Raw genomic sequence first — 57,395 nt, 5'->3', positions numbered from 1 at the left:
CAACCTACACCCCAAAACCCACACCACCCAAACTGCGCAACCAAACCTGCACCCCACAACTCACACCATCCAACCTGCACCACCAAACCTGCACCCCACAACTCACACCATCCAACCTGCACCACCCAACCCACACCACCCAACCTGCACAACTTGACCCGCACCCCACAACTCACACCACCCAACTTTCACTTCCCAATCTACACCATACAAACTGTACAATCAAACCTGCACCATCCATCCTGCACCACCCAACCTGCACCATCCTATCTGCTCCCCACAATTCACACCACCCAACCTGCACTGCTTAATCCACACCATCCAACCTGCTCCACCCAGCCCACACATCCAACCTGCACCACCCAACCCGCAGCACTTGACCTGCACCCCACAACTCACACCACCCAACCTGCACTGCCCAATCCACACCATTCAACCTGCACTGCAAGACCTGCACCATCTAACCTGCACTGCCCGACCCGCACCCCACAATTCACACCACCCAACCTGCATCGCCCAATCCACACCATCCAACCTGACTGCCTGTCCCACACCACCCAACCTGCACCACCCAACCCGCACCACCTGACCCGCACCCCACAACTCACACCACCCAACCTACACTGCTCAATCCACACTATCCAACCTGTACGGCAAAACCTGCACCACCCATCCTGCACCATCCGAACTGCACCCCACAATTCACACCACCCAACCTGCATTGCTTAATCCACACCACCCGACCTGCACTGCCCAATCCACACCATCCAACCTGTACCACAATACGTGCACCATCCAACCTGCACCGCCCAACCTACACCACCCAACACACACCACCTATTCTGCACCACCCAACCTGCACCGCACAACTCACACCGTCCGACCTGCACCACCCAACCCACACCACCCAACCTGCACCACCCAACCCACACCACTGAACCCATGCCACCTAACCCAACCAGCACCCCCCAAACCGCACCACCCAGCCTGCACCGCCCAACCCACACCATTCAACCTGCACCACCCAGCCCACACCACCCAACCTGCACCATCCATCCTGCACCATCCGACCTGCACCCCACAATTCACACCACCCAACCTGCATCGCTTAATCCACACCAACCACCCCACACCACCCAACCTGCACTGCCCAACCTGCACCGCACAGCTCACACCATCCAACCTGCACCGCCCAACCCACACCATCCAACCTGAGCTGCACCGCCCGACCCACACTCCAGACCGCTGAGGAAGTCGCTGAGAAAATGACCGGTCTGGTGGTTTCTCAGGCCAGAGAGACCAACAACACCTTCACTCTCGATGACATCCCCACAAAACTGCCCAAGGCCATCGTTTACCGCATACTTGGCTTCGTCACGCCGGTCATATATCAGGTCAGTGTGTTTATAAAGAGACGAGGAACCAGGAACCGAGATCCAGGAACCAAGAACCGGGCCATTTTTAAACATTTCTAACCGAGGCCACAATTAGAGGTGAACTTATCTCCATGCTTCATGACCAGAGAGACAGGGATTAGCGGTACATTTAAATTATTTATCTAAATGAACATTAGGTCAAATTAGATAGTGTTCAGTCTGTTAAACCACCGACAGCACAGGGCAGCTAGTTCAGGCGGTTCCGGGATCATGCGTTGAGGCACAAGGAGCAATACTGCCCTCTGGTGGCAGCAGAGGAAAACTACTAGCTCTGTCACTTTTGGGGACATCTTTTCCTGGATGGAAAGTAGTAGCTGACGCTGTACATTACTCTCTAAATTAAATCTGTTTAATAATCTGAGTACCCAAGAAAAATGTTATGTTTGGTCTCCTCCTTTCAGTCTGAACAATCACGGCAGACTTGTCAATAGATAGCTCCTAGTGACGTTCTGTACACCTGTGTCAGATAACTTGGATTATTTAGTGTATTTAGAGACAGAACGCTCTGAGAGTGCTGAAACTAGTGATGGGAGAGTGACACTTCACGAACCCTGTAATGGGCGTAGCAACAACGAGTTGTCAATCGTTGCTTTGTTCAAAACACTGAAAATTTGTAAGGCTAAGGGTGAAGCCACACATCGTCCGATAAGGAGCTACTCTGTAATCGTCTCAGTCCATTTCAATTGGAGGTGATTTTTCACGTCCACGAGGGATCAACCCATCAGATTAAAGATCCGTCATGTTCACACGATCTGATGTGAAAAGTCAATGTAGGATAAAAATACATTTGACGAACGCTGTTTAAAAAACAGGAAACGCCCACATGCTCCGAAGATATTGGGAGAGGCGAGAGTGAAGCCAGCTGATCACGTCAGAGGATGCCTACAAGTACGCAATGAAGATAGGCATCAGCTCTGAGAGGAAATATCCCTACATGGGCGTGGTACATAAACCCCCACTTCCTCATAAAACATACTCACAGGGCACTGTACCCAAACAGCTTTTTAAAATTTTTTTTTTTAAGAAATACAAACCTCACCTGTACTGCCCTGTACCCTTACTGAGTCAAACTGCTGTAGCTAAGTGGGTATTGGCTTGTTTTGTACTTGGATGGGAGATCTCTAGTAGAAAATACCTTAAAACCTTGGGGCTGAGTTTAGTGCTGGGTGGGCAGTTCTGGGCCTGGAGAGCCGGTCTATATGTAGGTTTCTGTTTCCACTAATTACTCTGGCTAAATTAGATAAATGACTGCATACACCAACACTGGTTCTCTTGTAAATTAGATCACAGCAAATGTTTCACTTAGTGACACAAAAGCAGTAATTTACACGCTACATTTCAACAAATGGAGCTAATGTCAGGGCTGATTAAATAATTTAGGCCAGAACCTGCAAGAAAACCAGAAACAGGGCTCCCATTGCCCACCTGTGGTCTAATGTGTGTGTGTGTGTGTGCGTGTGCCTGTGTGTGTGCCTGTGTGTGTATGTGTGTGTGTATATGTGTGCCTGTTTATGGGTGTGTGTGGGTGTGTCCCTGTGTGTCTGTGTATGCCTCCTCAGGAGCAGAAGTGTGCCTTTGACAGATCAGACAGGGTGGCCCAGATCTGGGACTCTAAGGAGCTCCCTGAGGGGAACGAGCGGGTCTTGCGGGCAGTCGTGGCCGTGCATGGGCCCGTTTCCGTGGGGATCAACTCCAGATCCACAAACTTTATCTTCTACAAGAGTGGTAAGGCCAGAGCCTTCTGCTGGGAGGGAACCATGGGTACGCACTGACCCGTTGACCTGGAAGTATTTCGTCTCCCTGCATGTGATTGGCTGAACTGCAGAGCCAGTCGGGCAGCTGAAGGTTTCACTGTCACAGTGTGAGCTCTCGGCGGGTCTTATTGGCTGACCTCTTTCTGACCCCCCGCACAATTGGATGAAATCTTAATTATAATGAGATAGGTATGAGTGTGTGAGTGAATGGTGTGTGTGCCCTGTGATGGACAGGTGAACTGTCCTGGGTGTATCCCTGTTATAAACAATATTCTATCTAATACATAAATTAGGTCAACATCTGCATATCAATAAACTTTAAAAATAAATTCTTTGGGGTTTACTGGTCAGTCAATCACTCACTCACTCACTCACTCACTCACTCACTCACTCACTCACTCACTCAATCAATCAATCAATCAATCAATCAATCATTCAATCAGTACAAGTGCAATTACGGTATGTGATTGAAAAAATATTATATAAACCATATTAAATAAACACTTCATGTCTTGTTTTTACGATAACCAATCCCTTGGAGGGAAATACATTAACTCTAGATAAGACCTGCCTTGTCTGTGTACGACAGAAATAGCCACAGCAAATTGGAAGTAGCGGTGCAAGGAGAATGTGAACGAGGGGTTGTTTTATAGTTTTAAAATCGGATTACCAGGATTGTTTGGATTGTAATGGCTCTGAGTGTCAATCAAACCATTATCCACGCCTCCCAGCAAGGTGTGTCTGTGTTTTGAACAAAATGTCTTCCGAAAACACCCGGGTAATGACCACATAGCGACATCTGCTGCAAAAAATAGAAAAGAAACTAAACTTGAAATTAAAATGAGTTTTTTTTAGTTTGTTTTTATCACTGAAGCTATAGTCAGTATAGGCCTATACTGCTTACCACTAGAGTAACGCTCCAAAAGCTGTGTTGATCTGAAGTGTACATGTCTTGTGTTTGTATTTAAAGCCAATTATCCCTTATTCAATATACTTTGAGGAATCAGAGTGTTACTTTAAAGTCTCGCAACTTGAATTGATTCTGTACACGATCAGGGTGTTGAGGGGGATGCATGTTGATTAAGGGTCATTTAGGTGTAGCAGATAAAAATACTTTAATCGAACAGAATGAGGAAATAGAGACCAGTGTTCCAGCAGCCTCAAGCCTTTCCTGCGCGGTTATCGGCCCGAAATAACTTTCAGATGACTGACAGTAAGAAGAAGTGAGAGAGCTGCATAAAGTGAAAGAGAGAGAGAAAGACAGGGAGAGAGAGAAAGGGGGAGAGCGAAAGAGGGACAGACAGGGAAAGAAAAAAGAGAAAGAGGGAGAGAAAGACATAAAAATAGTTTGCTCTCAGGAAATAAAACTTCCTCTTTGAGCTCGTAGATTGTTGATCGCGACATCAAGGAGGGCAGACTTCTGGCCTCATCTTCTCCCGTTGCTAGGCGACCGTGTGGAGACAGGTCCTCTTTTCGTCGGGACACGGTTCGGTGGGGAGTGTTGGGTGATCCTGGTCTCACCGTCAGACGCAGCGGTAAGAGCGCTCTCTGTCCCCGAGCTGTCAGAACGGGTCCTTTTGCGGAGAGAGTTTAAACGCTCAACCGGTGTCCTGCACTGAGTGATTTAACACATAATGTTTATCCCTGGGCCGGTTTTGATCTGCTGTGCTCAGTATATGTAAATGGGGGCAGCCCGTAAGGTAATGAAGAGTAACTACAGGGATAGGCCGTATTTCAAATGCATATATTTGAAACATATTTGCATGTATGGATTTCAAACATGATATGTATTTTACTCTGTGGCTTACGCCTTTGTGTCACCAACAAAGCAGCTTACCGGCATCTGTGCAGTGATTGTAGTATAGAGCTACATTTATTATTTCTGAAGTATTCAATGTTTTTTTTTTTTATAGGAAATACTTGAATGTACTTTTACCGGTTGCACAGTACTACCTTGTTTTTCATTTGCGGTTATTCTTTGTGTAGAAAGAGGAAGTGAGCTTGAGAGACCTGGAGTCAGAGCGATGGTAAACTATGTGATGCAACGAGACCAAAGATAAAGCATTAATTTCAGGATAAACACCTTGTCCAGGGATAGACTGGCAGTGGGTCTGTGTGGCCACTGTCCTCTGATCTCAAACCCAATGCCTCAGCTGCAATACAAATCCCAGTTTCTGTATAAGCCTCTTTTTTGCCACTGTGATTATGATTACTTTCCTGGAAGATTTGCCAGTATCTCCCTGCTAGCATTTAGCATAGCTGCTAACACTGAGCTGACCAGAGGATTGGTTTCCCTTCCACAGCTGAGTTGAACTTGAGATTTCTTCAAACCTGGAAGTTTTTTTCCCCACTGGGGAATTTTTTTTTTCTTACCAAACTTGCTTTTTTTGGGGGGGGGGGGGGGTGATCAGGCCTGGTCTTTCCTATATTCTATTACAGTAAATTACAAGAATTTAGCAGACACTCTTATCCAGAGTGACTTACACAACATTTTACACAGCATTTACATTGCATCCATTTATACAGCTGGATATACACTGAAGCAATGCTGTTTAAGTACCTTGCTTACGGGTACAACTGCGGTGTCCTCCCGGGACACCTGGGAATGGAACCTGCAACCTTTAGGGTACTTACCCATTATACTACACTCCCGCCCCAGATATACTACACTATATCCTTCCTGGTTTCCCATAAAATATCTTGGTGATGGTGTCTCGGTAGAAAAGATTCTATACAATTTGCTGGAGTCAATATGTTGCCATCAGTGGCGTAGGTTTCGTTTGAACATTGGGGGGGGGGACATTAAGCGGGGGAAATTTTGAGTGCCAAATACTTAATTTCCTGCATTCTGGTGAATTTTTATGTACCAATTTGTGCCTTTTCTGTATCAATTAATGGTGGAAATGTCTTTATTTATGTAAAGGAAAACACAAAATTCAGGGGGACAAATGCACGTGTTCCAAATATTGAGGGGGACATATCCCCTGCGTCCCCCCCCCGCCCCCACCTCCCCCCCGAAATCTACGCCTATGGTTGCCTTGGACATTTTGGACTTCTTTTTGCACTGTATGTCTGTTTTTTTCATTTTTTGTTTGCCTTGAACTCACTACCCCCCTCCCCCACCCACCTACTCCCTTCTTCTTCAGAAAGTATTGTTAGGATGCATGCCCTGCAGAACTTCTTTCTATTGGTCCTCGGGATCATTAGCCACGCCTCCTCCCATCTCAACCTGACTCTGAATGGTCAGTGGAAGGACTGGAAGGACCATTACAATAAAGAGTATGGCAGCCAGGTAAGCGTGTCAAAGTCCACACGCCTTGTTTCCAGGGCCTTGATTGGCCGCTGATTGAAAAGAGCCCACAAAAACCTGCAGACACAGAGGCCCAGACCTTAGAGTAAAAACCTGCAGACACAGAGGCCCAGACCTTAGAGTAAAAACCTGCAGACACAGAGGCCCAGACCTTAGAGTAAAAACCTGCAGACACAGAGGCCCAGACCTTAGAGTAAAAATATGTAGGGACAGCGATGCCGATAGAAACCTATGGGGAGCACATCAGAACCAGGAAGTACCATTTTTTTCACTCAACAGACATGCTCAGTTGTGTCCCTAAATCACATGTACAACGAGGCTAGCGCACACATTGGCTAAAATAAATAATAAATAAAAAAATCATCTTTGTCTGTGTGGTAGGAAAAAAATATTTTTGAGCCCAATTGGGAAACTTGCTTCTTGAGTGAAAACATAGATATCAACAGGGGGCGACATTACATCCGGTGCTGAGGTTGAGAACCAAAAGGTGGCCCAGACACAGTGTGGCACCTCTGATGCAGATGGTGAACAAAGACTGAGAATATTCTGTTTTGATTTGAGGTTGTGGTTCACAACTGATTTCCTAGATGGAGCCCTTATCATAACTGCATCTCGCTTTGTTTTTTAAATTTCATTTTGTTGGTCTGTTTTGAATCAGCTCATTTCAGGACAGTTTCAGTCTTTTGCCAGGGGAACAAATCCTTTGCGCAGCCAAACGTTAAGCCTCACAACCATACAAGCTTGTCTAGGGACCTATTTGTATGAAAATATTGGGGGTGAGGTGTCTCCCTATCTTCCCCAAAATCCTATGCATATTCTTGGGAATTGGTGGCAGCTGTAACACACAGTGCGTCATCCTGAAATGTCTACGTAAACATGTAGAAATGCCTCTGAAAGAGATATCTACAGCTGCACAAATGGGGGCTAAGCTAGCATCTGGCAGCTAGCATGATTTGTGTTGTTTTTCCCCCGAGTTTAAACACAATGGCTTAATTGCAGTGTGCTTAGCTGGAGTTTAAACCTGTAAACGACAGAACTGCATTACACCTGGAACAGCTAGTCCTTTTTTTATTGCTTTGGATAGATGCTCCAGTTGTAATGCACGTCTGTGGTCCGTAGGTTTAAAGTTAAAGCCGTTAAGGTGTATAGGCTGCGGTGTGAAACAGGGAAGCTCTATAGAAATGCAGAGTATTTGTGGTTTTCCGCTCTCACTGTGTTCCTCTTCCACTGCGTATTGCGAGGGTCACCTGACCTGTATGTGTGTGTGTGTGTGTATGTATGCATTCATGCACGTATGTGTAGATTGCGTATAAACTGTGTTTGTGTCTGTATGTCTCTGTGGTGTGTGTGCCTGTGTGTGTGAGAGAGAGAGAGAGCGAGAGAGAGAGAGAGAGAGAGAGAGAGAAAGCACAAGTGAATGTGAATGTCTGTTTATGTGTGGATTTCATGTAAATTGTGTTTGTGTCTGTATGTCTCTGTGGTGTGTGTGTGTGTGCGTGTGCGTGTACATGCGTTTATGCAAACGTGTGCTCATGTAAGTGTGTGCATGCATGTAAGTGATTGATTATCTGTTTAAAATATTGATCAGGGGGAGGAGTTACAGAGGAGGCAGATCTGGGAGAAAAACCTGAGGATGGTGGAGAAACACAACATGGAGGCTTCGCATGGCCTGCACTCCTTCACCATGGGCCTCAACCACCTCTCAGACATGGTACAGTCTACTAACAGATCCCCCTAAAGTGGTACAGTCCACTAACAGATCCCCCTAAAGTGGTACAATCCTCTAACAGATTCCCCCTAAATTCGTACAGTCCTCTAACAGATTTCCCCCGAAAGGGGTACAGTTCTTTAACAGATTCCCCCTTTAACTGGTACAGACCTCCATCAGCTTCCCCCCTAAAGTGGTACAGTTCTGCAACAGATTCCACCTAAAATGGTACAGACCTCTAACAGATTCATCCACACGTTGGTATAGTCCTTTAGATCCTTCCATTGAGTAGTATAGTCCTCTGGTCGATTCACCCATACAGTGGTACAGTCCTTTAACAGATTAATTTATACAGTGGCACAGTCCTCTAACATATTACCCCCTAAAGTCATACATTCCTCCAATAGATTCACCCACACAGAGGTGCAGTCCTCTAAGATATTCACCCATAGAGTGGTACAGTTCTCTGAAAGATTCCCTCCAAAAGTGGTGCAGTCCTCACAGTGTCTTGCCTCATATAGAGGTACAGTCCTCATGGTGACTTGCCCTCAAATAGCAGTACAATCCTCACGGTGACTTGCCTCATATAGAGGTACAGTCCTCACGGTGACTTGCCTCATATAGAGGTACAGTCCTCACGGTGACTTGCCTCAAAAAGAGGTACAGTCCTCACGGTGACTTGCCTCATACAGAGGTACAGTCCTCACGGTGACTTGCCTCATATAGAGGTACAGTCCTCATGGTGACTTGCCTCATATAGAGGTACAGTCCTCACGGGGACTTGCCTCATATAGAGGTACAGTCCTCACGGTGACTTGCCTCATATAGAGGTACAGTCCTCATGGTGACTTGCCTCATATTGAGGTACAGTTCCATCTCAGTGTGTCGATTATATCCCGTATACTTCCATCCTTCATTGATTCTGATGCCTGATAGAAAGACTTAATGACTCCAGTGATGTTTAAACAGACAACATGCATCTGTTCATGTACGTGTCAGTCCTACCCCGAGCAACATCAGTAAAACTTTTCAGGCTTTCTCAGGCTAATCTGGAAACTTTTTGGACTGAAGTTTTGGCACTATTTCTTTTTTACAACATTATCCAACTGAATTATTTGTGCTTGGCAAACGGTTCAATTTTAAATCAACTGTCCAAAAATGAATTCAACCCTAAAGTAATTTATATTACATAGTCAAGCTGGGATAAAATCTACCCTTCTATGAGAATCTGAACATTTTGTGCTTCACAGTGACCTTCTTATAATTACTGGTAACAAGATAAAATTATACTTTAATGTGAAGAAGGCTGTTTAAAAAGGGGCTGGTTGTGTGAGACCCCGATGAACTCCTCGGTGTTCAGAAGTTCTGTGAGGTTGTTTGTCGCTAGGTAACGGGCATGCTGCCGTTATGTTGCCACGCGGCAAATCACTTTCGACGAGTGAGCTGGTTAGCCATGCCCATGTTTCAGCCCCACAGAGAAACAGAGTAACAGAACGCGGTTTTGCCACGTGATTAAGAGTCAGCGTTTTAGATTTCGGGTCAAACTCGATGACTGCAGGAGGCCTGTCAAACGGGTTGCCATGACAACGAGGGGAAAACTCTTCCTGAGTGTGCTCCTTTACGTCCAACCCACCCCACCACTCCCCCCACCCCCCAAACTGTGACCTGTTCAGATGGCAGACGAGGTCAACGCTGTCCTCAACGGGCTGAGGGACGAGGAAGAGGTGGCGGAGGACCTCCATCATCACGGCAACCTGACGTTCACCTTGCCAGACGACGGCAAGGTCCCCCTGCCCCAGTCGGTGGACTGGAGGAGCAAAGGCATGGTCAGCCCAGTCCGAAACCAGGTGAGCTCTTCTATTGGTTATGGGGGTGGGGGTGGGGGAAGGGAGAGGCACAAAGCAATTAAATACTGATGGGAGAGACTGAACTTGCATGAACATAGGCTTCTATTACCCTCCCCCCCAGGCCCGGGTGGTGCTGCTGCTGGATTCTGTCAAGCGGGGGGGGGCGGGGCAGGGGGCGGGGGGAGGCTTGGTAAAATCCTTATTACATTACATTGTTATGAAATGTTCTGTTGTCATTCCACTTTTAATTTATATCGCAAGTTCCGTAATAGGGGATGAATAACGTTATTACAAAAATGTAAACAACCGCATAGTCCGTTTATGCCACGGGCCGGCCCTGCGCCCCCCCTCTTTTTTAGAATTTGCTTAACAGTGGCCTTGCCTTATCCTGGTGGTAACATAGCATTAGCCCAGAGTTCACGTAGCCAGGCAGTTACATAGCGTTAGCGTAGCCTGGTAGGCAGTCTCACAGCCGATTGTGCGTCTCCCTCAGGGACACTGCGGGTCTTGCTGGGCGTTCAGTGTTTCGGGGGCCATGGAGGGACTGATGAAGAGGCAGACGGGCAAGCTGGTCCCCCTCAGCCCCCAGAATCTGCTGGACTGCAGCAGCAGCTATGGCAACCTGGGCTGCAACGGTGGCCACCGCTACTACACCTTCCGTTACATCATCGAGAACAAGGGCATCGACTCTGACAGGTCCTATCCCTACGAGTCCAGGGTAAGGACAGGGAGAAGGGGAGGAGAGGAAGAACTGCCTCAAAGCATCATGGGAGCGGGTGGAAGAGGAGACTTGGGGCTCTTTCCTGATTGCACATTTTTATCCGTTCTTGTCTCCTCGAAGCAGTCTGGCTTCCTAATCATTCTTTGAAACATGAATTATTTTGAGATATTTATGGCAGTGAGAGGGGAAACCATCGGTGAACGAGTAATGGCGGTAATGATGTGGAGAAGCGCGTAATGAATGTGTAATGGTGGTAACACGGCTCTCTCTTCATCCCAGGAGGGGAAGTGCCGTTACTCGGTACGAGGCAGAGCTGGGTACTGCTGGGGGTTCCAGATCCTCCGGCGGGGTGACGAGAGGGCACTGCAGCGGGCGGTTGCCAATGTGGGCCCTGTCTCCGTGGGCATGAACGCCCAGATGCCGTCCTTCCACAGCTACAGAGGAGGTGAGAGCCCCCCCCCCCCAAAATTCTCATTAGCGGACAACCGACGTACAAAATCCCTAAATATATATAATAAAATAACTATTATGTTTCACAAGCTAGATATTGAGCTGTATTACTGACTAGCCCCAGCCAGCTAGCTGGACAGTAGAACAGTTGTACCTGGCTAACTTTTCCAAATGGGCTGTTAACTATTTAAACAGCTGATGTTACATTTTTCTGGAAAAAAAATTGAAAGATCCATGAATGCAAGAGTCCTGGACTTGGTCCTCACTATAAATGTTGTGACATCTAGTGTCCATTTACTGACATTACATCATCCATGGCTTTTTTTGCCAACAGCTTTTAAATGCTAGTCCAATTTTCTGATTTAATTAGCCTGGAAATCACAGAAAAATTACATTATTGCTAGATTTCCTCTTAGTCTTTGTTTTATAAAATGCTTAAGCAATGAACAATGAAAATTGTTATTTGTGCAGTTTAGTTTTTAGATTCTCAAGGTATTGAATTGTACTGGGGTCTATTCCTGCCTCTCACTCAATGCATGCTGGGATAGGCTACAACACCCCCTACGACCCTGACCAGGAGTAAGCGGGTTAGATAATGGATGGATGTATTGAGTAATGACTTCTCACGTGTTTGCTTGTTTTCTAGCTGGGGAACAGCTTGGGGTGAAAGCGGATTCATCCGAATGGCCAGGAACAGTAATAACCAGTGTGGAATTGCTAACATGCCCATATATCCCACCATGTGAAACCATCAGTGTACCAGGCTACGCTAAAGCTAATCTCAGGCTGTTAATCACCTCTTAATCTTAATTTAGTCAACAGAAAGCAAACTGCATGAAATATGCATATATCGACATCAGATGTGGGCAATTCTGGTTATAGAGGGCCGGTGTGTGTGTGCAGGTCTTTGTTTCCACCAGTTACCCTGCTTAAATGAGCTAACTGGCTGTATGCGCCAACACTGGTTTCATGTGTAGATTAGATCACAGCGAACAATTTGTGTAGAAACACAAGAACAGACTTAGGTTGTCATTCGTGCACTTATCAAGAAGCGCAGCTAAAATGTTAAATTGGGGTAAATATTAGAGCTGATTAAGTCATTAAGGCCAGAAGCACAGAAACCGATACGGCCCTCATTGCCCACCTCTGATCTGCAGGCTAATCGCGATCTTTATTGAAATGTATAAATATCTGCAATGATTGCTCTTTAAAAGTGTAACAGCTTGAACAGGTTTAACCTGCACGTTTTGGAATTGTATTAAAGAATTTTGTACTTACAGGTCAAAGTTTTTAAATGCATACAAATAAACATTGCTTTTACAAAATGTTCATTGTAAAATGCTGTAGGTGTTACTTTGTGTACTTTGTCGTGAGTGTGTGTGTGCACGTGTATGTGTACATGCGTGCGCACGCATGTGTGTGTGTGTGTGAGAGAGTGTGTGTGTATGCGTGTGCGCGTGTGTGTGAGAGTGTGTGTGTATGCGTATGCGCGTGTGCGTGCTTGCGTATGTGTGTGTGTGCGTATGCGTGTGTGTGTGTTTGTGTGTGTGTGTGGGTGAGAGAGTGTGTGTATGCGTGTGTGTGTGTGTGTGCGTGTGTGTGTGTGTGTACGTATACATGTGTGTGTGCGGGCGTGATGCAGTTGTAAGATGGTACTTTGGACAGAATCTGACGGGGAAACATTACACATTGAGGATTATGTAGACAACAGAATCGCTTAAAGTTGCTTAAAGGTTTAATTCCCAACAGGACACTGAAGTTGTGCTGTTGAACAAGGTGGTCATAAATGATATATATGTATACAGTGAGCTACATATTTTATTCTTTGATTTGGCTCTGAACTCTGCATTTTAGATTTGTAATCGGACAATTCACATGTGGTTAAAGCACATATTCTCTGTTTTTTTAAAGGGTATTGTTAAACATTTTGGTTTCGTCATGTAGAAATTTTACATGACCCTCCCCCCCCACCCCCCTGAGTTTCGGGCACCACAATGTTTGGGATAAATGGCTTCACGGGTGTTTCTGATGAGTCTGGTGTGCTCAATAACTTCCTTAGTGCAGGTATAAGATAAGTTTCAGTATCTAGTCTTGCTTCTAGGTTTTCAATTGCCTTTGGAGTCGTCGTTATTGGTGACAGCACTGTGGTACGCCTACTGTATCTAGCATCGGGTTGAACGGCCTAAATTCCTATTGACTCGGATTCGACCAGTTGCTGGAAACATTACTTTGGGATTTCGGTGGAGGCTGACTCGATAGCATCACACAGTTCCTGCAGATTTCGTGCTGAGAACCTCTCATTCCAGCTCATCCCAAAGGTGCTCTTTGGATTGAGATCTGGGGACTGTGCAGGCCATTGGAGTGAATAGCATTTAGTTTTGATTCTAGGCTTTTGATTGCTATGGGTTCTGTTATTGGTGTTTTCAGCATAAGGACCAGAGCTGTGCCAAGAAACCCATTATGAGCCTGAGAATTATGAAGAAGAAAACAACAGTCAGAGACATAGGCCAAACCTTAGGCTTACCAAAGTGAACTGTTTGGAACATTGTTGAGAAGAAAGAGAGCACTGGTAAGCTTAGTAATCCCAAATGGTCGAGTAGGCCAAGGAAGTGGTGGGTGTGGGAGTGCTGTGGTTTGGGTACGCATGGCTGCCACAGGCACTGGCTCACCAGGGGTCCAATCAAAAAGTGCCAGAGTGGCCACAGATTTTGCTTTAGCCCAGTACTAAATCACCTGATTCTACTTTAGGTCTTGATTGAAGACCATGATTTGTTGAGTTGCATCAGGTGTCGTAAAGCTGGGCTAAAACAAAAACCTGCGTCCGCATTGGCCCGTTTCAGATGAGACTGGACAGCCGTGCTATAGACTGACCAGATTTTCAACTCTTGAAAGCGACGTCTCCATTGACGGCAAATAATACAATTTGATATAACTTCTGAAAACGTACCATGCAGATTCAAAATGTGTGTTAGAATCCTCAGACACTTCTGTTACATAACTACAAAGCATGCTGTAGTTAAGGAAAAGTGAGACAAAAAGAACGTGAAATCCGGTTAGTGGTTTGTCTGTGATAGCATCAGTTATATCTCGTCAGGGTGTAGCACAGGGTTCTGTAACCTGGGCCCTAGAGATGCAGAGGCTCTGCTGGTTTTCATTGTTGCTCTTCACTTAATTAATTAGTTAGAGCATTTAAATATGCAGTTATCTCATTCTCTTGGTGTCTTGGGTCTGAACTGGGTGCTGATTTTAAGTTGAAAACAAAAACCAGCACATCTTGTGGCTCTCCAGGACCAGGGTCGCAGAACCCTGGCGTAGAGTGTCATTAACAGAACACAGTCACCTATGAACCTGTAGGAGGAGGAGGAGCAGCGCAGGTCAGTCTGGGAGAAGAACACGATGCTGATCAAGGCCCACAACCTGGAGTATGAGCAGGGCATGCACTCCTATCAGCTGGGCATGAACCACATGGGAGACATGGCGAGTACCCAACCTGCACCCCACAACCTGCACCGCCAACCTGCACCCCACAACCTGCACAGCCAACCTGCACCCCACAACCTGCACTATCCAACCTACACCCAATAACCTGCACCACCCAACCTGCACCCCACAACCCACACCATCCAACCTGCACCATCCAACCTACACCTCCTAATATGCACCTCGCAACATGCACCACCCAACATGCACCCCATAGCCTGCACCACCCAACCTGCACCCCACAACCCACACCATCCAACCTGCACCATCCAACCTACACCTCCCAATATGCACCTCCCAACATGCACCACACAACCTTCACCCCACAACCCACACCACCCAACCTGCATCCCACAACCTGCACCACCCAACCTGCACCATCCAACCTAGACCCCCCAATATGCACCTCCCAACATGCACCACACAACCTGCACCCCACAACCCACACCACCCAACCTGCATCGCACAACCTGCACCACCCAACCTGCACCATCCAACCTACACCTCCCAATATGCACCTCCCAACATACACCCCACAACCCACACCACCCAACCTGCATCCCACAACCTGCACCACCCAACCTACACCTCCCAACATGCACCGCCCAACATGCCCATCCAACCTGCACCCCGGAACTCACACCATTCAACATGCACCACCGAAACTGCACCGCCCAACCTGCACCACCCAACCTGCACCCCAGTACTCACACCATTCAACCTAAACCCCACAACTCACACCATCCAACCTGAACCGCCCAACCTGCATCACCCAACCTGCACCTCCAAACCTGCAACCCACAACCCACACCACCCAACCTGCACCACCAAACCTGCACCAAAACAACTCACACCATCCAAACTGCACCCCTTCTCCTCCTGAACCATGTCTTCTCTCCCCCCCCCACCCCTGAGGAAGTGGCTGAGAAGATGACCGGTCTGGTGGTTCCTCAGGCCAGAGAGACCAACAACACCTTCGCTCTCGATGACATCGCCACAAAACTGCCCAAGGCTATCGATTACCGCCTACTTGGCTACGTCACGCCGGTCATAAATCAGGTCACTGTGTTTATAAAGAAACCAGGAACCAGGAACCGAGATCCAGGAACCAAGAACCGGGCCATGTTTAAACATTTCTAATGGAGGCCACGATTAGAAGTGAACTCATCTCCATGCTTCATGACCAGAGAGACAGGGATTAGTGATACATTTAAATGATTTATCTAAATGAACATTAGGTCAAATTAGATTAGTGTTCAGTCTGTTAAACCACCGAAAGCACAGGGCAGCAAGTTCAGGCGGTTCCTGGAATCATGCATTGAGGCACAAGGAGCAATACCTGCCCTCTGGTGGCAGCAGGGGAAAACTACTAGCTCTGTCACTTCTGGGGACATCTTTTCCTGGATGGAAAGTAGTAGCTGACGCTGTACATTACTCTCTAAACAAAATCTGTTTAATAATCTGAGTACTCAAGAAAAATGTTATGTTTGGTTTCCTCCTTTCAGTCTGAACAATCACGGCAGACTTGTCAATAGATAGCTCCTAGTGACGTTCTGTACACCTGTGTCAGATAACTTGGATTATTTAGTGTATTTAGAGACAGAACGCTCTGAGAGTGCTGAAACTAGCGATGGGAGAGTGACACTTCACAAACCCCGTAATGGGCGGAGCAACAACGAGTTGTCAATCATTGCCTTGTTCAAACCACTGAAAATTTGTAAGGCTAAGGGTGAAGCCACACATCCTCCGATAAGGAGCTACTCCGTAATCGTCTCAGTCCATTTCAATGGGAGGTGATTTTTCACGTCCGCGAAGGATCAACCCATCAGATTAAAGATCCGTCATGTTCACACGATCTGATGTGAAAAGTCAATGTAGGATAAAAATACATTTGACGAACGCTGTTTAAAAAACAGGAGACGCCCACATGCTCCGAAGATATTGGGAGAGGCGAGTGTGAAGCCAGCTGATCACGTCAGAGGATGTGTGGCTTTACCCTTGCTCGCCCACCAAAAACCGCGATCAGGAGTAACGCTCCCCTCTGGTGGACACGGGTGGAATGACAGCGCCACGGTTCCTCCCCAGGGCTCCTGCCGGTCCTGTTGGGCCATCAGCGCCGTGGGGGCTCTGGAGGGTCAGCTAATGAGGAGCCGGAGGAAGCTGGTGCCCCTCAGCCCCCAGAACCTGGTGGACTGCTTCAGGAGGGACAACGTCTGCATGGGCGACTACATGACCAACGCCTACAAGTATGCAATGAAGAAAGGCATCAGCTCTGAGAGGAAATAGCCCTACATGGGCGTGGTACATAAACCCCCACTTCCTCATAACACATACTCACAGGGCACTGTACCCAAACAGCTTCTTTAAAAAAATTTTTTTTTTTTAAGAAATACGAACCTCAGCCAGACTGCCCTGTACCCTTGAGTCAAACTGCTGTAGCCAAGTGGGTATTGGCTTGTTTTGTACTTGGATGGGAGATCTCTAGTAGAAAATACCTTAAAACCTTGGGGCTGAGTTTAGTGCTGGGTGGGCAGTTCTGGGCCTGGAGAGTCGGTCTATATGTAGGTTTCTGTTTCCACTCTGGCTAAATTAGATAAATGGCTGCATACACCGACACTGGTTCTCTTGTAAATTAGATCACAGCAAATGTTTCACTTAGTGACACAAAAACATTAATTTACACGCTAAATTTCAACAAATGTAGCTAATGTCAGGGCTGATAGAATAATTTAGGCCAGAACCTGCAAGAAAACCAGAAACAGATACGGCTCCCATTGCCCACCTGTGGTCTTGTGTGTGTGTGTGTGTGTGCACGTGTATGTGTGTGTGCCTGTTTGTGTATGGGTGTGTGTGTGTGTCTGTGTATGCCTCCTCAGGACCAGAAGTTTGCCTTTGACAGATCACACAGGGTGGCCCAGATCTGGGACTTTAACACTCTGGGGTCTAAGGGTAAAATGAGGCACACTGGTGATTGTGCGATGCTCTGACATTTGTGTAAATTTCATCAACTTTATATACAGTGATTCCAAAGTGTTTCATATCTTTGTTTTCAGCACAAACTCAGCTACAACAATATGGCAGCAGTAAGTAGGTCATAATAATGTGTGGATTGTAAACTGCTCTAAAAACACACAAACTGTAAACAGTAGTTTTGAACATGCACAGGAATGTTGTAATAAAACACACTAAACAATTGTGAATAAGACTTTTGGTCACTGAAATGTGTTCTTCAAGGTCTTGGGTATCAAAAGATGACAAAATATTTTAGCAAATCCAATGAGAAATATAAAATAAATAGCTAAAAGTTGTGACTACTATTTTTCAACACCAGGTGAGAATGGGAGGGCAAATGGCCTTTCTGTAATGAATATGGATTGGGTAGGAATACCTGCCAGCTAAGTAGGCTATTCACATCTGGCCGCATGCCTCCCCACCACTAAGACAAAGACTCAGTGAGCCATTTAGAAGACAGAAAGAAAGACAACTTTTGATTTTAGAACATTTATTGAAGTAAACTGCATGGAAGATGAGATGAGACTGGTGTACTCTTGCAACGTCTGCCTGGCCTCTTAGCTAGTGGTGAACTAGGCCGTGTTTCCTGATCAACATCTCTGCAAATATAATAAAAACAAAATTGTTAGGAAATGTGAAATCAAATCAAACTTTATTTATATAGCACATTTCCTTCAACAGGTGAAAATTAAATGTGCTTTACAAAAAAGGGACAAACCACTAACTAATGAAAACAAAATTTATGAAATGTGATATCATATACAAACAAAGAACCAAACAAACACAACCAGACACAGAGAGGTAGCCTATAATTTTGAGAAGCAATGGTTAGAATCATTCGTAGTGTGGGAATTTACAAGGGCGCATATTAGGGAATATTCCTACAAACACACAGAGAATGTAATACAGCACACATTTACAAATAATGCAAGCTATCAACGAAAAAACATTAGCTTAACTAAATAAACACTGATATTCCAACTAAACTACATGCAACTCATCAATAACAATGCCTCAATCTGAACTAGACTAGGTCTGTTTAGCTAAGTGGTTATTTTATTGCTATTTCCCGAACTTACTTAGAGTATGCTAATATCGATTGTGCAAGGACATCCGTTTTAGAATCCTAGCCACGCCACTACACGCCAGGCATGAGCTATTTATTACGAATATGATCGAAAAACATACAGTCTACCTGATACTTCTAACACAACCAGACGCAGAGAGCCTAGCCTATAATTTTGAGATGCAATAGTTCGAATCGTTCGTAGTGTGGGAATTTACAAACGCGCACATTGCTGGATATTCCTACAAACACACAGATACGTTGCAATACAGTAGACATATTTACCAATATGATCATAAGAAATATACTTACGCATGAAGTTGATCCTCAGCTGGATCAGTTCGCTGTTCGAAATGACACCGCTCTTCATCAGTGTCGGCTTCCGGACGGACCATTTTCCAAAATTAAACGAAATGTTCACCTCAAAAGAAGTGAATTAGGCGACACTCTGTGACGTTCTATCCCGCTTTTGACTTGGCATTTCTCACATGGATCTCGCATCGCCCCTCCTTTAGTCTACTTCTATGGAGAGTAATTATTTTGTTGTTAACATGTGAATGCGATTTGGGCGGACTTCCTGCTGAGCGAAATTCATATAGTAATGAGTAAAGTTTAGCGAAGCATACATGATCTAATTAATCAAATTTGGAACATTTAAAACTATTTATATTATTTGCGCTGGGCAGCTGACTGAGGTCCTGACTGACATCTTCAAAAAGATTCTGTACAATTTGCTGGAGTCAATATGTTGGCAATGCCTTGGAAATTTTGTGACTTCTTTTTGTACTGGATGTATGTCTGTTTTTTTTATCTTTTGTTTGCCTTGAACTCACTTCCCCCCTCCCCCACCCACCTACTCCCTTCTTCAGAAAGTAGCGTTAGGATGCATGCCCTGAAGAACTTATTTCTATTGGTCCTCGGGATCATTAGCCACGCCTCCTCCCATCTCAACCTGACTCTGAATGGTCAGTGGAAGGACTGGAAGGACCTGAGGAGTTTTCCTGCGGACACAGCGTTCACACATCTTTATTTTTTCATCTACGTCTGCAGACATTCTTGGCTAATAAAATCTGGATCTTGTAAGGTCGAGAGTTCGTTCCACACCTAAGTGGCCCAAGTCATCATGTAAACTTTTCAGCACAGTAGCTCTTAGATCTGCGGGGAGCGTCAGTTGATATGTTAGGTCCCCTCTGTCTTGTCTTCTTCTATATAGTACTCCATCTCTCATCTCCAACCGGTTCCATTCTCGCAACCACAAGCCTATGTCAGGGAGTTCTTTTCTTAGGGTAGGAGAGGGCTTTTCTCGAGACTGCAGGTGCTCTATGACTGCCCTAAAATCTGGATCTGCCCTTTGCTGCTCCGTCAAGTCCTCTTCAGACAAATGAGGGATCACAGGGAGACCGTGGTCATCTTCATGTAGGAAACCACTACGTAAGGCATCAAAGCGGACAGCAAGGGATTCCACTAAGGTCGCGGATGGGTGTGAGGATCCAAAGCTTGCATTGAGTTGATGGACAAGATGTTTTTCACAGATGGCGGTCACTGCCTTCGGAAGGACGACATCAGTATGCTCTGTATTTGTCATATGGTGAAGGGTGAATTGCTTGATTCTCTCTCTCTCTTTCTGCGACGCCCGGTCGTCCGTGAGCTCACCATGGGGTCGTCGAGAAAGTCCATCCGCATCCTGATTCTGTTTTCCCGCTCTGTACTGGAGTTTGCAGGAGTATGTTGACAGACTTGACAGCCACCTACAACATGTGGCATCCAGTTTGGCTGATGTCAGGATATAGGTTAAGGGGTTACTGTCGGTTATGACCGTGAAGTCCATCCCATAAAGGTAGTCACTAAACTTTGCAGTGACAGCCAATTTGAGAGCTAGGAATTCAAGTTTGTGAGCGGGGTATTTGGCTTCGCTCTTGGTCAGCCCTCTGCTTGCAAAGGCTATGGCTCTTTTCTTTCCATACTGCTCCTGGTATAGTGCTGCGCCCAGCCCAGCGGTGCTGGCGTCTGTGTGCATTATGTACGGACGTTTGGGGTCTGCGAACCCCAAGACAGGAGCAGAGATGAGCTTTTCAATGATAGTCTCGAATACCTGTTGACAAGATGGTGTCCATCTGTCGCCAAAAGACCCTCTGGGATCAAAGTACTGGCTGCTCCTCTCCTTACCTTTTTTATTGCTCTTTCGGAGAGGGGGATATCCTGTGGTGAGGTCATTTAGAAGTCTGGTGATCTTGGCATAGTCTTGAACGAACCTTCGGTGGTACCCGGAAAACCCTAGGAAGGATCTCAACTCTTGAAGGTTTGTGGGCCTTGGCCAAGTCTTTAAAGCTTTGATCTTCTCTGGGTGTGTCTCGACTCCATGCTGGGACACTATGTGGCCCAAGTATTTGACAGATGTTTGGAAAAACATGCATTTCTCCGGAGACAGTTTCAGTCCATATTCCTTCAACCGTCGAAGGACTTGCATCAGTCGGGATTCGTGTTCCTCGAGGGTGTCATAGAAGACTATGAGGTCGCCAATGAAAACCAGTGCTTCTTTCCTGTTGAGATCCCCCATACACCTCCCCATTAGCCTCTGGAACGAGCTGGGCGCATTTGTGATCCCTTGTGGCATTCTATTGAATTCCCAGAACCAGAGAGGACACACAAAGGCAGTTTTTTGCTTATCAGCCTCTTCCATCTCGATCTGGTAATAACCCGACTTCAGGTCGAGAACTGAGAACCACTTCGAGCCAGTCAACACTGAGAAGACCTCTTCCAGATTGGGCAGAGCGTATGCGTCTTTTATAGTCTGGGAATTTAGCTTCCTGAAGTCAATGCACAGGCATACCGAGTTATTCTTCTTCCGAACCACAACTATAGGTGATGCAAAGGAAGATTCTGATTCACGGATGATGCTGGCTGCCAGCAACTCCTGAAGGTGCTTCCTTATGGCATCCACATCCTGAGGATGAATAGGTCTGGCTCTATGTTTGAAGGGAGTCTCATCACTGAGTTTGATGTGATGTTTCACTTTATCGGTATGACTATAGTCAAGATCGTTTAAGGTGAACACTTCAGGCATAGAGTTCAACTGCTCCGTTATTCTGTCTTTCCACTCAGATGGTACGGGAGAGTCACCAAAGTCGAATTTCATCTTGGGTTTGACAGGTTTAGTCGTTCTGTCACTGGAGTTACTTGAGGTTGTAGGGGCTCCTTCCCCATCACTCGCTGGACAGCGTGCAATTCGGCTAACACGGTCCTGGGGTGGATCACAATGTCATTTTTTGTCTCGTTCTTGAGCAGGACTGGCAAGTGGCTGAGGCATTTTACAGGTAAGGTGTGCAAGCAGCTGGCCACCAGCAACCCTCCAGACAGGGAGCACCTTGACGTTGGCTCTACGGTGACCCATCTCTCTGTGTAGCCACCATTCACGTGAATTATCCCATCAAGGACCACTGTGCAGCCCGCTGACACAACTTCTGGTGTGTTTCCCTTCACAGTTACCCTCCCCAGGGTACCAGTGCATGCTTGTTTCTGTCTTATCTCAAGAGTCTTAAGAACTGCTCTATAACTGTGAAGTGCTGACCGAGGACTGGCTGTGTTCTTCTGAGTGTAATTGGCATAGAGGGTGTCTAGAGAGTTAGTACCAATGAGGATCTGGGGCTTGTTGGTCATATCTGGAACCACTAGTGCTAACGTAGGTACTTCAACTTCAGTTCCCAGAAACTCTCTGGGAAATGTCAGGCTCAGCTCCACATATCCAAGGTAAGGCACAGCCTGTCCATTTGCTCCTTCGACTTCTAGCAGATCATTCAGCGACTTCATGGGGTGGCTTGACAAGTTGTTCTCATAGAACAACAGGGGGATCGTGGTGACTTGAGATCCGGTATCTAGAAGGCAGTTGATCTCTTTTCCTCCTATAATGATCTGAGCTGTGCACTTCATTCCTACTAGTCCATTTGGCAGTTCAATGGACGACGTTCCATTTTGGGCACACTTGTTGATCACTCTTTCAATTCTTCTAGGGCGTGTTTCTCTTTTTTTAGTCCCGGTTTGCCCTTCAACAGAGACTGTCTGTAGTTTAAACAATCCCATTGAAGTTGCTTCTCTTTACACTGGTGTCTCTTTTCTTCGACCAGGGCAGGGTTTGGTTCATTATCACAATCTGACGCGATATGCCCATCTTCTGCACAACGGAAACAGTACCAAGAGCGAGGCCTGTTTGAGGTTGGCACACTGCGATTTGGCTGATCTACTGTTCCCTGATCAGTAAGTTGGGGTTCAACTTTGGTTATGGGCTCCTTTGAGCGTGGTTTCCTCCCTATCTGATGGTTCTGCGCTCGAAGTGTGGTCATCTGAGCTTGGAGCTCAGCGACTTGTCTCTTTAGTGCAGTGGTTTCATCTTCAGGACTGTTGACTGTAACTTTCTGAGGAGCCGCCTTCATAACAACAACTTGGGCTTGGATCTCTGTGACCTGTCTCTTCAGTGCATTGATCTCAGTCGCTTTTTGGTGTTTGGTCTTAGTCTTTGGTTTAAGCGGTGTTTGCATTGCGGTAACTTGAGCTTGCAGTTCTGCGACTTGCCCCTCTAGGGTGTCAGTTTCAGCATCTGCGGCATCGGGAGCATTACAGGAGTAGGCTGTTTGGCGGTGTGCTGCAATTCGTAGCTTGGGAGCAATGGGAACTTGCTTGTATAGGCCAAGGTGTTTCCCCATGCGATCTTCCTTTGAAGCGTGTCTTCTTCCATCCTGATGAGGAACACCAATTCAGCGAAGGAAGGTAGTTGTGTTTTTTTCCGTTCCAGTTGTAGGTCTGTGATCAGCTCATGGTTCCAACAGCCTCGGCAGCGACTTCGCTCAGAAGACAGCGACTTCGCTCCTCCTCTGCAATGCCACCTCTTCTGATAGCTGTACTCAGGATAACTTGCAATCTGTGCAGGTAGCTTGAGGGCTTCTCACCTTCATTCTGCAAGGTGCCCATGAACTTGGCAACCAAATCATCTCCATCTTCTACTGAGCCATAGACTGAATCTAGGAGCTCAAGATACACTGTGGGTAAGGCTCGAGGACTCACCTGCTTGATAACGTCTGTGGCAGGAGGCAGTAAACTGTCTATGATTTTCTGTGTTCTATGCAGGTCAGAAATGGATGGATCAGTCATCAGGAATTCAACACTCGCACGCCAGGTGTCGTAGTCTGGTTCGCCATTAGGGCGGGGGCTCTTCCCAGAGTAGACTCGAAGACGAAACGAGACCTGGTGGGAGACTGCAACTTCGTTCTTCGCAATGTGTTCTATTACCATCTTTTGTACACTAGGAGGGTTAACTGTGTTCATGGGGAGGGCAGGGTGGATTATCACGGGGGCATCGACACCATCTGTTCCTGTTGGGAACGTGGCTTCAGGGTCACGGGGGCTCTTGTAAACCAGGGGCAGTCGGGGCCTTAATGTCTGCATGGCAGAGCTGCCATCAAACTCAATAATTACATGACGGTGGTATTCTGAGTTTGGGTCATCAATTAGCAAGTGGCGATTAATAGGGCCATGGATCACTAAACTTTCCTCAAGCTCTGTGTCTAGGCTAGTTTAGGTAATGCCACTAACAATTACAGAGTTAGGGATGTCTACTTTTTCAATTTTCACTATATCCATTGTGAAAGTCTTTTAAATGGCTTTTATCTACTTTTAGCGTTTTTTTGGTGGGATCACTCTTGGTGCCAACACAATCTCTCTCCTGGCTGGCTCGCCAAATGATTTCCTCTGTAACAAGTGTTTCAATGCTAACACCGTTACTAGAATGGATAAAATCAGGTAAGTATGGACCAGATCAGAAGACAACAGATTCGACTCGAGAGAGAGGCGGTTTGCACATCAAGAATGAAGCACACGGAAGCAGGATCTATATTTCAAAGGTAAGAGAATGATTTTTTAAAATTAAATTTTCCCTTTTTGGTTCTCTGTACCTTTTGTTTTTATTACAAAGTACAAAGCATTAAACAACAACAGTACACATATATACAAAATGGGAAAAAAAAAAAAATTCCAAGTTGGTCCCAAGACCTTTTACTTTGTGTCTGTATTTATATTTTCTCTGGTTCCACTAATTTTTGACTATTTTTCCCATTTCTATACCTTAACCATACTTTTAGAATTTCTTTGATGTGTTTCGGTCTATCCCTATTATTAGTTATTTGGTTCTAGTATAATTTGTCACTAATTAGACTTTAGGACTTTTATTTGGGAACCAGGACTTTTATTTTGAAACCAATAGTTTTATTTTGAAACCAAAACCCTTATGTAGTACTATTGAAAGTACCTATGTAAAGGAAACTTATCACACTATAACACCAAAACACTTTTCTAAAACACTAACTGCAAATCAGTTTAGTCTGTGTGGTTGTTGGACCACTTGTTGCTGAGCTCCAGTTTGTAGAATTCAAACACTTGTCCTACCACCGTTGAACACCGTTGAAAGCACAATTGAACTCTTTCCTTCTCTTTAAAATTGCAGGTCGATCACATGGGTGGCTCGCCAGTCCGCGCGGCGCTATAGCTCTCCGGGGAAGGCAAGCAGGAGGAGACGAATCCAGGATCCAGCACAGCAGTTCAAATCGAACAACAAAAAAACCAACACACACAAAAAGAAAAACCCGGCCTTGCAACACAAAGCCAAAAGACTCATCAGTAGTCTGTACATTTTGCACGCTCCCCCCAGTGTCTGTGCTGCGACACTTCCCCTCCCCGACACCCTTCCCCCTACCACATGTGCAAGTCTTCGAGTTTTGTTGTAATGTTTTTATGATGTTGCTATGTGCTGAGGTTTCCCTCCTCCTTCCTCCTGTTCTCTCATTTCTCATCTAATAATTGCATTTTGTTGCTCTGTACTTGTGACATGTGCAATGACAATAAAGTTGAATCTAATCTAATCTAATCTAATCTAATCTAATTATTAAGACATAGTACACACTGTGAACATCTAAATTGTATAAAACTTGCAACTTCCCATTTACTCTGTTAAATAAACTTGGTGAAAGCCTATATCAATTGTCAATCTGTTCTCATTCTGTCAGCAAATCTAGATTCCGATTAACTGGAAGTAGAATTAGCCACCATTAGCTCACTCAATTCACTACTCATATCTTGCAGTGCTTCCAAGCTCACCTACTGATGTTTCCTCGCAGCACTAGCTAGCTAGTTAGTTAGTTACGTTAGCTTTCTAACAAAAGGTACCACGACATACACTCGTTTTAAGTAACGTTAAACAAAGAGTAGGCCTATGCCGATGTGGCTTCGATATGCGATTACACAGGAGATACACTTTCAGAACACAACCGGAGAATTCTCAGATGCCCTTATTCTAGCTAACGTTAGCTAGATAGCCGCCTTGCAAAGATAGCTAGCAGCAAGTTAGCGTTACATTGTCCCCGCTTCAATATATTTTAAGCTTGCTATGTGGCGAACTGCCTGGTTCGTCTACCACCACTGTCACAAAGCAGGAAACAGCCCTGCTGTTAGCCTGGCCTACCCCCCACACAACAATTATAGATGCTTTCATCGGACGCACGCGCGTTGCCAAGGTTATGCGCTTGGCCCTAGATTAACTTCCGGTCTGTGTTTGTTTATTATTGGGTTTCTGTTTACTGGCTAATATGGCACCGATCACAAACGGAGTGAAAGTTAAACTGATGAGCAGACTGACGTTGGGCTCAGGTTGTTGTGCTGTGGGGTGTAACCTGGAACAAATGCCATTTCGAAAATTTGTAAAAATGCATTATTTAACTTTGTAACCCCACTAGGGAATTGTGAAACGAATTTCTTGAATCCCTGCTATATTATTATAGCTGGTGCTTGCCCATTGTTACTTCGTATTTTTGAGAAATAAATGGACATCGTTACCTGTTAAAATGTAAGTCCTGTAAAAATACACATAATAAACTGTTCAAATAAATAAACCAACTTCATACATACACATTTAGTAATACTAATACAGCCTTATTTACTATATCAACTTTAAGACAAGCAACACGCTCGTAATTATCTCATCGTGACCCATTAAAGCCAGTGGCGCAGACGTTGATTCATACTTTCAAACTGCTTTCCCAACGGCTATTTTGCGTCCTGCGACTTGAGTTACAACAGTGAATATGTACGGATTCTTAGACGTGCTGATAGCGACCACCCTTTCTCATATTAACCTCAAATACGCAAGACAAAACACTTATACAGTATGCTAGCAAATTTATGTTAAGTTCAATTCATTTATATAGGGTTGTGGATACACGTCCCCTTAGCAGCCAAAAGCTAGTGCTGGACCACCTCTGACTTATTTGCTGGCACAGAAAAAAAATTGTGAGTGTTGAAAAAATAACCACGGGAGGATAACAAGGACATTTTTTCCTACTTAACTAGGTACAGGTTGTTACCGATATTTCACCTATTTCATATATAGTTGCAAATCAGTTAACGTTTTCTTGTCTGTCGAACTAAGGTGGTCGAATAGGTGCTCTCACTGTAGCACTGACTTTGTTTCAGGTAACAAACTCATGATAAGCGATAGCTAATAGCTAGCTGACCAGTGACAAGCCTTCAATAGTTATGAACAATTAGCTAACTAAATTGATTGTAGCTAGCTAGCTAGCTAAACGTAGCTAACGGTGTATAAATTATACACAGAAACGTTAGATCAATGCTAGTAGTAGTTGATACGCTATAGCTACGTTTTGAACGTACGTTATGATACCTGTTTCCAATGACTTGCCAATGTTACATTGCCTGATCATTTTTTGTTGTGGTAACCTAGCAAGATGACCCAAACTATTAGAGCCACGATGTTTTTCCATCAATGCATGGTATACAAATAAATACCTATAGTAATTGCATTGGCTACACATGCTGCCCAGCACTAGCCCCATTTTGTGTCTCATGTAATCATCGTTTTTAAGCAATGTAATAGAAAGAGTTCACTTTTTACACAAGAATGTGCATGTAACCAGAATAGTTAGGGATTATGCAAGGAATGTATGATGCTCCGCAAGGTGCAATACTGTCAACAGTTATCTGTTTCTGTCGCTTGTGTTTCTGGTAGTGTAACGTTATCGCATTTGAGTTTGGCCAAGTAACGGTTCTTTTCTTCAACTGGTAAGCCCAAATAATACTGGTTAGACATAGTTTTAACTAGCTAGTTAACGTAATTTACTTATTTATTTTGCTTGTTATCAGAAATAGTCTAGAGGGACTCTGTTGTTATTAATTGTTTGTGGAAGTCTGCCGGAAGTTAAGTTAGGGCCACAACAACGCAAATGCGCAGTACCGTTTGTTTATGTTGTTACCGTTGAAAGCGTCTATACACATTTGCCTGTTTAGCCGCGAGTTGCTATAGCTACCCAACTTAGCTAGCTACTACTACCAGAGCTTTAAATCAGATGAAGCTAGCTACTTAGCGACCTTCATTTTCGGATTTTTTTGTATTACGACTACATTTAACGTTATCGTTTCTGAACACACCCAAACTAACTGATACTACGGCAGTGAAATAAGATAGATAGTCTTAGAATGGGGACTCACCAAGTGAATATGTCCAAAGTTGTTCAAAGTTCAGTTTTCAACGATCTTTATGGCGAAGGCAGAAAATTTTCTTTCACGCGATCGTCGCCCAGGGCGATAGAAAAACGTTGCAAACCTTCGTTATTTCTTTATAAATCTCTGGTTCTTTTCAAGTTACTGTCACTCCTCCATAAAATATCTGCAATTGTATTCTAAATTCACTTGTAATTCACTTCGAAATAGCTTAATCTGTTCAGAGAAATTTTGCATGCCTGCTGTCACTCAAGCCATCTTGACCAGAGGAAGTTAGGGCGGGCTTGTCATCTGACTGACCAATCAAAAAATTTACAACAAGTATCGTTATCCGCATTGGTTGTCTAGTCCTTCTATCAACTTATCTTTCTGCACGTAAAGAAAATGTATTTTTCCTTATTAAAAATAATTTTCTTTTGTCTCTATTTTGTATGATAATTTACTTTTTTACTTGCTACTGGTTATTTACAAATTTTCTTTGTTTCACTATCTATTCAATTTGTGTCTTTGAACCCTGGGTTACAGTTGGAACAAAAACCAGCACGCAGACCGGGCAATCCAGGACCGGAGTTCTGCTCCCCTTGCTGTAAATTCCCTTAAAAACTCTTCTTTAGGGCCTCTCCCTGGGGAGAGCAGTCATTTTCAGGGGCGCTGCAGCCATTTTTATACAGCTTTAAGGATGGTCTGAGGCAGTTGTGATATAGACAACTATAATTTTTTATGGGTCCTTGAATTTGGGGGGGATGGAATCTTGATTTGATGGGACAGGCAATTTTGAGCCTCTGGGATCCCGCTCCTTCCCTGTGAGTCACATGACTTCTGTTGTACCCTGCTGGGGAAGTTTCTCTGGAAGTATACAATGTAAAATTAAGCGTGAGGATTAATTTGCCCTTTTCCTCACTGCGTTATCGATCTCTCCTGAGTTTAGAGGCCTGACCAGGAGGGTGCAGTGGGTACGGACCGCACCGGGTGACACCATCACGAGTTGAAACCGCTAATTCCTCCGATGCAGTTTACTGCCTGTTTATTTTATTAGCTGTATTAATGTGACGAGAAGCGCTTTGTCGTTTGAATGCATAACATGCAATCCTTTGCAGCCATACCCACCAGCACCGACCCTAGTGACGCCACTGCACCGAACAGGGAATGTGATTCCGGTAAAGGGTGTGACCGTTGCCCGGCAACATACCGTCTTGGCTGGAGGTCAGAGGATCGCAGTCTTTCCTGTCTGAGGAGTCAAAGATATCAACTTGAACTTCAACAGTGGGTTTCAACACAGCGGCTACTGATCTGAATAACGGCACAGATATTACTGTAGACCAGGGGTCCAATCAAAAAGTGCCAGAGTGGCCTCAGATTTTGCTTTAGCCCAGTACTAAATCACCTGATTCTACATTAGGTCTTGATTGAAGACCATGATTTCTTGAGTTGCATCAGGTGTCGTAAAGCTGGGCTAAAACAAAAACCCGCATCCACATTGACCCTTTTCAGGTGAGACTGGATGGTCGTGCTATAGATTGACCAGATTTTCAACTCTGCAATCTAAACATTAAAAGTGGGGTCTCCATTGACGGCAAATATTACAGTTTGACGTAACTTCTGAAATATACCATGCAGAATCAAAATGTATGTTAGAATCCTCAGACACTTCTGTTACTTAACTACAAAGCCTTCTGTAGTTAAGGAAAAGTGAGACAAAAAGAACGTGAAATCTGGTTAGTGGTTTGTCTGTGATAGCATCAGTTATATCTCGTCAGGGTGTAGCACAGGGGTCTGTAACCTGGGCCCTAGAGATGCACAGGCTCTGCTGGTTTTCATTGATGCTCTTCACTTAATTAATTAGTTAGAGCATTTAAATATGCAGTTATCTCATTCTCTTGGTGTCTTGGGTCTGAACTGGGTGCTGATTTTAAGTTGAAAACAAAAACCAGCACATCTTGTGGCTCTCCAGGACCAGGGTCGCAGACCCCTGGCGTAGAGTGTCATTAACAGAACACAGTCACCTATGAACCTGTAGGAGGAGGAGGAGCAACGCAGGTCAGTCTGGGAGAAGAACACGCTGCTGATCAAGGCCCACAACCTGGAGTATGAGCAGGGCATGCACTCCTATCAGCCGGGCATGAACCACCTGGGAGACATGGCGAGTACCCAACCTGCACCACCCAACCTGCACCCCACAACCTGCACAGCCAACCTGCACCCCACAACCTGCACAGCCAACCTGCACCCCACAACCTGCACCATCCAACCTACACCCCATAACCTGCACCACCCAACCTGCACCCCACAACCCACACCATCCAACCTACACCTCCTAATATGCACCTCGCAACATGCACCACCCAACATGCACCCCATAGCCTGCACCACCCAACCTGCACCCCACAACCCACACCATCCAACCTGCACCATCCAACCTACACCTCCCAACATGCACCACACAACCTGCAACCCACAACCCACACCACCCAACCTGCATCCCACAACCTGCACCATCCAACCTACACCTCCCAATATGCACCTCCCTACATGCACCACACAACCTGCACCCCACAACCCACACCACCCAACCTGCATCCCACAACCTGCACCACCCAACCTGCACCATCCAACCTACACCTCCCAATATGTACCTCCCAACATACACCCCACAACCCACACCACCCAACCTGCACCACCCAACCTACACCTCCCAACATGCACCGCCCAACATGCCCACCCAACCTGCACCCCGGAACTCACACCATTCAACTCACACCATCCAAACTGCACCGCCTCTCCTCCTGAACCATGTCTTCTCTCCCCCTCCACCCCTGAGGAAGTGGCTGAGAAGACGACCGGCCTGGTGGTTCCTCAGGCCAGACAACAACACCTTCGCTCTCGATGACATCGCCACAAAACTGCCCAAGGCTATCGATTACCGCCTACTTGGCTACGTCACGCCGGTCATAAATCAGGTCACTGTGTTTATAAAGAAACCAGGAACCAGGAACCGAGATCCAGGAACCAAGAACCGGGCCATGTTTAAACATTTCTAATGGAGGCCACGATTATAAGTGAACTTATCTCCATGCTTCATGACCAGAGAGACAGGGATTAGTGGTACATTTAAATGATTTATCTAAATGAACATTAGGTCAAATTAGATTAGTGTTCAGTCTGTTAAACCACCGAAAGCACAGGGCAGCAAGTTCAGGCGGTTCCTGGGATCATGCATTGAGGCACAAGGAGCAATACCTGCCCTCTGGTGGCAGCAGGGGAAAACTACTAGCTCTGTCACTTCTGGGGACATCTTTTCCTGGATGGAAAGTAGTAGCTGACGCTGTACATTACTCTCTAAACAAAATCTGTTTAATAATCTGAGTACTCAAGAAAAATGTTATGTTTGGTCTCCTCCTTTCAGTCTGAACAATCACGGCAGACTTGTCAATAGATAGCTCTTAGTGACGTTCTGTACACCTGTGTCAGATAACTTGGATTATTTAGTGTATTTAGAGACAGAACGCTCTGAGAGTGCTGAAACTAGCGATGGGAGAGTGACACTTCACGAACCCCGTAATGGGCGGAGCAACAACGAGTTGTCAATCATTGCCTTGTTAAAACCACTGAAAATTTGTAAGGCTAAGGGTGAAGCCACACATCCTCCGATAAGGAGCTACTCCGTAATCATCTCAGTCCATTTCAATGGGAGGTGATTTTTCACGTCCGCGAAGGATCAACCCATCAGATTAAAGATCCGTCATGTTCACACGATCTGATGTGAAAAGTCAATGTAGGATAAAAATACATTTGACGAACGCTGTTTAAAAAACAGGAAATGCCCACATGCTCCGAAGATATTGGGAGAGGCGAGTGTGAAGCCAGCTGATCACGTCAGAGGATGTGTGGCTTTACCCTTGCTCGCCCACTAAAAACCGCGATCAGGAATAACGCTCCCCTTTGGTGGACACGGGTGGAATTACAGCGCCACGGTTCCTCCCCAGGGCTCCTGTCGGTCCTGTTGGGCCATCAGCGCCGCGGGGGCTGTGGAGGGTCAGCTAATGAGGAGCCGGAGGAAGCTGGTGCCCCTCAGCCCCCAGATCCTGGTGGACTGCGTCAGGAGCAACTACGGCTGCATGGGCGGCTACATGACCAACGCCTACAAATACACATTGAAGAAAGGCATCAGCTCTGAGAGGAAATATCGCTACATGGGCGTGGTACATAAACCCCCACTTCCTCATAAAACATACTCACAGGGCACTGTACTCAAACAGCTTCTTTTTTTCTTTTTAAGAAATACAAACCTCAACCGTACTGCCCTGTACAGTTATTGAGTCAAACTGCTGTAGCTAAGTGGGTATTGGCTTGTTTAGTACTTGGATGGGAGATCTCTAGTAGAAAATACCTTAAAACCTTGGGGCTGAGTTTAGTGCTGGGTGGGCAGTTCTGGGCCTGGAGAGCCGGTCTATATGTAGGTTTCTGTTTCCACTAATTACTCTGGCTAAATTAGATAAATGGCTGCATACACCAACACTGGTTCTCTTGTAAATTAGATCACAGCAAATGTTTCACTTAGTGACACAAAAACAGTAATTTACACGCTACATTTCAACAAATGGAGCTAATGTCAGGGCTGATTAAATAATTTAGGCCAGAACCTGCAAGAAAACCAGAAACAGATACGGCTTCCATTGCCCATCTGTGGTCTAATGTGTGTGTGTGTGTGCGTATGCGTGTGCCTGTTTGTGTGTATATGTGTGTATGTATGTGAGTGTGTGTGCGTGTGCGTGTGTATGTGTGTGTGCTTGTTTGTGTGTATGTGTGTGTATGCAACGTTTCTGCTGGTAAGGTTTTGCCGTGCCTTGGCCCCACGGCAAAATCCTTGCCGCCACACATAATAAAAAAATAATGAAATAAAATAAAAAATTATACATTAAAAAAATTATATATATATACACTGTATATAGCCTATATATTAAATTCATAAATTAAAAATGTAAAACTTTATTAATATTTCTGCCTAATGCGCTTTCAAAACCGTACTGTCGCGTCCGCATATTTATTTTCTAGGCCGCGCGCTCCGTGCTTGCTCCTTCCTGAGGTGGTTGGAAAACTTGCTGTCTTTCAAAGCGTTACTTTTTTTTCTTCAGCGACCGAAAGACAACGAAACAGTCGGTAGCGACGCTTCAAATATGACCAAAATACCATAATGTTAACCAGTGTTTGAACTGGACAAAAATGCGTACCGGTACCTACTCCTCAAAATATATACTGTTTAAAATAAATTAATGTTGGTAATCAAAAGAAGAGTCGGTACTCATATACAAGTCCCGACAGCTCCTGCCCGTCTCAACTATCATTCGGTGGTGACAACTGGCGGATCCTTACTCTGTTCGGGCAAGTGGAATGCCTCATGCAGTTGTCTGATGGGACAAGTAAAAAATAAATGTGATAAATATGTAACGTTATCTGAAAATAAACAGTGTTTGTTTGTGCCGAAGCTGAACGTGTTCCAGTCGAGATACGTTACGTGCCTACGCTTTTTTTATCTAGAGCTGCTGTTATAATGGTACAATACATCTGATTAAAATGGTGACCTGGAAAAACCCATCCGATATCGCAGCCGCAAATTGTTGGCAAATCGCCAAAACAGCGCGCATTAAAAAAAAAAAAAAAAAAAAAAAAAAAAATATATATTTTTTATGGCATTTAAAATGTTTGAGTGATTCAACTACTTCCATTTCCATACTACAACATGGTGAATGGGAAAGTGTTTATTTTTAAGGTTTTGTGAATGTAGTGCGCTAGCAAAACTGAGAGTTAGGCTACAGTTGCTACAGCTGACAAAGAGGGCTGCATTCTAATGACGATTATGATTATAACGAGAGGAGCAGTCTCACAAGCTGCTACATTATCCAGAAATGAATACAGATAACACTACCTAATAAAAAATACATTAATCAAGCATCTAAGTTAGTTAGGAAATTTGTGTATCATGCTTCTCAGTAGAATGTAACAGAACAGAATCTTTAAAGCCATTTTTCTCACTTTTTCCTTTTTTTTTGCATGGACAATGCATGTAAACTCTGTCATTGAGTGTGAGAGAGACAGAGAGAGAGGGCTTTGAATGTGGACCCAGCTCAAATTATATTGTTAAATAAAAAGATAAAACATTCTAACTAAGTACTGTTTTGTCATGGTAATTGAGTTAATTTAAAAGAAGTGCAATATGTAACTTTTCTTGAGTATCAATTTTGGTTATATAGTCCTCTATTCTTGAAGATAGAACTTTTAGATGGACAATGTGCTCTTTTAATTGTTCTCACCCCGCCATAACTCAAAATACAGGCCTATTTTGCTTCAATATTTACAAACAATACAACAGTTAACAGTTTATGGTTTTAAAGTACATCTAAAACTACTTTTTAGCTCTTGCAAACTGCTATTCCTTGTATCAAGAGCTCGTCAGAGCTAAAAGATAGATTTAGATATTTTTAAAAAACCTTTAAGAAGTCTCAAGAGGTTATGTTTTCATAGTCTTAAACTTTCTCGCCTGTGCCATTCCATTGTGTCTGTGTTTGGAACAAAATGTTTTCAGAAAACACCTGGGTAATGACCACATAGCGACATCTGCAGCAAAAAATAAAAAAGAAACTAAACTTGAAATTAAAATGAGTTTTTTTGCGTTTGTTTTTATCCCTGAAGCTATAGTCAGTACTGCTTAGCACTAGAGTAACGCTCAAAAAGCTGTGTTGATCTGAAGTGTACATGTCTTGTGTTTGTATTTAAAGCCAATTATCCCTTATTCAATATACTTTGAGGAATCAGAGTGTTACCTTAAAGTCTCGCAACTTGAATTGATTCTGTACACGATCAGGGTGTTGGGGGGGATGCATGTTGATTAAGGGTCATTTAGGTGTAGCAGATAAAAATACTTTAATGGAACAGAATGAGGAAATAGAGACCAGTGTTCCGGCAGCCTCAAGCCTTTCCTGCGCGGTTATCGGCCCGAAATAACTTTCAAATGACTGACAATAAAAGGACGTGAGAGAGCTGCATAAAGTGATAGAGAGAGAGAAAGAGAGGGAGAGAGAGAAAGGGGGAGAGCGAAAGAGGGACAGACAGGGAAAGAAAAAAGAGAAAGAGGGAGAGAAAGAGCTCGTAGATTGTTGATCGCGACATCAAGGAGGGCAGACTTCGGGCCTCATCTTCTCCCGTTGCTTGGCGACCGCGCGGAGACAGGTGCTCTTTTCGTCGGGACACGGTCCAGTGAGGAGTGTTGGGTGACCCTGGTCTCACCGTCAGACGCAGCGGTAAGAGCGCTCTCTGTCCCCGAGCTGTCAGAACGGGTCCTTTTGCGGAGTGAGTTTAAACGCTCAACCGGTGTCCTGCACTGAGTGATTTAACACATAATGTTCATCCCTGGGCCGGTTTTGATCTGCTGTGCTCAGTATATGTAAATAGAGCAGCCCGTAAGGTAATGAAGAGTAACTACAGGGATAGGCCGTATTTCAAATGCATATATTTGAAACATATTTGCATGTATGGATTTCAAACATGATATGTATTTTACTCTGTGGCTTACGCCTTTGTGTCACCAACAAAGCAGCTTACCGGCATCTGTGCAGTGATTGTAGTATAGAGCTACATTTATTATTTCTGAAGTATTCAATGTTTTTTTTTTACAGGAAATACTTGAGTGTACTATTACCGGTTGCACAGCACTACCTAGTTTTTCATTTGCGATTATTCTTTGTGTAAAAAGAGGAAGTGAGCTTGAGAGACCTGGAGTCAGAGCGATGGTAAACTCTGTGATGCAACGAGACCAAAGATAAAGCATTAATTTCAGGATAAACACCTTGTCCAGGGATAGACTGGCAGCGGGTCTGTGTGGCCACTGTCCTCTGATCTCAAACCCAATGCCTCAGCTGCAATACAAATCCCAGTTTCTGTATAAGCCTCTTTTTTGCCACTGTGATTATGATTACTTTCCTGGAAGATTTGCCAGTATCTCCCTGCTAGCATTTAGCATAGCTGCTAACACTGAGCTGACCAGAGGATTGGTTTCCCTTCCACAGCTGAGTTGAACTTGAGATTTCTTCAAACCTGGAAGTTTTTTTACCCACTAGGGAATTTTTTTTTTCTCACCAAACTTGCTTTTTTTGGGGGGGGGGTGATCAGGCCTGGTCTTTCCTATATTCTATTACATTAAATTACAAGAATTTAGCAGACACTCTTATCCAGAGTGACTTACACAACATTTTACACAGCATTTACATTGCATCCATTTATACAGCTGGATATACACTGAAGCAATGCTGTTTAAGTACCTTGCTTAAGGGTACAACTGCAGTGTCCTCCCGGGACACCTGGGAATGGAAACTGCAACCTTTAGGGTACTTACCCATTATACTACACTCCCGCCCCAGATATACTACACTATATCCTTCCTGGTTTCCCATAAAATGTCTTGGTGATGGTGTCTCGGTAGAAAAGATTCTATACAATTTGCTGGAGTCAATATGTTGCCATCAGTGGCGTAGGTTTCGTTTGAACATTGGGGGGGACATTAAGCGGGGGAAATTTTGAGTGCCAAATACTTAATTTCCTGCATTCTGGTGAATTTTTATGCACCAAATTGTGCCTTTTCTGTATCAATTAATGGTGGAAATGTCTTTATTTATGTAAAGGAAAACACAAAATTCAGGGGGACAAATGCACGTGTTCCAAATATTGAGGGGGACATATCCCCTGCGTCCCCCCCCCGCCCCCACCTCCCCCCCGAAATCTACGCCTATGGTTGCCTTGGACATTTTGTGACTTCTTTTTGCACTGTATGTCTGTTTTTTTTTCATTTTTTGTTTGCCTTGAACTCACTACCCCCCTCCCCCACCCACCTACTCCCTTCTTCTTCAGAAAGTATTGTTAGGATGCATGCCCTGCAGAACTTCTTTCTATTGGTCCTCGGGATCATTAGCCACGCCTCCTCCCATTTCAACCTGACTCTGAATGGTCAGTGGAAGGACTGGAAGGACCATTACAATAAAGAGTATGGCAGCCAGGTAAGCGTGTCAAAGTCCACACGCCTTGTTTCCAGGGCCTTGATTGGCCGCTGATTGAAAAGAGCCCACAAAAACCTGCAGACACAGAGGCCCAGACCTTAGAGTACAAACCTGCAGACACAGAGGCCCAGACCTTAGAGTAAAAACCTGCAGACACAGAGGCCCAGACCTTAGAGTAGAAACCTGCAGACACAGAGGCCCAGACCTTAGAGTAAAAACCTGCAGACACAGAGGCCCAGACCTTAGAGTAAAAATATGTAGGGACAGCGATGCCGATAGAAACCTATGGGGAGCACATCAGAACCAGGAAGTACCATTTTTTTCACTCAACAGACATGCTCAGTTGTGTCCCTAAATCACATGTACAACGAGGCTAGCGCACACATTGGCTATTTGTATGAAAATATTGGGGGTGAGGTGTCTCCCTATCTTCCCCAAAATCCTATGCATATTCTGGGGAATTGGTGGCAGCTGTAACACACAGTGCGTCATCCTGAAATGTCTACGTAAACATGTAGAAATGCCTCTGAAAGAGATATCTACAGCTGCACAAATGGGGGCTAAGCTAGCATCTGGCAGCTAGCATGATTTGTGTTGTTTTTCCCCCGAGTTTAAACACAATGGCTTAATTGCAGTGTGCTTAGCTGGAGTTTAAACCTGTAAACGACAGAACTGCATTACACCTGGAACAGCTAGTCCTCTTTTTATTGCTTTGGATAGATGCTCCAGTTGTAATGTACTTCTGTGGTCCGTAGGTTTAAAGTTAAAGCCGTTATGGTGTAAAGGCTGCGGTGTGAAACAGGGAAGCTCTATAGAAATGCAGAGTATTTGTGGTTTTCCGCTCTCACTGTGTTCCTCTTCCACCGCGTATTGCGAGGGTCACCTGACCTGTATGTGTGTGTGTGTGTGTATGCATGCATTCATGCATGTATGTGTAGATTGCGTATAAACTGTGTTTGTGTCTGTATGTCTCTGTGGTGTGTGTGCCTGTGTGTGTGAGAGAGAGAGCGAGAGAGAGAGAGAGAGAGAGAGAGAGAGAAAGCACAAGTGAATGTGAATGTCTGTTTATGTGTGGATTTCATGTAAATTGTGTTTGTGTCTGTATGTCTCTGTGGTGTGTGTGTGTGTGTGCGTGTGCGTGTACATGCGTTTATGCAAACGTGTGCTCATGTAAGTGTGTGCATGCATGTAAGTGATTGATTATCTGTTTAAAATATTGATCAGGGGGAGGAGTTACAGAGGAGGCAGATCTGGGAGAAAAACCTGAGGATGGTGGAGAAACACAACATGGAGGCTTCGCATGGCCTGCACTCCTTCACCATGGGCCTCAACCACCTCTCAGACATGGTACAGTCTACTAACAGATCCCCCTAAAGTGGTACAGTGCACTAACAGATCTCCCTAAAGTGGTACAATCCTCTAACAGATTCCCCCTAAATTGGTACAGTCCTCTAACAGATTTCCCCCAAAAGGGGTACAGTTCTTTAACAGATCCCCCCTTTAACTGGTACAGACCTCCATCAGCTTCCCCCCTAAAGTGGTACAGTTCTGCAACAGATTCCCCCCTAAAGTGGTACAGTCTTGTAACAGATTACACCCTAAAGTGTTACAGTCTTATAACAGATTCCACCTAAAATGGTACAGACCTCTAACAGATTCATCCACACGTTGGTATAGTCCTTTAGATCCTACAATTGAGTAGTATAGTCCTCTGGTCGATTCACCCATACAGTGGTACAGTCCTTTAACAGATTCATTTATACAGTGGTACAGTCCTCTAACATATTCCCCTACATAAAGTCCTCTAACAGATTCATTTATACAGTGGTACAGTCCTCTAACATATTCCCCCCCTAAAGTCCTCTAATAGATTCATCCACATAGTGGCACAGTCCTCTAACATATTCCCCCCTAAATTTATACATTCCTCCAATAGATTCACCCACACAGAGGTGCAGTCCTCTAAGATATTCACCCATAGAGTGGTACAGTTCTCTGAAAGATTCCCTTCAAAAGTGGTGCAGTCCTCACAGTGTCTTGCCTCATATAGAGGTACAGTCCTCATGGTGACTTGCCTCAAAAAGAGGTACAGTCCTCACGGTGACTAACCTCATATAGAGGTACAATCCTCACGGTGACTAGCCTCATATAGAGGTACAGTCCTCACGGTGTCTTGCCTCATATAGAGGTACAGTCCTCATGGTGACTTGCCTCAAAAAGAGGTACAGTCCTCACGGTGACTAACCTCATATAGAGGTACAGTCCTCATGGTGACTAGTCTCATATAGGGGTACAGTCCTCACGGTGACTTGCCTCATATAGAGGTACAGTCCTCATGGTGACTTGCCTCATATTGAGGTACAGTTCTATCTCAGTGTGTTGATTGTATCCCGTATACTGCCATCCTTTATTGATTCTGATGCCTGATAGAAAGACTTAATGACTCCAGTGATGTTTAAACAGACAACATGCATCTGTTCGTGTACGTGTCAGTCCTACCCTGAGCAACATCAGTAAAACTTTTCAGGCTTTCTCAGGCTAATCTGGAAACTTTTTGGACTGAAGTTTTGGCACTATTTCTTTTTTACAACATTATCCAACTGAATTATTTGTGCTTGGCAAAAGGTTCAATTTTAAATCAACTGTCCAAAAATGAATTCAACCCTAAAGTAATTTATATTACATAGTCAAGCTGGGATAAAATCAACCCCTCTATGAGAATCTGAACATTTTGTGCTTTCACAGTGACCTTCTTATAATTACTGGTAACAAGATAAAATTAAACTTTAATGTGAAGAAGGCTGTTTAAAAAGGGGCTGGTCATGTGAGGCCCCAGTGAACTCCTCGGTGTTCAGAAGTTCTGTGAGGTTGTTTGTCGCTAGGTAACGGGCATGCTGCCGTTATGTTGCCACGCGGCAAATCACTTTCCACGAGTGAGCTGGTTAGCCATGCCCATGTTTCAGCCCCACAGAGAAACAGAGTAACAGAGCGCGGTTTTGCCACGCGATTAAGAGTCAGCGTTTGAGATTTCGGGTCAAACTCGATGACTGCAGGAGGCCTGTTGGAGAACTGCAGCTCTGTCTGGGACCTCACGCTTGCAGCACCACATGTGGTGGGATGACACTGGCCTGATCTAATGACCCGCCCGTCAAACGGGTTGCCATGACAACGAGGGGAAAACTTTTCTTGAGTGTGCTCCTTTACGTCCAACCCACCCCACCACTCCCCCCCCACCCACCCCCACCCCCCCCCACCCCCCAAACTGTGGCCTATTCAGATGGCGGAGGAGGTCAACGCTGTCCTCAACGGGCTGAGGGACGAGGAAGAGGTGGTGGAGGAGCTCCATCGTCATGGCAACCTGACGTTCACCTTGCCAGACGACGGCAAGGTCCCCCTGCCCCGGTCGGTGGACTGGAGGAGCAAAGGCATGGTCAGCCCAGTCCGAGACCAGGTGAGCTCTTCTATTGGTTACAGAGGGTGGGGGAAAGGAGAGGCACAAAGCAATTAAATACTGATGGGAGAGACTGAACGTGCATGAACATAGGCTTCTATTACCCTCCCCCCCAGGCCCGATCCGAGGATTTAGGTGGCCCTAAGCAAATCTGCCCAAGCGGGGGGGGATCGTGGTTTGCTGGATTCTGTCGGGGGGGAGGGGGGGGGGGGGTTGGGTGTTTCTGCTGCTAGATTCTGTCAAGCGGGGCGCGGGGGGGGGGGGGGGCTAGCTTGGTAAAATCCTTATTACATTACGTTGTTATGAAATGTTCTGTTATCATTCCATTTTTAATTTATATCACAAGTTCCGCAATAGGCAATGAATAACGTTATTACAAAAATATTAACATTGGATTGTGTGGCTCCCGCTCCCGCTCGTGTGGTCCCCCCTAGCGGTTGTGGCCCAAAACAACCGCATAGACCATTTATGCCACGGGCCGGCCCTGCTCCCTCCCTCTTTTTTTTGGAGAGGCCACTTTTGGAGAAAGGACTTGTAACCTAGTGCGTATCATACTGTACACAAACAGCTTACCCACTCTCACCTAACATTGAATTTTTTATCCAGAGAAATAGGCAAAGGAAAATACATTCTGTGAACTTAAAGAATCTGATCATATCTGTATACAGTAACAACCTTGCACAACTGTAAACAAATTACACCATAACATTAGCCTAACATTGGTCTAGCATTAGCCAAGTATTCGCCTGGCAGTAATATACCATCAGCTTAACATTGTCTTGGCATTCGGCGGTAACATAGCATTACCATAGCATTTGCCTGGAATTTGCTTAGCAGTAGCCTAACATTAGCCTGGTGGTAAAATAGCAGTAAAATAGCATTTTCTTAGCATTAGCCTAGTAGAAAAATATCAGTAATCTACAATTTGCTTAGCATTAACCTAGCATTAGCCTGGTGGTAACATAGCATTAGCCTAGAATTTGCTTAACAGTGGCCTTGCCTTATCCTGGTGGTAACATAGCATTAGCCCAGAATTCACTTAGCCTGGCAGTTACATAGCGTTAGCGTAGCCTGGTAGGCAGTCTCACAGCCAATCGTGCGTCTCCCTCAGGGACGCTGCGGGTCTTGCTGGGCATTCAGTGTTTCGGGGGCCATGGAGGGACTGATGAAGAGGCAGACGGGCAAGCTGGTCCCCCTCAGCCCCCAGAATCTGCTGGACTGCAGCAGCAGCTATGGCAACCTGGGCTGCAACGGTGGCTACCGCTCCTACACCTTCCGTTACATCATCGAGAACAAGGGCATCGACTCGGACAGCTCCTACCCCTACGAGTCCAGGGTAAGGACAGGGAGAAGGGGAGGAGAAGAACTGCCTCAAAGCATCATGGGAGCGGGTGGAAGAGAAGACTTGGGGCTCTTTCATGATTGCATATTTTTATCCGTTCTTGTCTCCTCGAAGCAGTCTGGCTTCCTAATCATTCTTTGAAACATGAATTATTTTGAAATATTTATGGCAGTGAGAGGGTAAACCATCCCTCATTAAATTAATATAAGTATTACTTTATAAACTATTTATATAACAGTGAATAGCCTCTTTGTACTTCAGACATGGCAGTTAAGGATGGAACAAAGGCCAGTGTGTGTGAGTGCCCCAGAACTGAGGTAGAGAAGCACTACATCGGTGAATGAGTAATGGCGGTAATGATGTGGAGAAGCATTACATCAGCGAATGAGTAATGGCGGTAATGATGTGGAGAAGCGCTACATCGGCGAATGAGTAATGGCGGTAATGATGTGAAGAAGCGCGTAATGAATGCGTAATGGTGGTAACGTCTCTCTCTTCATCCCAGGAGGGGAAGTGCCGTTACTCGGTACAAGGCAGAGCCGGGTACTGCTGGGGGTTCCAATTCCTCCGGCGGGGCGACGAGAGGGCACTGCAGGTGGCAGTTGCCAACGTGGGCCCCGTTTCTGTGAGCATCAATGCCCTGCCATCCTTCCAAAGCTACAGAGGAGGTGAAAGGCCCCCCCCCGCATTACATTTGCTCTCCACTCTACTGCACTCACATAGGAAAATAACGTTTGATGCAGAAAAAACACAAAACCAAGATATGATGAATTACTATATCTGTGTGTGTGTGTGTGTGTTGGGGGAGGGCGGGGGTATTTGGGGCTGAGGCAGATTTTTGGCAGAATTTTCAGGCAGTACCTTAAATGAGCAATGCTCATACTCATAATTGAATATAATCAAATGGGATAGAATACCATGGAATTAGAAGTAGAATAGAATTGAAGAATAGACTATTCTGTTCTTGTCATGCTGGCACTAACACTGTATAGAGTAACTCTGTATACAGTAACACTGTATAGAGTAGCTCTGTATAGAGTAACCCTGTATAGAGTAACTCTGTATAGAGTAACACTGTATAGAGTAACTCTGTATAGAGTAACACTGTATCGAGTAACTCTATATAGAGTAATACTGTATAGAGTAACTCTGTATAGAGTAACACTGTATCGAGTAACTCTGTATAGAGTAACTCTGTATGGAGTAATCAAGGAAAATTACACATGCATACGAAAGGAACAGCAGGTTCTGCTGCTGTTTTTGCAGCATTTTTTAATCCGTAATGTGAAAAGAAGTTCTAAATAAATCTCTTGACGAAAGCCAAATCATTTTAGACTTCGGACAAAACCTCTCCTTCACCTTATTTTGACCAGGTAGCCATGTAGAATCAACGTTGGAGTGTTCCGCACCACACCGGAGTGTTGTAGGTTTTATACCCCTGGTAATGAAATGAGTTTGTGCAGGCATGCGTACAGGAGGTAAACGTAGGTTAAGTAACATCGCATCAAAATTAACATCACATCAAAATTCTCATTAGCGGACAACCAACGTACAAAATCCCTAAATATATATAATTAAATAACTATTATGTTTCACAAGCTAGATATTGAGCTGTATTACTGACTAGCCCCAGCCAGCTAGCTGGACAGTAGAACAGTTATACCTGGCTAACTTTTCCAAACGGGCTGTTAACTATTTAAACAGCTGAGGTTACATTTTTCTGGAAAATGCATTGAAAGATCCATGAATGCAAGAGTCCTGGACTTGGCTTCAGCACCCTCTGGTGTGAAGGTCCATCGCTCTGACCGCTGCACCACACCCTCTGGTGTAAAGGTCCATCGCTCTGACCACTGCACCACACACTCTGGTGTAAAGGTCCATCGCTCTGACCGCTGCACCACACCCTCTGGTGTGAAGGTTCATCACTCTGACCGCTGCACCACACCCTCTGGTGTAAAGGTCCATCGCTCTGACCACTGCACCACACCATCTGGTGTAAAGGTCCATCGCTCTGACCGCTGCACTACACCTTCTGGTGTAAAGGTCCATCACTCTGACCGCTGCACCACACCCCACTGTGTCTCTCGGCAGGCGTGTACGATGACCCCTCCTGCAGCTCAGCGGAGACCAATCACGCGGTGCTCGTGGTTGGGTATGGGACGTACAGGGGGAAGGACTTCTGGCTGGTGAAGAACAGGTAAACATCTCATCCCGTTCCTCTTTATAATGCATCCGGGTGAGTCTCCTACAGGATCATGCTCAAAGTTGAAAATATAGAATGAACTGGGCTTTAGTAATTGTTGCATTGAAATATTTTGTCACAGGCTCTTATTAATAAATAAGTCATATACAATGTACGGACGCATGGAGAATTCCATGTAAGATGTAATACTACATATACAAAAAAACAAAACCAGTGACATAGAGGCACACAGCATTTGGACAGGTATCCCATGATTTTGGAACAAAAGGAGGAGAGGTGTGGAGAAGGGAGGGGAGGGGGATTACTGGTTCTCAGCTGAAAATCAGTCACAAGAAGCACGTGTCAGAGAAGAAAAAAAGAATCCTCACAACAGGATGAACGGATGCAGCGCCTTCCTCACTATAAATGCTGTGCGGGCGACATCTAGTGTCCATTTACTGACATTACATCATCCATGGCTTTTTTTGCCAACAGCTGTTAAATGCTAGTCCAATTGTCTGATTTAATTAGCCTGGAAATCACAGAAAAATTACATTATTGCTAGATTTCCTCTTAGTCTTTGTTTTATAAAATGCTTAAGCACTGAACAATGAAAATTGTTATTTGTGCGGTTTAGTTTTGTTCAGATTCTCCGGGTATTGAATTGTACTGGGGTCTATGCCTGCCTCTCACTCAATGCATGCTGGGATAGGCTACAACACCCCCCTACGACCCTGACCAGGAGTAAGCGGTTTAGATAATGGATGGATGTATTGAATAATGACTTCTCACGTGTTTGCTTGTTTTCTAGCTGGGGAACAGATTGGGGTGAAAGCGGATTCATCCGAATGGCCAGGAACAGGAATAACCAGTGTGGAATTGCTAACTTGCCCATATATCCCACCATGTGAAACCATCAGTGTATCAGGCTACGCTAAAGCTAATCTCAGGCTGTTAATCACCTATTAATCTTCACTTAGACAACAGAAAGCAAACTGCATGAAATATGCATATATCGACATCAGATGTGGGCAATTCTGCTTATAGAGGGCCGGTGTGTGTGTGCAGGTCTTTGTTTCCACCAGTTACCCTGCTTAAATGAGCTAACTGGCTGTATGCGCCAACACTGGTTTCATGTGTAGATTAGATCACAGCAAAAAAATTGTGTAGAAACACAAGAACAGACTTAGGTTGTCATTCGTGCACTTATCAAGAAGCGCAGCTAAAATGTTAAATTGGGGTAAATATTAGAGCTGATTAAGTCATTAAGGCCAGAGACACAGAAACCGATACGGCCCTCATTGCCCACCTCTGATCTGCATGCTAATCGCGATCTTTATTGAAATGTATTCATATCTGCAATGATTGCTCTTTAAAAGTGTAACAGCTTGAACAGGTTTAACCTGCACGTTTTGAAATTGTTTTAAAGAACTCCGTACTTACAGGTCAAGGTTTTTTAAATGCATACAAATAAACATTGCTTTTGCAAAATGTTCATTGTAAAATGCTGTAGGTGTTACTTTGTGTACTTTGTTGTGTGTGCGTGTGTGTGTGTATATGTGTGTTTGTGTGTGTGAGAGCATGTGTGTGTGTGCACGTGTATGTGTACATGCGTGCGCACGCGTGTGTGAGAGAATGTGTGTGTATGCGTGTGTGCGCGTATGCGTGTGTGTGCATTTGTGTGTGTGTGTGGGTGAGAGAGTGTGTGTGTGCGTATGGGTGTGTGTGTGTGCGTGTGTGTGCGGGCGTGATGCAGTTGTAAGATGGTACTTTGGACAGTATCTGACGGGGAAACATTACACATTGAGGATTATGTAGACAACAGAATCGCTTAAAGTTGCTTAAAGGTTTAATTCCCAACAGGACACTAAAGTTGTGCTGTTGAACAAGGTGGTCATAAATGATATATTGGGAAGTTACGCCTTGGCGGGGGCATGCCCCATACCTATACAGCACCGAGAGTTTGGCACTTTTCAGGGTTCCCCACAGAAATAACCACAACAGCCACAAACACTCAGCCCTTAAAAACATTAAATTCTGTACATTTTGACCCCATTTCAACAGACAGATTTCATAAACAACTTCACATGTCCACACAATAAAGCCCCAAACTAAGGGGATTTTGCGTCTTCTCCTTCTTCTTCTTCCTGCCGCCTATCCCAGTAACAACATGTTTCCGACACCAGCCAAATCTTCACCTACACGACCCAATCAAAAACTCGCATACACACGCAAAATATCCACACCTTTTTACTCTGAAACATTTCCAATTAAAACAGCTAGCCTGCCTGTGGCCTAGTGGGCAAGGTTATAGTCATGGGTACATGAGGTTGTGGGTTCAAGCCCAGCTACGAACATGTATCTTTAACCTGCTTTTACTCCTGCTAATAATTGTCTACTACTTCTCAAGTATTGCTTTTGCACCATATCTACCCGCCGTTCACCAAACGTATTGAACTGCATTATGACGTACCGTCTGCACGTTCAGTTATTAACTGGCTACAATATTGCAAAGCCATATGGATTCAACGGGAGCTCTTCTGTGCTTACTGGCCTGTGTTCTTCTTTAAAACCACGGACAGGTTTGCTAATGATATTTCACGCATTGCATAGCTATGTCACGGTGCTGCACTAACAAAGTCACAGACTGGTAAACCTCCGGTTGAAGGATTGAATCCCGCCTCGCCCTCAGGCAGACAGTTTCTTCTTTTACACTAATGTTTTCTTACGCTTATATTTGCTTTACCAAAACTCACTCACGGCCACCCATATGCATTTCATGATGGTAAATGTATTCCTTTTATTAAAAAGTTACACCAGTTCACCACTGTGCCATTTATACTAACTATATTTCTTCACTTGGCTACCGTACAAAACCATATCAGCAAACGCCACGTTTCTACATTCATGTTACCTCGCCCTGTTCTCTATCTAGCCACATACAAACAATTACTACGTATGTACGTTCTGCAACTCCGCATTAAAACATTACATTTAAAATCATGACTCACTCATAATTACAACTACTACTGAACATGACAAAAGCACATTAGCGCAATAGATTACACGTTACTTAACCCTCCGCTTCAACGACTGACATTTCATACAGACTGTTACATATACCGTTCGATAAGGAAACTAAGCTCGCTCATGGCCACTTCATTTACTTCGCACTATAGTCTGTGATCATGTCAACCTTCACCTACATTCCCATTCTGCTAAAAACATATTGTTTCAACTACGCAATTTCATCATTTCTCCTAATTTATCTCACATTGTTGTTATTTTCTCATATGCAAAGCCTGCTGTGACATATGCGTCTGCTCCTATTCTCCACTATCAAGTTTTTGGGTTCTAGCTTAGCAAAACAGCGAAGAGGATTCCTACCTGCAGATAAGCCTATCAAAATGCCTTATGAACCTTACAAACACTAAAAGTGCATCTCCACGAAATAACAGACAACGGAGCAGGACAGAAGGCTACACAAGTTGCGACCTAGGGAGCTATAATTTTACGGGCTTGCTGATTCTTTTGTCAATCAAGGCTTGTTGGATGGCCGTCAAATCCGTGAGTAGCCTAGATACGCTGGCCATATTTCACCTGCGTTTCTCATGCGTTTACGCTTACGCCACCGCACCCTTTGTCACAGCCACTGTTTTACATATATAGCAAACCGAAACTGCTAAACGGTACACGCTCATCAGACTGTACAACTTCACACAAGGATAGCCATAATCCACAACCGTTTCTTACAGGGTCACTTCGCATTTCTCAAGCTCATAAAAAAGAAATATCTCATAAAAAAACACGTTTTCAACATACAAAAATGCCAAGTTACTCACACATACAAGACATAGGCCTACACTGTCTCATTCATTCAGACTGCCAAAATCCAGGCCTGCCATTAAAAGTATTGATATCCAAATGACGCCAAGTTACGGTACTACAAACAATATAGGCTATCTTGCGTCACCAAAATTAAATAAGATGTATTCCAAAGCAATGCAACCCAATATTTCCTCAATTCATTCAAGTCACTTGGCCCTGTGTTTTGTAATCTTACCATTTTACAATGTCATGCACACTTTGTGTCAGACCAAAGTGTCGAATATTTCGAATTGCCTCATGGAACACATTGAAATTCATGTAGAAAACTGCTGGTCAGTAACTACAGGAAGCATATTTCTCCGGAAAACGTATGTTTACACTTGCTTCTGAACTGAATTTCAGTAAATGTACAAGTGATTGTATATTTGCTACGTACAATACATACTGCATATAAAATACATATTGTACATACATACATAGAGAACGTCTTTATCCCCATGGGGACATTTCCCTCGCAGCATGTTACATTCTGTCACGGTTTCTGTGCAGGGTAGATCATTTTTCCGTGCCTGCACCGGCTCAGTGGTTAGCATTCAGATTAGCCACTCGGCTAATCGTTATTTTGGTGTTTGGGGACGATTAGTTTCGAGCTTGCAGATTAGCCACTCGGCTAATCGTTATTTTTGGTTCCTGTGGGATGATTGTTCCCGCTCTAACATTCCTTGCATTCCTGCAGGATTACCACTGATCTGTTTCACCTGTTGGTTGCTCACCTCTTCCGCTGATTACCAGCCACACCTGTGGCTGGGTATTTAAAGCTTCAGTAGGCAGTGGAACGGTGCTTGAGTGTAACGTGTTTCGCTCTAGCCAGTTCCCTGTCGCTTTTTTGAGCAAGGTATAACTATTTTAGGAACCAAAGAATTACAGCAAATTCAAACTTCAGTTTGTTTTTTGGGAAAAAGGTATTAGGATGGTATTTGTCCAGATTCTGAGGTTGGCGGTTTTTAGGGGTTATTGTGTCACCTTCGGGGCACAAATCTTTCCGCCCCTTACTAACCAGTTTTCCCCCTGGTTTTAGTTGGTCTCAGAACGTCTTTTGTTTGTTTGTGAAAAGACATTTTCTTTTTCTCAGCTTCGGTTTGAAGCAGAGACTGTAAAAAATATGGACAAAGCTACTGTGACGTCACCCATTGACTCTCCGTGGGTCTCTAAAACACGTTTTGAAGCTCAATGGCGGGCGCGGCCATGTTGTCGATTTGGAGGCAAAACCATAGAGTTAAGCGGTTCTGTGATTTTTACAATGTGATTGACAGTCCGGTGCGGAAAAGCCCATCAACCTGAATGAACGATTGCAGAACGAACTTGAGGCTAGCTGACTGTCTGCAGTTATGTTTTAAAATATATTATCAAATGTTTACAGAGTTTAATTTCCATCAGTGACTGTACTGTGTCATGTAATCACGTTATATGTATGACAATAATAATACAATTATGTTCAGTTATCTTCAATTTATGTTTCTCAGCAAAATGAATATGCTTAGCTAGCATATCAGCTTGCCAGTGAGCTAGGTAGGCTATCCGTGGTTAGCTCACGCATTAGCAATATGACTCACAGGGGAAGAACATTGACTACACTGGTCAATCAATCAGAGATGTATAGGCTACTGGTGATTTGACTAGGCTAATTTTCGTATAACTGTCTGGTAGACCTGCTGTTAACCGAGCAAGTTATCGTCGTAGGTTTTCGCCACAGTCAGTTAATGAGCCAGTAACTGCTAGCTACTCCATCGCCGTTTGTGGTGTTCACTTGCTGGGTGACGCTAGCTGACCGATCGTTCGCAAGTCACTTTCTACCGAATAAAAATTAACACGGTCAGCGGTGATTAACAAATCTACCAAGTATTTTAATAACTGATCTGCAGGCATGTAAATATGACAACGCACTTTGTACAGCAAGTTTTCCACCTGGTGCATGGAGACAAAAATAATGTACATTGAATTTCTAATTATTATTAGGCTACTATTTTTTTCTTGTAAATCATCAAAACCAATGGAGAAAAGCCAATATATGCAAGGGGCCCCCAGGACCGATTCTGAGAACCACTGTCTTAAATGCCCTTGTCGGTCTCTTAAATGCTAAAAACATGTTCCTTTCTAAATGCCAGTCTTACAAAGATGGTTAATTTCGTTAAATTCTGTGTGTGATGTCATTGTGTGTTGTATGTTATCCAGCAAATAAACCTTAAGACTCTTAATTCGCTTCGTGAAACTGAAAATTTTGCAGTTTTAACCACAAAATCGGGATTATATTAGCTTTGTCACATGCGTGAAGCATGGCCCAGGTAGACATTTACGGAATGTACACGACTGACAAGCCGTCAAACACGTTTGACAGATTGAATATTTGCCGGTTAGGGTTAGCCAGCTAGTCAAATGGCTTGGTAGCTGAAGTTGCGAACTGTTTTAGCATGGGCTACTGGACTACCAAATATAGCAAGCTGATTACGCTTTCTGCCAATTAATTATTTGGTTAAGTAGGCTAAAGGAAATAGTGAAAATGACTCGGCTACCGAAAATCTTCAGAGGAGGATTATTTTATGGTCTTCTAGTGCAGCTGTAAATAGCACACGCCACAATGAAATCACTACGAAATGGGATGCCTGCATTTTATGACTTCGCACAGGTGGACCGTGGTCGGAGCCGCAATGTCAAGGCCAAGAGGCGCCACCTCCCATCCCAGTGACCATAGACTGTAGCCCCTACTGTAGCTTAGTCCTCTGCAGTAATCAGGAAGTGACGCAAACTGTACCTCATTGGTCCACAACAAATATTATAACAGTGCCCAAATGACACAATAAATCATGAAATCGACCCATGGACGATCATAAGACGAATAAAATACACATATTGTGACTATTTGTTCTCATGAGAAAAAATTGACTTTTTATTATTGACACGGGTGTTTCTGATGAGTCCGGTGTGCTCAATAACTTCCTTAGTGCAGGTATAAGATAAGTTTCAGTATCTAGTCTTGCTTCTAGGTTTTCAATTGCCTTTGGAGTCATCGTTATTGGTGACAGCACTGTGGTACACCTACTGTATCTAGCATCGGGTTGAACGGCCTAAATTCCTATTGACTCGGATTCGACCAGTTGCTGGAAACATTCCTTTGGGATTTTGGTGGAGGCTGACTCGATAGCATCACACAGTTCCTGCAGATTTCATGCTGAGAACCTCTCATTCCACCTCATCCCAAAGGTGCTCTATTGGATTGAGATCTGGGGACTGTGCAGGCCATTGGAGTGAACAGCATTTAGTTTTGATTCTAGGCTTTTGATTGCTTTGGGTTCTGTTATTGGTGTTTTCAGCATAAGGACCAGAGCTGTGCCAAGAAACCCATTATGAGCCTGAGAATTATGAAGAAGAAAACAACAGTCAGAGACATAGGCCAAACCTTAGGCTTACCAAAATGAACTGTTTGGAACATCGTTGAGAAGAAAGAGAGCACTGGTAAGCTTAGTAATCCCAAATGGTCGAGTAGGCCAAGGAAGTGGTGGGTGTGGGACTGCTGTGGTTTGGGTATGCATGGCTGCCACAGGCACTGGCTCACCAGGGGTCCAATCAAAAAGTGCCATAGTGGCCACAGATTTTGCTTTAGCCCAGTACTAAATCACCTGATTCTACTTTAGGTCTTGATTGAAGACCATGATTTGTTGAGTTGCATCAGGTGTCGTAAAGCTGGGCTAAAACAAAAACCTGCGTCCGCATTGGCCCTTTTCAGATGAGACTGGACAGCCGTGCTATAGACTGACCAGATTTTCAACTCTGCAATCTAAACACTGAAAGCGACGTCTCCATTGACGGCAAATATTACAATTTGATATAACTTCTGAAAACGTACCATGCAGATTCAAAATGTGTGTTAGAATCCTCAGACACTTCTGTTGCATAACTACAAAGCATTCTGTAGATAAGGAAAAGTAAGACAAAAAGAACGTGAAATCCGGTTAGTGGTTTGTCTGTGATAGCATCAGTTATATCTCGTCAGGGTGTAGCACAGGGTTCTGTAACCTGGGCCCTAGAGATGCACAGGCTCTGCTGGTTTTCATTGTTGCTCTTCACTTAACTGCATATTTAAATGCTCTAACTAATTAATTATCTCATTCTCTTGGTGTCTTGGGTCTGAACTGGGTGCTGATTTTAAGTTGAAAACAAAAACCAGCACATCTTGTGGCTCTCCAGGACCAGGGTCGCAGACCCCTGGCGTAGAGTGTCATTAACAGAACACAGTCACCTATGAACCTGTAGGAGGAGGAGGAGCAGCGCAGGTCAGTCTGGGAGAAGAACACGCTGCTGATCAAGGCCCACAACCTGGAGTATGAGCAGGGCATGCACTCCTATCAGCCGGGCATGAACCACCTGGGAGACATGGCGAGTACCCAACCTGCACCACCCAACCTGCACAGCCAACCTGCACCCCACAACCTGCACCATCCAACCTACACCTCCTAATATGCACCTCGCAACATGCACCACCCAACATGCACCCCATAGCCTGCAGCACCCAACCTGCACCCCACAACCCACACCATCCAACCTGCATCCCACAACCTGCACCACCCAACCTGCCCCATCCAACCTACACCTCCCAACATGCACCACACAACCTGCACCCCACAACCCACACCACCTAACCTGCATCCCACAACCTGCACCACCCAACCTGCACCATCCAACGTACACCTCCCAATATGCACCTCCCAACATGCACCACACAACCTGCACCCCACAACCCACACCACCCAACCTGCATCCCACAACCTGCACCACCCAACCTGCACCATCCAACCTACACCTCCCAATATGCACCTCCCAACATGCACCACACAACCTGCACCCCACAACCCACACCACCCAACCTGCACCATCCAACCTACACCTCCCAATATGTACCTCCCAACCTGCACCCCACAACCCACACCACCCAACCTGCACCATCCAACCTACACCTCCCAATATGCACCTCCCAACATGCACCACACAACCTGCACCCCACAACCCACACCACCCAACCTGCATCCCACAACATGCCCACCCAACCTGCACCCCGGAACTCACACCATTCAACTCACACCATCCAAACTGCACCGCTTCTCCTCCTGAACCATGTCTTCTCTCCCCCTCCACCCCTGAGGAAGTGGCTGAGAAGATGACCGGTCTGGTGGTTCCTCAGGCCAGAGAGACCAACAACACCTTCGCTCTCGATGACATCGCCACAAAACTGCCCAAGGCCATCGATTACCGCCTACTTGGCTACGTCACGCCGGTCATAAATCAGGTCACTGTGTTTATAAAGGAACCAGGAACCAGGAACCGAGATCCAGGAACCAAGAACCGGGCCATGTTTAAACATTTCTAATGGAGGCCACAATTGGAAGTAAACTTATCTCCATGCTTCATGACCAGAGAGACAGGGATTAGTGGTACATTTAAATGATTTATCTAAATGAACATTAGGTCAAATTAGATTAGTGTTCAGTCTGCTAAACCACCGAAAGCACAGGGCAGTAAGTTCAGGCGGTTCCTGGGATCATGCATTGAGGCACAAGGAGCAATACCTGCCCTCTGGTGGCAGCAGGGGAAAACTACTAGATCTGTCACTTTTGGGGACATCTTTTCCTGGATGGAAAGTAGTAGCTGACGCTGTACATTACTCTCTAAACAAAATCTGTTTAATAATCTGAGTACCCAAGAAAAATGTTATGTTTGGTCTCCTCCTTTCAGTCTGAACAATCACGGCAGACTTGTCAATAGATAGCTCTTAGTGACGTTCTGTACACCTGTGTCAGATAACTTGGATTATTTAGTGTATTTAGAGACAGAACGCTCTGAGTGTGCTGAAACTAGCGATGGGAGAGTGACACTTCACGAACCCCGTAATGGGCGGAGCAACAACGAGTTGTCAATCATTGCCTTGTTCAAACCACTGAAAATTTGTAAGGCTAAGGGTGAAGCCACACATCCTCCGATTGTCAGGGTTCTGTGTCTTCCCCCTTGTTGTTCTCTGTTGGGCCGCCAGATGGCGGCACCTCGGTTTGTGTTCAGTTAATTGTTTTATTGTTTTCTATTATCCAATTATTAGTTGCGTTGTGTCTCGTGTTCCCCTCCCTCTCTGTGGCTTGATTGTTCATCGTGCCCTCCTGTGTCTCGTCTGCGTCTCTTCTATTTAAGTCTCCCTCTCCCCAGACTCAGGCGCTGGATTCTTGCGGTTCTGTTCCTGCCTGTACCTGTTTGTGGTTTTTGCCTACCTTCGTGCTTGTTTGTAGCCTGCCTGTTGCCAGCCTGTTTCTCTATGTTTTTGGAGTTTTTGTACTTCTGTTTTTCCCGTATTTTTGGATTCTCGTTGTGTTTGTTAAACCGCCCTGCGAGGCTTTTGGTTCCCTTTGTTCCCAGTTGAGTTTATTAAAGTCTTTTGTTTTCCCCATTTTGGAGTTTGTGTTTTTGCACTCTGCGCTTGGGTCCCTTCCCGCACCCCGCCTGACACCGATAAGGAGCTACTCCGTAATCGTCTCAGTCCATTTCAATGGGAGGTGATTTTTCACGTCCGCGAAGGATCAACCCATCAGATTAAAGATCCGTCATGTTCACACGATCTGATGTGAAAAGTCAATGTAGGATCAAAATACATTTGACAAACGATGTTTAAAAAACAGGAAACGGCCACATGCTCCAAAGATATTTGGAGAGGCGAGAGTGAAGCCAGCTGATCACGTCAGAGGATGTGTGGCTTTACCCTCGCTCTCCCACCAAAAACCGCGATCAGGAGTAACGCTCCCCTCTGGTGGACACGGGTGGAATGACAGCGCCACGGTTCCTCCCCAGGGCTCCTGCCGGTCCTGTTGGGCCATCAGCGCCGCGGGGGCTCTGGAGGGTCAGCTAATGAGGAGCCGGAGGAAGCTGGTGCCCCTCAGCCCCCAGAACCTGGTGGACTGCGTCAGGAGCAACTACGGCTGCATGGGCGGCTACATGACCAACGCCTACAAGTACACATTGAAGAAAGGCATCAGCTCTGAGAGGAAATATCGCTACATGGGCGTGGTACATAAACCCCCACTTCCTCATAAAACATACTCACAGGACACTGTACTCAAACAGCTTCTTTTTTTCTTTTTTTTTTTTTTAAGAAATACAAACCTCAACCGTACTGCCCTGTACCCTTATTGAGTCAAACTGCTGTAGCTAAGTGGGTATTGGCTTGTTTTGTACTTGGATGGGAGATCTACTAGTAGAAAATACCTTAAAACCTTGGGGCTCTGTCACTTCTGGGGACATCTTTTCCGGGATGGAAAGTAGTAGCTGTCGCTGTACATTACTCTCTAAACAAAATCTGTTTAATAATCTGAGTACCCAAGAAAAATGTTATGTTTGGTCTCCTCCTTTCAGTCTGAACAATCACAGCAGACTTGTCAATAGATAGCTCCTAGTGACGTTCAGTACACCTGTGTCAGATAACTTGGATTATTTAGTGTATTTAGAGACAGAACGCTCTGGGTGTGCTGAAACTAGCAATGGGAGAGTGACACTTCACGAACCCCGTAATGGGCGGAGCAACAACGAGTTGTCAATCATTGCCTTGTTAAAACCACTGAAAATTTGTAAGGCTAAGGGTGAGGCCACACATCGTCCGATAAGGAGCTACTCCGTAATCGTCTCAGTCCATTTCAATGGGAGGTGATTTTTCAAGTCCGCGAAGGATCAACCCATCAGATTAAAGATCCGTCATGTTCACACGATCTGATGTGAAAAGTCAATGTAGGATCAAAATACATTTGACGAACGATGTTTAAAAAACAGGAAACGGCCACATGCTCCAAAGATATTTGGAGAGGCGAGAGTGAAGCCAGCTGATCACGTCAGAGGATGTGTGGCTTTACCCTCGCTCTCCCACCAAAAACCGCGATAAGGAGTAATGCTCCCCTTTGGTGGACACGGGTGGAATGACAGCGCCACGGTTCCTCCCCAGGGCTCCTGCCGGTCCTGTTGGCCCATCAGCGCCGCGGGGGCTCTGGAGAGTCAGCTCATGAGGAGCCGGAGGAAGCTGGTGCCCCTCAGCCCCCAGAACCTGGTGGACTGCGTCAGGAGCGACTACGGCTGCATGGCCGGCTACATGACCAATGCCTACAAGTATGCAATGAAGAAAGGCATCAGCTCTGAGAGGAAATATCCCTACATGGGCGTGGTACCTAAACCCCCACTTCCTCATAAAACATACTCACAGGGCACTGTACCCAAAGAGCTTTTTTAAATTATTTTTTTTAAGAAACACAAACCTCAGCTGTACTGCCCTGTACCCTTATTGAGTCAAACTGATGTAGCTAAGTGGGTATTGGCTTGTTTTGTACTTGGATGGGAGATCTCTAGTAGAAAATACTTTAAAACCTTGGGGCTGAGTTTACTGCTGGGTGGGCAGTTCTGGGCCTGGAGAGCCGGACTATATGTAGGTTTCTGTTTCCACTAATTACTCTGGCTAAATTAGATAAATGGCTGCATACACCAACACTGGTTCTCTTGTAAATTAGATCACAGCAAATGTTTCACTTAGTGACACAAAAACAGTAATTTACACGCTACATTTCAACAAATGGAGCTAATGTCAGGGCTGATTAAATAATTTAGGCCAGAACCTGCAAGAAAACCAGAAACAGATACGGCTTCCATTGCCCACCTGTGGTCTAATGTGTGTGTGTGTGTGTGTGTGCGTGTGCGTGTGCCTGTTTGTGTGTATGTGTGTGCGTGTGTATGTGTGTGTATGCAACGTTTCTGCTGGTAAGGTTTTGCCGTGGCGTGGTGCCACGGCAAAATCCTTGCCGCCACACATAATAAAAAAATAATGAAATAAAATAAAAAATTATACATTAAAAAATTATATATATATATATATATATATATACACTGTATATAGCCTATATATTAAATTCATAAATTAAAATTGTAAAACTTTATTAATATTTCTGCCTAATGCGCTTTCAAAACCATACTGTTCCTGGTTATGGTTATACACTTTGTTGTACGTCGCTCTGGATAAGAGCGTCTGCCAAATGCCTGTAATGTAATGTAATGTACTGTCGCGTCCGCATATTTATTTTCTAGGCCGCGCGCTCCGTGCTTGCTCCTTCCTGAGGTGGTTGGAAAACTTGCAGCGCGCGAAG

The 57,395-nt window shown here is 44.9% G+C and overlaps 1 protein-coding gene across 3 annotated transcripts; it reads left to right on the top strand.

The window, feature by feature from the left end:
* The first annotated feature begins 4,437 nt into the window (after nt 1-4,437).
* On the top strand, nt 4,438-45,851 carry LOC118233653 (cathepsin L1-like). Of its 3 annotated transcripts, none has more exons than XM_035429460.1 (8): nt 4,438-4,725; nt 6,337-6,482; nt 8,089-8,211; nt 9,882-10,055; nt 10,549-10,773; nt 42,682-42,844; nt 44,268-44,373; nt 45,170-45,851. In XM_035429460.1, the coding sequence occupies exons 2-8, from the start codon at nt 6,351-6,353 to the stop codon at nt 45,267-45,269; spliced, it is 1,023 nt and encodes a 340-aa protein (XP_035285351.1). In that variant the 5' UTR covers nt 4,438-4,725; nt 6,337-6,350; the 3' UTR covers nt 45,270-45,851. The 3 variants fall into 3 exon arrangements, with proteins under 3 accessions (XP_035285351.1, XP_035285352.1, XP_035285350.1); XM_035429461.1 differs by lacking the exons at nt 4,438-4,725; nt 6,337-6,482; nt 8,089-8,211; nt 9,882-10,055; nt 10,549-10,773 and adding exons at nt 35,258-35,634; nt 37,242-37,383; nt 38,608-38,730; nt 40,661-40,834; nt 41,946-42,170; XM_035429459.1 differs by lacking the exons at nt 4,438-4,725; nt 6,337-6,482; nt 8,089-8,211; nt 9,882-10,055; nt 10,549-10,773 and adding exons at nt 35,267-35,634; nt 37,238-37,383; nt 38,608-38,730; nt 40,661-40,834; nt 41,946-42,170.
* The last annotated feature ends 11,544 nt before the right edge of the window (nt 45,852-57,395 follow it).

This window comes from Anguilla anguilla, chromosome 8 (assembly GCF_013347855.1).
Source record: "Anguilla anguilla isolate fAngAng1 chromosome 8, fAngAng1.pri, whole genome shotgun sequence".
Lineage (NCBI taxonomy): Eukaryota > Metazoa > Chordata > Actinopteri > Anguilliformes > Anguillidae > Anguilla > Anguilla anguilla.
Note: the sequence above shows the minus strand (reverse complement) of the source record. Positions and strands in the feature narration are given on the sequence as shown.

Bases quoted from the DNA above. Each gene is read 5' to 3' on its own strand.
- LOC118233653 (XM_035429460.1), top strand. From the start codon at position 6,351: ATGCATGCCCTGCAGAACTTCTTTCTATTGGTCCTCGGGATCATTAGC. The intron at 8,212-9,881 runs GTACAGTCTACT...TGACCTGTTCAG, and splicing joins TCAACCACCTCTCAGACATG to ATGGCAGACGAGGTCAACGC. The intron at 42,845-44,267 runs GTGAAAGGCCCC...GTCTCTCGGCAG, and splicing joins CTTCCAAAGCTACAGAGGAG to GCGTGTACGATGACCCCTCC.